Source organism: Colius striatus, chromosome 9 (assembly GCF_028858725.1).
Source record: "Colius striatus isolate bColStr4 chromosome 9, bColStr4.1.hap1, whole genome shotgun sequence".
In the NCBI taxonomy this organism is placed as follows: domain Eukaryota; kingdom Metazoa; phylum Chordata; class Aves; order Coliiformes; family Coliidae; genus Colius; species Colius striatus.
This window is the reverse complement of record NC_084767.1, coordinates 6,901,516-6,972,067: the sequence shown is the minus strand read 5'-3', so window position 1 is coordinate 6,972,067 and position 70,552 is coordinate 6,901,516. Positions and strand designations below refer to the sequence as shown.

The 70,552-nt window shown below is 40.0% G+C and overlaps 4 protein-coding genes across 8 annotated transcripts; 1 reads left to right on the top strand and 3 right to left on the bottom strand.

Annotated features, from left to right (window-relative positions):
- Positions 1–11,165: 11,165 nt before the first annotated feature.
- On the bottom strand, positions 11,166–23,820 carry MAT2B (methionine adenosyltransferase 2 non-catalytic beta subunit). The gene is made up of 7 exons (XM_062002586.1): positions 23,667–23,820; positions 18,455–18,649; positions 17,909–18,023; positions 17,510–17,662; positions 14,647–14,840; positions 13,805–13,918; positions 11,166–12,767 (listed from the first exon to the last, which is right to left on the bottom strand). Exons 1-7 carry the CDS (start codon positions 23,727–23,729, stop codon positions 12,597–12,599), a joined length of 1,005 nt encoding a protein of 334 aa, XP_061858570.1. The 5' UTR covers positions 23,730–23,820; the 3' UTR covers positions 11,166–12,596.
- Positions 23,821–27,196: 3,376 nt separating this feature from the next.
- HMMR (hyaluronan mediated motility receptor) lies at positions 27,197–42,956 on the bottom strand. Of its 2 annotated transcripts, none has more exons than XM_062002585.1 (18): positions 42,126–42,956; positions 40,901–40,999; positions 40,217–40,293; positions 39,316–39,396; positions 38,393–38,581; positions 37,996–38,082; positions 37,410–37,510; positions 36,174–36,248; positions 35,037–35,215; positions 34,136–34,275; positions 33,608–33,822; positions 32,899–33,015; positions 31,952–32,110; positions 30,136–30,288; positions 29,929–30,028; positions 29,510–29,686; positions 28,814–28,976; positions 27,197–28,071 (listed from the first exon to the last, which is right to left on the bottom strand). In XM_062002585.1, exons 1-18 carry the CDS (start codon positions 42,169–42,171, stop codon positions 27,878–27,880), a joined length of 2,352 nt encoding a protein of 783 aa, XP_061858569.1. In that variant the 5' UTR covers positions 42,172–42,956; the 3' UTR covers positions 27,197–27,877. The 2 variants fall into 2 exon arrangements, with proteins under 2 accessions (XP_061858569.1, XP_010206314.1); XM_010208012.2 differs by having other exon boundaries at positions 27,981–28,078.
- Positions 42,453–47,325, top strand: NUDCD2 (NudC domain containing 2). 3 transcript variants are annotated; one of them, XR_009819274.1, is made up of 5 exons: positions 42,453–42,703; positions 43,704–43,752; positions 44,893–45,044; positions 45,900–46,087; positions 47,061–47,325. XR_009819274.1 is itself a non-coding variant. In XM_010204152.2 (4 exons), the coding sequence occupies exons 1-4, from the start codon at positions 42,515–42,517 to the stop codon at positions 45,981–45,983; spliced, it is 474 nt and encodes a 157-aa protein (XP_010202454.1). In that variant the 5' UTR covers positions 42,453–42,514; the 3' UTR covers positions 45,984–47,325. The 3 variants fall into 3 exon arrangements, 1 of the variants encoding a protein (XP_010202454.1); XR_009819273.1 differs by having other exon boundaries at positions 46,341–47,325; XM_010204152.2 differs by having other exon boundaries at positions 45,900–47,325.
- A 554-nt stretch (positions 47,326–47,879) lies between these two features.
- Positions 47,880–53,837, bottom strand: CCNG1 (cyclin G1). Of its 2 annotated transcripts, XR_009819272.1 has the most exons (8): positions 53,597–53,837; positions 52,638–52,901; positions 51,362–51,615; positions 50,708–50,786; positions 50,527–50,625; positions 50,096–50,290; positions 49,806–50,015; positions 47,880–49,426 (listed from the first exon to the last, which is right to left on the bottom strand). XR_009819272.1 is itself a non-coding variant. In XM_062002587.1 (7 exons), exons 2-6 carry the CDS (start codon positions 52,899–52,901, stop codon positions 50,099–50,101), a joined length of 888 nt encoding a protein of 295 aa, XP_061858571.1. In that variant the 5' UTR covers positions 53,597–53,837; the 3' UTR covers positions 47,880–49,426; positions 50,096–50,098. The 2 variants fall into 2 exon arrangements, 1 of the variants encoding a protein (XP_061858571.1); XM_062002587.1 differs by lacking the exon at positions 49,806–50,015.
- Between the last annotated feature and the right edge of the window lie 16,715 nt (positions 53,838–70,552).

Sequence of the window (70,552 nt, the reverse complement as noted above, 5' to 3'; positions counted from 1 at the left end):
CATCAATTAGATTACCTGTAAGACCCGTGTTTCTAATAGCAAAAATGATATGTCCAGCACTTAGAGGTCCTGCTAAGTCTCCACAAAAGGTCTCACAACCTCAGTAGTCACTGAGGTTCCACCAGCACACCAGCAAGCACATGGCAAAAACATAAAGCTTCACACCTCAAGAGTCAACTCATTTTACAACTTGGAAGTCAGAAGTATTAAGCAATCAGGAAAAAAATATATATTCCTTAAGACTCCTTTTATTTAAGCAGCTTAAACCATTATACACCAAAAAAATTCAGTCTGTAATACCTAAGCAAACACGGCAATTTCTCCTGAACTTTTCTCAAGACAATGTAACAGTGCAAAAGAAAGAACAAGACAGTAGTTCTGAACCTGATCCTCAAAGAGTACCAGATGCATGTAAGCAAAAACAACTACAAAAAAATCCAACATACCTGCAGCCATTCCCTCAAGCCTTCACTGCCGAAATCACATGATGGATCCTCGTCCTTCAGCCTGCTGGCGCCATTTTGAATTGTGGAACCATCTCATGGCAGAGCCTCATCCTTCAGACTGCTGACACCATTTTGAATTGTGGAACCATCTCATGGCAGAGCCTCATCCTTCAGACTGCTGACACCATTTTGAATTGTGGAACCATCTCATGACAGAGCCTCATCCTTCAGTCTGCTGGCGCCATTTTGAATTGTGGAACCATCTCATGACAGATCCTCGTCCTTCAGCCAGTCATCACCATTTTGAATTGTGGAACCATCCCACAACAGATTCTCTCCCCTCTGCCAGATGGCACCATTTTGAATTGTAAAGCCATCTCATGACAGATCCTCACTCCTCAGCCAGCTAGTGCCATTTTGAATTGTGGAACCATCCCATGACAGATCCTTTCTCCTCAGCCTGACAGCGCCATTTTGAATTTTAAAGCCATCTCATGCCAGATCCTCACCCCTCAGCTGGCCAGTGCCACTTTGAATTGTGGGACCATCTCATGACAGTTCTTCTCCCCTCAGTTGGTTGATGCCATTTTGAATTGAGGACCCATCCCATAACAGATCTTCTCCCTTCAGCCAGACAACGTCATTTTGAATTGTGGAGCAATCTCATGACACAGCCTCTCCCCTCAGCTGGCCGATGACCTTAGAACAGGTCCTCTCAGTCAGATGGTACCATCTCGAATTGTGGAACCATAGCCCGCTGCGGGAGGTGGGGCTGCAGCCGCACAGCTGAGCAGGGAGGAGGCAGCACCTACCTGCCAGTCTGAAGTGCACCACTCAGTTTTTACCTTCTGTCTCCAGTGCTGCCACCTGTGCTGCACATTATGGTGTTTCATTTTCAAAAGAGAAAAATGGAGAAAAAAACCCTTGTGGAGCTGGTCTTTTTTAACTAATGGCTGATATGCAGTTTAAGGGGTAAAGATGACTTAGGCCTCAGAGCTGAGGACTGATTTGTATGAAAAAGTAGCTTCATGTGGGGAAATAATTGTAAAGCACATCTTGAATAAAAGTGCTTATGACATCAAAGCCTGGCCAGCAAGAAGCAAAGGGTGTTTTTATTTAAATGTTTTCTCATAATTCTAGATGCCCCTATGAAACAGTTAACTTTAGCTTGGAAACTAGAAAATGAGACTGTCGCCAGTGAAAATTACTCTGATCAATTTAATTTCCCTTTGTAAACTGGGTGAAGACTTCATTGCAGAATTAAAACGAGGTTTGGAAGTTATTTCAGTTTTAAAGATCCTATTGTTCCAAGACTCCTGAGGAGGGCTCTAGAAGTGGTGTCACTGCCAGCAGTAAAGCTGTGAACAGGAGAGCCCTTATGCAAGATGTTCCTTAGATGGACATCGAGTACAGCTGCAAATGAAGATGTGAAAATCCCACTGTGGTCCAATCTATGAAGAGTTTTCCAGCCCAGCCAAAGTACTCTAAGATGAAAATGCCCCTGCTTTGCTCTGAGCTCATTTCCAGATATGGAAATCAAAATGAATACAGAAGCTCAAATAATTGCCCTGGTTTGGTCTTAACACATGTTTCGCCACACCCTAAAATGAGTGATTTAATTACAACCATGGTCCTTGATGGCAGGTTGGAGCCTTTCCACCATTAATTACTTCTGTGAAAGAACATATTTGTAAGTGAATACAGGATCAAGCTTCTGCTATAGAAACTGCTGAGGTAACTCTGGTTATATTAGGACAGTACTAAAGTCAGTAGGGGTTACTTACAAGCAATAGAGAGAAACATAAAGCCTCAGGAGTTCACTAAGCAATCTCTGAAAATCAGATGGAGATTTTTTGTAATAGAAGTGTTACATGGTATTTATGCCTGTTGTCTCTACTTGTCATAATCCAGTCCACTAGCTGTCTTTTCTCAAGCTGTTTATGGGCTTTGTAAATGAGTCATCTTTTAGTTTATGAAGGATTAAGAAATTTTCCCTTCCCTCTCCATAATCCAGATAAATGGTATTCACTCTCTCTGTCCTGCCTGTTCAGAGCTGCCGAGTACATTTATCTTACCTAATCTTCTTTTCCACAATCCATGCTGACTATCCCTTAAGCAATTACATATATCTAAATGTTCTGTGTGCATAATTGCTTCCTGTGTGTTTTCTGCCTCCAAGACCAGATTTACAAGCCTGCAGCACTCTCAGTCTTCTAGTCAGTGCTCAATGGTGCCTAATGCTGTGCTTTGTCCTTTAGTAAATTATCAGTAAAATATATAGCTTTTGAAGAGACAGTGAAAATGGCCACCACCAGGACTCAAAAAGGGAAATGTTCTAAGCTTTATGTCTCAACTCTCACTCAGCCTAGAGGCTCTGCCTTTCATACAGGCATGACATATTCAAAAAGCCAAGTTGAAAGTGTCTGTCAACATTTCCCTATCTGGGAGAAATATGAGCAGCTGCCCATGGGGCAGAGGATCAGGGTGAGTTCCTCATCCACTGGCCCCAGCCCTGTCATGCCTGACAGAGAGAGCAGGAGGTGGCACAAACTGCCATCAGCCCCAAGACAAAGGCCCAGGGAGACCCCATAGTGCTTCCCTACAGAGCCTCTCCCAGCAGCCTGGTCTTGGAGCCTGATGCAGCATTGTCAAGGCTGACTCCACACTGAGGCCAAACCATGCCAGAGCCAGTGAAAGAGACTCCAGGGTTCTGACATATATCTGGACTACATCCTTATGACCTAAATCTGTATCCCCGAGCCTGTCACTCCACTATTAAATACACGCCCCGTTCTGTTTCCTGTGTCTCTAGTAATTGTTCTACTCTTAGCCTCTTTCCCTGCTAGAAGTCCTCTTCAAAAATCAAACAAAAAAAAAGGAGAACAATCATAACCTGAGATCCAAAAGGAAGGTAATATTTTGCCAAACTTCTATCCAATTCCACATGTATTGCCCCAGAGAGGAGGAAATAGGAATCCTTTGCTCTGTACTCAGAGAGGTCTAACAGACAGTATTTTCCAGGAGCTCTCCTGCTTTTGTCAGGACTTCTTGTTTCAAACTCACTCTCTTCCCCTCCTCTGCATTTGTTTAACATTAACCTCCAGAAGTGAAGCCTCTAGATCTGGGGGATAGGCAGGCACTTACCACAGTGCTCCCACAGCTTGATGAATCAGATTCCGAGAAGCTGGAACTGTACTTTTTTCCTGATAGAATAAACCAGAACATTCTCAGCAGGAAGGAGGAGGACATTATGCAAAGCTCCTCACTGAATTGCAACAAGTAGACAGTGAAGAGATGTCAAAAGAATAAGTAAAAGTTCATGTAAGTATTATGTACCCAGTTCATGTTGACTGGATACAGAATATTCCTTTTGTGTTTTTAAAAGACAAGTTGAAATGAACAGTGCTCTCATGAAGCACGCAGGCTGGCTGTAAATTGAGACAAGTACTGCCTGCTGCAGAATGGTTATAGACTGAGTGTGTATGGTAGGTGTTTGCATGTTCCTGTCAGTACCTGGCTCCCCAACAGCCTTGAAAATGCCTTCATAAATGAAAATCCTAGAACATGTTGAATGTTGCTTACATCTCATATGATGAAGTATCTCTGTAAGGCAGAGGTTTGCTCTCATAGTATTGCTATTGACATTTTGTTTGCATGACAAGATAACATGAATACTACACATGTTAATATTACAGTTATTAAGAATACTACACTTTAATATTACAGTTATTAAGTGTATCTCCACTTACGCCAATGTATTCAAATTGTTTGCAGACAGAGGACTTTGTTTATGGATACTGGTTATTTTGTACATTCACAGTGTCTCCTTATGCTTTTTTTCTTCTTAGTATCTGTTGCCTTTGTGTATCACTGTCATCAGTGTACACAGTTGCATTTATAGTGAACTTAACTATCCACCAAAGACTTGGAACATCATGCACAGATGTGATTCGTGTGCTGTTTCCTTTAGCTAATTGTCTGGGAAGCATCGTGCTCTCGGTCCTCGGGGAGAGAACCTGTAGCTCCTGCTTCACCTATGTGAACCAGGCAGCTCTTCATAATCCTTCTTTGATGTTCATACACCTAGGAAGGGATAAAAAACACCTGCTGCTGTCACCTACTAGGCTATACTGCCTGTTTTTGCAAGGAACAGTAGCACTATTGCAAGGCTAAATTACAACTGAGGTTAATTATTTTGAGAAAACACAGAACATCACAGAGAGGAATGTGTTTTGCTTTCATTTGGATTCTTTTCCTTTTCACAAACTTCCCTTCCTGCTGCTTTCCTGTGGAAAATTAACTTGAGCAAAATAAAGCTCCCTTGTAAACAAGAGCATGTTTGTTCATTTTCAGCTCTTCAAACCTACATCCATCCATCTTGTGAAACTCTACTGTTGAAAATCATGTGCTGCTAAAAATATTTCTGTTCTCACTCCTGCTAGAATACCAAAATATGTAACTCATCCTGACCTTGTGCCTCGTCAGCTTTTAATACTTCTAATTGCCTGTCTGCTCCAGCATAATCATAAAACCCTTTAAAATCTCACTTATTCCAGTTTCCAGAATTTGACCTGCTTCAGCCTTCTTCATGAATGAAGGGCCAAATAAATTCACTCAGACTACTTCCAGTGCCAGGATCATTCATCTTCATATTTTCTTACTAGTTTTCTCCTGACTCTTTGCTGCTTATAAAATAGCATTTAACTTTCTTCTACATCTCTTTGTTCTCCTAACCTTCTCCTGTCATAAGACTGTAGGATAATTCAGGTTAGTAGGGACCAGAGGAGGTCTCTAATCTGACCTCTTCTCTAAGCTGAGTCAGTTCTGAGGTAAGGGCAGGTGGCTTTATTGCATCTGGTCTTGAAAAATCTCAAAGGACAAAGACTGCACAGTCTCTCTGAACAACCTGTTCCAGTATCCAACTGTCCTCATGGTGCCAAACACTTTCCTTACGACCAGTCTGAACTACTCATGTTTCAGTTTATGTCCGTTATCTCTCATTCAACAGCTCTCCAACAGCTCCTTTCCTGCCAGGACCCCAGCATCTTTCCTGCAGAGCTGTTCCCTAGCCTGGATCAGCTACTAAGGACCACTCCTTTCCAGGCACAGCACTTGGCATTTGTCCTTGATGAATTTCCTAAGATCCCAGTTGTCCATGCCTGCAGCCTGTTTAGAGCCATCTGAAGGGCAGCCTTAAGCCCTTGAGCATAGCAACTGCTCTTCACAATCTGGTGCCATCTGCAGACTTGTTGAGTACTTCATCTCCTCCCCCAGGTTGTAGATTCACCTCATTTGTTTCTTACAGCTGTTAAAGAGCAAAACACCATTTTCTTCATAGTAGAAATGATGCAGCTGGCATTGTCTTTTGGATCTCTGTCTCAGGGTTGGCATTTGCCTCACAGCTGAGATCTTCAGGATTACTGTTAAACTAACTGAACTTATACAGGATATTTGTGCTGCTTCTTTATATCTCCTGAGTCAACACAACTAAGTGTCTAGCACTGGTATACAAATCTAAGCTTCTTTTTTATTGATTCTTTAACCTTGACTCCTGTTAGGCCTTTATTCTGTATCTTTATTGCCCATCATTCCTGACTTTCCAGTATTCTAACGGCTCAGGATTTGCAAGCAAAATCAGTAACTGGAGTGCTGGTGGAAGGAGGAAGAGGACAGCAGGAGATAAGAAAATCTTTCTATGTATAACCAAGAGGTTAAAAGTACATCAGCTCTAAAGGTTCCAAAGATTTTCCTGTATGTATGGGCCAAACGTGTCTTTTCTGTCTTCCGGCAGTGGGCCAGCTGAAGGACCAAGAGCCTGTTACCACAACTGCTAACCACACAAGCTGTTCCCTTAGCTCAGATGGGAGAAGTGTGGAGGTACAAAACGACTTTTTCCTATAAGATGTCTAATTTCTCTGCTGTGCTACTAATAACTGTGAGCAATTAACTTTCCCAAATTTCTTTAAAGTTAAATCTCCAAGCTCTTCAGCCTCTCCTTTAATCAACACAACAATCCCATAAAATTCAGAGCAAGCTCAACCTGCACATATTCCTGCCAGTACAGAATTGTCACTCAGGCTGGGTGGGGTAGGAGCAGTGGCTTTGGGAATCTGATCAGGTCCATTCCTGTGATTGCATACACTGCCACCACTAGACTAGTTCCTAGACTGTAATAAAAAGATTTAGAACTTTAGTGCTCGGCTTTGATACCAAAATGATTTACAGTAACCCCAAACAGAGTACTATCAAAACTTAACAATTCATGTAAGGGAACATTCTGTATCCTTACTCACCTCCCATCAAGATACTCCCAAGCATTAATGATTTGAAGTTTTATGCCAGTGCTTAAATGTAAACATGGTAAGGAACCGTACTGAAATGAGCAGAACGTTAGGCACTGACAGAAATCTTTTCTGTAATGGTTTTCCTAATGTAATTCCTAATCCCTGCTGTCTATACATTTTTCCTTTTTCCACAGCTATTAAGGACAATCTCTCATGCTGGCAAATGCCCTATAACATTACACAGCAGCCATTATTTTGGAAGCTAGTGTCACAGAACAGCCAATTGGCCTCGAGAGTCCTTTCTCAGATTATAAAAGAACCCAGTTCAGACAGTCTCATTTCTCTAAGGTTTCAATGAAATATAAATATAGGCAAATAAGAGTTACAAAGTAAACACATAACACTGCAAAGTCATTAAGTTCCTTGAGTTCAAAGCTGCATCCTACGGTCCCTTAGGACAGTGCTAAGCTTACTAAACTCCAAAACTCTCACCAAAAACATTGTATCTTGTAGGTGGCTGTACATTTCTCTTATTATACACTTCATCTAAGCTCCTGTCCTGCCATAGTCTCTAGATACTCAAGTAAATTTATATGTGAATGACTAGCTTATAAATCTGATGTGTCTGAAAGTCCAGCTGTGCACAAAATCCCTTAGAGATTACATCACTGGCACTTCTGCTACAGAGCTTCTACTGGGAAGCAAACGCTTCTTACAACTTAGTGCTTCCCAAAATAGCCAAGAAATTTCTTCAAATGACACACTCTTGATAAATGTCAGGTTTCTATTGAACTCAAAGGAGCCCAGCTCTCTGAGAAATTGGTAGCAGGTATTGCTTCATGGCTTCAAGAGCACTGGTCTAATAAGAAGTCTCTAACTTTCCCTGACAGCTTTTGAGTTTATCAGTTAGAAGAGCATGCCATTTTTGGAACCAACCATACTTTAAGTAGTTGCAACAAACTTTTAACAGCAAAATGGAGTCAAGTGGACAGAATGACAACTTAGTGAAGGTTTACAATGACCCTTTTGCAGGGCCTCATCACAGCAATAAACCAGAAAGCACCGAGTTTAGGACACAGACTTCTGTCACTAAACATGAGCCGCTTCTCTGTGCTCTGATACTCACACGTATCACTGCCATGAAGCCATGCAAAGAAAATTAGCTTCAGAAGGCAGAGAAAGGGCACAATACTAAGTCAATAAGTTATATTTCTCTTGAAATAGAGTAAATAGGTTGTATTTTTTTTAGTCCAATGTTGTATTTCCCTAGAACAACAATGGAGACTTTTAAAAGAATGGAAGCATATAGTAAATGATAACTTCCAACTTTGTTTTAATTTTGTTTAGGGACAAATTTGTATGGTCTTTATCTCATCTTTATGCAGAAAGAGATCAGAAGAGACCAGAAAGTTAGATTAATGAAAATTCTGTCCTTTGGGTTTAGAAGGGCTGGAAGATAAAATGTGAAGTGTATCTATGCAGTCTAAACAGAAAATGAGACTTTAAAGTCTGACTTTTCTTTATCCCCTTAGCTGAGAGAAAGCAATGAATAAATGAATATAAACATCAAATAACTCTAGAATGAGGATTCAAGTAGGATTGACTCTATATTGCCATAGTTCCACCATCTCTAAGCAGGCAGAAATTGGCTCTGCTTCTGTAAAAATAAGCAATTCCTTCCTTTGCATACAAAGATGGGGTCTCAAGCAATCAGAGAGATTTTTACCTCGACCAGCTTCTGAGCTCTTGTTGGCAACAAATACCCACAGAGCCATGGAGCCAGAAACACAAAGCTAGAGAAGAAATGGGAGAATATGATCGATCCTTTCAACAGTAACAGAGCTTAAAAGGGATTGGAAAACCTCTGTACTGGTTCCACCACCTCTTGCAGTGTTTATAGTGGTCTCATAGGTCTCTACAACCAAAGAAGGGAAATGTCATGAAAGGTATTTGCCTAGCAATAAAGTGTCTTGGAGACTACTTTCTCCAGGACTACTTCTACTATGCTTTACGGTGAGGGGGATGCTGAGGAAGTGGATCCCCTCTGATAAGATGTAACCATAGAGTTTCCTTCACAAATATGACACAGTCAACTAATTTCTTATTTCCTTCTGGAACCTTTGAGATAATGATTCCTTACTCTTGACTTGGTACGAAAAAGGTAAGAACAACTGTTGTTTCTGCATTCTTGTTTCAATGTTTATGTCAAAGATGACAGACTGTTACTGGTTTTGTACCTGTTATTATATGTAGCATTAAGAATAATTCTTCTTGGCAGAAAGAATGTGTAGTAAACAGACATGACATTTAAGAACATGCTTACCTTTTGCCTTTGTAATCTGTCACAGCTTTCAGATTGTGGTAGTAAAAGAAAGAAATGACAGCTGGATGGAGTTTGGTATTTATTTTTTATAGCCTACATTTGAAGCAAAATGCAAAACACGATACTGAATAAATACAGATTGTTAAATTTTACCATTAGTATATTGAAATAAGGTGTATATTTATCTGAACAGAATCCAGACATTGACACAGATTTATACAAAAGGATTGACTACTTCAGCCTGGGACTTCCCACATATTTAATCGACAGCTTGATCTTCCTGATCACTTTGCCAGAATTTAAGCAGAATTATCCCAAAACTCCTGGTTAAAAGGATTAATGTAGTGAAGCTTCAATCTGGGTTATACTTTTGAGCCATGATTTGAAAACCTTTGAGGTTGATTTTCCTCCCCTTCAAAATACATTTTGTCAGACTGTAACAAAGACAATTTTCAAACATACTACTACCAAGACCCATGGACCACAGTCTGAGAGATAGTTTTCACTGAATATAGCTTTTGAATATATACAAACAACTTTTTGTGAAAGGGATGCAATAGGAGGTGGGAAAACTTGTATCACCTTAACATTTGTATTTTCTGTTATCTTTGGTCATCCAAATGTCCAAGTATGCAACTAAGAGAATCATATTTGTTTTAATATACCTCTTGTTGTCCTTGTGTCTTCCAGGCATACTGTCATCCTTGGAAACTTTACTGTAACTAGCTCCAGACTCTTTTTCAATGTGGAAAAATATTGGGTTGGGTAACAACATCTACAAAGTGCAACACATACACAACTTAAATCTTATTGCCAACACTTTACATGGAAGTGTTCTCTGGAATGGTGCTTAGGAAGCGAGAGGTCCTCAAACTAACCCTTCCTGTTTGAACAACTTAAGAAAAAAGTCTTTCTATTTGAACAACTTCAGAAAAAGAAGCTAATACCTGTTGGTTTGGGAGTTTTGTGTTTAGTTGGTTGGGTTTTTTTCCTGGGAAGTTCCATGTAGCCGGGGTTGAAAAGTAAAGATTAATCTGATTTAACAGTGAGCAAAGTTGAACCACCTCATAGTTAAGAATCAAAACAAATCAGAAACCTGGAAAGTTAACTCCCATATTTTGGTAATCAAATGTAAATCAATCAGATATTAAATACCATCTCAGTTTCCTTGAAAACCACTAAAACGTGTTCAGGATACAAGCTGTGCAGTAGTCACACCATTGGCCGCTGAATGGACCAGGGCAGGTGGAAGAGTAATTGATACACTTTTATTCCACACTTCAGTGTTTAGAGGACAAAGACTGGGACTCACTCACTTGCTCAGCAAGAGAAAAACTCAAAATTGCAAACGGTTTCCTCCCAGTAAGATGCCCAACATGTGCGTGCTGGTGCTTTACATTCAGGAGCCAAGTCGGCCTTTTTCCTTCACACTCAAACTGCTCCGTTCACAACAATGGATGCAGCGACAATTCAGATACACCAGTTGAGGGGAACAGAGTTACAGCCCTATCCTGTAGTGGAAGAGACAGTCTAAATCATCTTGAAGGGAAAAAAGTCCCTTTCAATAAAAAAAAATGAAAAGAGAACTGGACTAGGCAGTACTGTAACATCCACCTCTTTCTAACAAAAATCAGCAAAAAAATCCAGACTAGCACATACAGTCTTTCCAATAATTATGTCTTGTCTCATTTTTAAAATGTAAATGCAATAAAACCACTTAGACAATTATTTAGCTACTATATTTTAATGAAATATTGTAACTGATTATGTAATGCAAAGGCAAAAAAAGCAAAGCAAACCACACAATAAAACAGCAAGTCTACTGTCCACTTCAGTGTCCCTTCAATTTTTCCTTCTTGTGCTGTTTATCCCCAGTTTTTCCCATCACTTTTAAACTTACTGTGATTTTTAAAATAATATGGTGTCAAATTCAATAACAAACTCAGTTGCCTGTAAGTGGAGGGGATGTACTCAGAACCTGCCTGAGGCACAGGATGTTTCAGGCTCATATTTCCAAAGCTTTCTGTACGCTGAAAGGACACAAAAGATTTCAACAAGAATTACAAACACTTGATAAACAAATTCTCATGGTAAAGAAAGAATCAACAACTGTTTCTCCTGCTGGAAATATATATTTATTGTCATTTTTGAGACAGGTTACCATGTGTATATCAGGATTTCAAACTAAAACCACATGGGGGTTATGAACCCTTTGCATATGCCAGCTGGAAATTAAAGCTGGATGTAAAGCTGACCTTAAGGAGGATCTTCAGTTGGTCTGCTTTTGTGTGTGCTGATTTTTTAAATGAAAAGAACATCCTCCCCATCCCTTTCATTTAAACGTCAGAAAAATAAATGGTCATCCAATGATCAAACACAGCTTTCCCTAGTTTTACTAATACTCTGCTGGCAAGCTCAGAATATTTATATTGTTGACTCTACAACTTCAGAAGGAAGCTAAACTTTACAAACCATGTCCCTCCCCGCACTTCACCTGAATTTTAAAGACTACACTTAAGCAGATTTAAAGATTTGCCTGTGTGAGACTATTGTGGTTTCATTATCATGGTGCAAACCTTCAACACAGGCACTTTGCTCTTCCAGAAGGTGCCGCATCAGTGCAACATCTGACAGTCTGTGCAAAAGAAGCCACAGTGCTCCGAATTCTCAAAACACCTTTTCTGTCTGTCTCACGTGTATTGGATAACACACATCTTCCATTAACTTCACCAATCCCAAATATTGCCCCCAAAAAAGATGAAGATATTTCATGCTTTTATAGAAAAAAACAAGCAAACCCCAATTCAAAAAACCCCAAATCCTCCAACTCCAGTCCCTCCACCAAAAAAACCCCAGATCAAAACTACTTGTTCCCCACCCTCCCAACTCCCTTCTAGCTTTTATGTCACTATTAAAACAAAGGCATACAACTCACTGTACAAATATGAAGCTTCAGGCATTGAAGTTACAGAGCATTCTGAAAATATTTCAAGCATAAAAAGTACACTTGATAATTGCAAAAATAAACTTTCACTTCTTTAGAAAACATTTTGATTCGAGCTCAAGCAAAACAAGTGTTCAACAATTCCTACTTCAGTTTGACTTTGTAAGAACACCACCATCAGAAAACAAGAAACTCTGGTGATAGAGTAACTGACCATGTCTTTTAATGAAGGGAAATGGTATATACAAGAATGGCACAGACCTTAAGCATCAACAACGTACTGCAGGCAAAAGTAAGTCTACATGTGATCCAAGTCGTTCTTAGCATCAAATGGTACCGATTACTAAGAACCACGATCTGTTAGGGATAGACATTGAATTAGACTGGTATGAATGGAAGGAAAGATCCATGACATCAAATAGGCTCAGTTTTTGTCCACTGAACTTTTTTTAGGCTAACAATTTCACTAGTGCAAGACCATCTGCTTATCTGATTAAATGAAAACTCAGAAATGTCACCATTTAAGAACACTCATACAAAACTATTTCTTCTTTTAAAAAAGTGCCACATACCATACTTTTACTAAAAAAAGTTACAAACTAATGGAAGACTGTCTGCCTCCATCTCTTGTCAACAAGGAAAGGCCAAAGTGATTCTTTGATCCCAGCTCGAAATGGTGTTCTCTGACCTATCCCCAGCATCTCCAACTTGGAGCAGTCTAGCTGTGCATTCCTTGGACGAAGGGCACCCACAACCGGACAATCAGTAATCTAAAAAAGAAGCAGAAAAAAACCCCCAGCACACCAACAAGTGAATTAGAAATGACAGAAAAAGAAGTTTCTTCTTATATAAGAACACTTAGAGGTGTTCCTTCACAGCACTCTATATAGGCACGTTCCTCTCCTCCCTTTTCAACTACTTGTGGGGTTTTTTTTGTTTTGGGGTTTTTGGTTGGTTTGTTTTATGGTTGGCTTCATTCCATTGTAATGAGAGGTCAGGCAGAGCAACATGAAGCATCTTAAGTTAAAGTCTTCTCATTCAATTACTGATAACCATTTATGTTATTCTCTGATTCCTATTTTCATCCTGTAACTACAATCATAAACTAAAAAATGCTCTAAAATGATGACAAAATCACATCTTGATCAATATACATGAAGAGGAGTAGAATTGGGCTGAAAAAATGCAGACTAAGTTAGTGTTCTCCATTCTCTTTCTCTCCATCTTTCAAACCACATCTCGGTTTCAGCCTTTGCTAATTAAGAATCCTTGAAATTTACTTTGGATATAAATAGATGTAATATTCTCACAACATTATCAGTATGTCTTTAGGAGTAATCTTACTTTTACATGTCAGTAAAACTGCAGGACAAGTGTTTAAAGCAAAACAAAAAAGGATGTGAAGTTCTTAAGTATATGTATTCAGAATTAAATCTTAGCATTGAAAAGTTCTTAGGTGGCTTCCTTAGTTAATGTTCTGCCAATCTCTAAGCTTTTTTAAAGACAAAAAGATAACAAATATGGATTTACTCGTGACTAGGGGGAACTGTTCTGCAAAAAATCCTGTTACACTACGGACTGTGGAACTTGTTACTGACTGACTGTGCAATTTCTGTAATTCAGCAGGTCAAAGCAGTTGTTTCCTGAGTTAAGAAACCAGACAGCATCCCCAGCAATACATTTGCTGTGCTAGGTACACAAAGATTGTCCTGAAGATGAAGTTTATTGGTACAGCTAGAGTAAAACCTACTGTTTGAAACAGTAAATCACATCCATCTTTCTACAGGTGAAACAATACATCACTTACTGGTCTCAAGTGGCTGCTGGGAAGGTTGAAGGCATCTGCAATTGCACATGCCATTTCATACTTAGTCATCTGTTCATTACCAGACCAATGAAATGTTCCTTTTACTGATGGGTCCTACAGGAGAAACAGCAAAGACAGGTAAAAAACAAGCAGTTAGGTAGCCCTCAGACTAATTCCTGTGCAGGAACTGGGCAGAATAATCTTTCAGAGAGATCCTATTCTGGAAGGCATGTTACAGCACCCCACTGGTGTTGATTTTCAGAGACCAGTTGACTATGGATTGAGAATGTCAAACAAACCGATTGCATCACATCCACCATTTGTGCATGGTCCATTTTTTTTTCCAAGTTATATGTATGAAAAATAAAGGTGGTTGTTTGGTTTTGTTACCTTGCCATGGTGGTAAACTGAAGACATTGCGGTGAGGAAACCCAAATTTAAAGTCCAGTGGCTGGGTTTTGCCACTTTGGTGTTCCCAACACAATGAACGAGGACACTTTTGAGAATGGCACTCAACCACCATGGGGTTTTTTAGTCAATTTGTAAAAGGCATATCAGAAGAATTTAGGTGTTTGCATTTCTCTCTTGTGTACTAGAAGACAGGTGTCTACTTTCAGAAGGATTTATCCCATTGCTTCACTCACTTTTGTTTCAAATATCAGAACATCCACACACTGTCATGTAAAGGTAATGCATTATTACAGCCAGCTCTTTCCTCCCTCCCAGTGTTCTAGAAATGCAAAGAACAGTGCAGGTTATATGCAGTTCTCAGTTGTTCGGAAACAGAGCCAAGAACTCCATCTGTTTCTGCCTTGAAGAGGTTTGTTTCTTTAAATCCTTACCAGCATTCTCTTCTCCGCTAGCTGTCTGCAAACAGTTGCTACATCTTTGACATTAGTAGGAAACCTCTGTTGCCAGTGGTCCATGTTGGCAGATTTATTACTGAACTGCACTTTATCAAACATAACGGTCACAGCACTTTCCTCCAGTCTTTCTACCTCTCCATATAAGATAGGAATCCTAAGTACTGCAGCACCTAAAATAAAAAGAGTATTTTCAACGTATTCTGGTTGGTAGGAACAGGTATAAATGCTGCAACATAACCTGAAGAGCATTTTGGAAAGGCTGAAAATAAGTTGATATTAAACAACTACAGTTCACAAAATGCAATTAATATGCTTGTCCTCAGAATCCAATTGTAATGTCTATAAATTAAAGCAGTCTATAAACACTACATTTATATCAACTTATTTTCCTGTAAGCCATTGTTTTCTGGAGACTGAAGCAGCTTTTGTTACCTGTGCAAGAGGAAAAAATGCCTGTTTGGGTCAGAAGAAAAATTAAGAACATTAAAACCCCCAGGTGCACAATTCATTAACTCCAGCACTCCCCATCTTCCTTGGGTTAAGAAGAAAAATTCCCACCAATCACCGAGTTCAGGCATCAACTACAAAGATTTTCCACCTAGTATGCAGAAGTCTTCTGCATAAAAAAGGTATCATTAACCAGAGAAAAAGATATGAAACTTGGAATGAAGAAAAATATTGACAAGCAAGGAACAGGTTCACAGAATACAGTAGTAAACCACATTAGATTTCAAGATAGTGATTTGAGAAATTAAACTAGTAAAAAATGCAAAGAGAAGGGTATTTCAGGATGAAACACATCATATAGTCATGAAGGCTCAAAAGGCCTCTTTTGAGGGGAAATCCAAGAAATCAATAACAAATTCATTAAAAGTAGTGCAGACATTTTTGCCTAAATAAAATAAGTCCTGAAATTAGAAGTGTGAGTGAACAAATCATTGCAATTTTTAAAGATTCATAAAGGAATATGCTATAGCTCCTAGAAAGGCAAAAAGAAAAAGCTAACACAAATTATTCTCACAGAAATCAAAAGAAGTACTTACATGAGAAAACCAAGTACAATAAAAACCCTAGGATGACATTGATTTCCTGCTGCTCTAAAACCATTTATTTGTTTTTCCTGTCTTTAAACACTGACTGAAATGTCTCTGTTTGAATATCTTTAGAAGTATGCTTTATTTGAGACAGACTGCTTTGCTTTTGCTCTTGAAGAGCTACCTGAGACTTGCAGATCATCACCTCCATGACCAATGGTTCTGAAGACTGCCTGAAACTCTTTAGCTTTATTAGCAAGAGCACTAAATACCACTGGATCCTTTCTCAGTCAAAGTAAAATACATATTTTTAAAAAGAAATGCAAAGCCCTCAAACTGTGGGTGAAGATTCTTGCATTATACAACAGAAACGGACAGGGAAGCTCTTCACGCAACCACAGACACTTGACAGACAGAACTCTACCCAGGAACATTTGTAAAGCAGAAGACTAACACATGTAAAATATTTATATTTGTATTAACTAATAGAATTGACATTTTCAATCATCTTACTCAGCACCATCTTGAAATTTCTTATGCTACTGATACCACGACTGCCTGGCCAAAAGTGTTGTGTTGGGGGAAGGATCTACCAAGATCACCACATGTACTTGAAAGTGGTGTGGTCTCACCTTCTTTCCCAATCTGAAGAGGGAGTAAACAGCATCACAGTCAAGTTCAGAGATGATATTTAAGTAAGAACTGAATATTTTTATCTAAATTGATTTTACTTAATTAAGACTTTTCCTATTAAAGTATGTTTAGAAAGTCTTGACAAATCTGTATTAAGACCTATCCTTTTCCAATATGGTATACATTTAATTACTGAAAGATCATCACACTAATTTATCAATTGTTCAATTCTCTGGTCAGGCAGAACAGAATCACAGTGCAAGTATCACAGTGACATATCAGAACCTTCTTCTGCAAGTGCACTGAGACTGCTGTCTTCAAAATCTTTGAGAAAACAGAAGTGCTTCTTCCCTTGCAATCTGTGAATAGAAACTCAAAGCCTACCAACCAAACACGAAACTAGAAAAAACCAAACCTCTCTTTCATAGAAGAAGTTTTAAATGTGGGGAAATATGACCAGACCCAAGTTTGTTTGTCTTATTAAACAGTTATAAACATTATGTTCATACACTTTGAATGCCAATTTTCATTAAGAAAATACTTAAATCACCGTTGTTCTAAAATTGTTGTTTAAAAGCAGAAATGTGTTACTAACCCTGTAGAAAGTGTCACAAGCAGGCATCTGAGGTGTGTGGTAAGCTAGGTGGGTAAAAACACAATGAGGAAGCCTGATGGCTTATGTAAGGAGAGCAAACAGGAGATTGGCAAGGAAACAAAGCAAGTTCAAAAAAAAGCCCAGGTTGATTTTATCTTCCTTACTATTGAATTGCAAGTCTGGTGTTCTCTTTCAGTAAACATCATTTAGAACAATGGCAATGCATCCCCCACCTAACAGCAGCTTTGCATTAAATGTAGTAAAGTCTGTGTGTTGCACTGATGATGTGTTTTATCTTTCCTTAGGAATAGCTGACTCACAGTAGACAAAGGCTTGCGAATATTCATCAGGAAAGGCTCCTAACACAAACTGGACCAGGTAAGAAACAAAGCTTTAGTCAACCTACAAGCAACAGGAATCTTTTATGAGCAAGGAGACTGATTCCGAATCAAAGTCTTTTCTAAATCTTGTTTCCATGGTTTTGCAATTTCACCAGTGACTTATGAGTCTATTAAGCTAATATATAATTAAATAAAAACAGAAAGCCTCTGTTACAAATGTGTGAGTGTATTCTTACCTTCATTATTTTCCAGGACTGCCTTTTCACCCTCCAGTTTGGTTTTACCATATAAATTCAAGGGGTTTGGTACATCGGTCTCTTTATAAGGAGGGTTTGTTCCATCAAATACATAATCCGTACTAATGTAGATCAGAAACGCTCCAACTCCAGCTAGGAAGAAGATGTTTACACATAATCTATTTTAATTCACACCTCGTTTGAAATCCCACTAAATCTTTAAACAAGCCTGCAAATGACCTCATCTTCTAGCCCCATTCACTCCCACCACTGCTCTTTTGCAAAGACAAGCATGCTACCCTTACAGCAAGCAGGATGACAGCACACTGATTGCAGACCCAAGACTCTGCACAAGTACCAACTGCATTATAAACCAACTCCATTAGATGGTCTCCTTACCCGCCTCTTTAGCCAAGTTCCCTGAAGCAGCCACATTGAGCTGAGAAGCACCGTCCGGTTGACTTTCTACAACATCTGGCCTTCTCTCAGCAGCACAATGCACTATAACATGAGGCTGGAAATTAAAGACTGATTTTAAACAACAAACATTGTCAAGAGATTGCAGTGGCACCCTAACTCTAGTGATGAACCCTCAGGAAAAAAAGGCATTAAGTTCTGAGAAGTAATAAAAGTAAAAGGATTATTTTTAGTCACATTCTGAGAAGTGTGTTTTCCTTGGGAAGTAAAACAGAACCACGTTGCTTCAAGACACCAAAAGACCTGACTGTTAATTTTGCAGTTATGATCTTCAGTAATTTCAGTTTTACAGCAAGTTTTACAGCCATCCTACAGTTGTGGCAGTAAAGGAGGATATAAATTCTTCAGAGCTCTGCCAAAGCCTTAGCCCCACTAAAGCCACACAAATCAGTATCAGAACGGCACTATCAACTGAGTGCCAGACGTATTAAGTACCCTACTCATCTGCTCCAGACTCCAGAAACTTACCTGAAAATCATGAATAATGTCATGAACTGCAATAGAATCCAGAAGATTAATCTGTTCGAATCTGGGCTGAGCCCTCCTGTATCCACAGCCAACTGCATTCCAATTGTTTTCCTTGAATTCTTTAAACACAGCTCTGCCAAGGAGTCCCGTAGCACCAGTAATCAAAACTCGCCTGCTGGGAATATCAACATCTTCCTAGGGAAATGAGAACGGGAAAAGTTTGCTTTCTACTATTATTTATTACTGGCTTTCTTAAAAAGTGCACAAGGTTACTGTACTAAATAGCTTCCCTTGCTATGTGTGTTTTAGAGTGTCTCATGGAACACAAAACATCTGAGAGCACCCATATGTTACCCAGTCAAGTATTTAAACATATTTTTCAAGATAATGAAAACAAAACTCAAATAAGAAACTCATTTACTTCCACAACAAGAGGGGAAAAGAAACCAAACCACTAATGAAGACAGAATTTTAAGCTCATTCAAAATCTGACAACTTTGGGCAATTTGAAGTGAGGGAAATAATTTATTCTGAAAACAGACCTAAAATATGCAACACTTGAGGTCCACACGCAAGAAATCATTTTGGACAGATTGTGCCCGTTGGAGGCTGCAGCAATACAGTTCACTGGGGGCCTACCTACAAGGACTGAAAGAAGTGAAGACCTGTACTTTATCACTGAATAGAACAGTAACTCATCCTTATTTAATGCAATAGTCTAATAATGAGTAAAATCAAGACACAGCTCTTCTCAGCTTTACAAAATGCATCTGAAAGTGATTTGAGAATTTAAACTCATAAGGAATACAAAATACTAAAGCTTTACTTCAGCTACTCCACATTTCAGCACTTGAGACAGTTGTGTACATCAGTTCACATAAAGTGCATTCCACTCCACCACTCACTAGACCATCAAAATCAAGACAGTAAACATAAAATGCATATCTGTCTGTGCAATCTTTCATGTCACACTTTCCTTCTGCATGTATCATGAATCAGAGTCTGTTAAAACAAAAAATAACAGCATCTGCTTACACACCAGTACAGAACTTCAGGTGTGCAGAATCCACACACCTTGAATATCCTGACCACTGTATACACACAGACAATTTGTCACAGTGATTGTTTGTAAATGCTCTCTAACATGCAATTCAAATAGTCCTGTCACTTCTGAGGAATCTTACACTGTCAACACTATAACAGATAGCTGCTTTTTGATTGTGGTACAGGAAGCACCAAAAATGGCTTCCAAATTACTGTCTTGTCTTTCACCCTTGAAGTTACAAAGCTTCTGGTCCATGACAGTAGAATCATAGAATCCTTACAGTTGGAAAAGGCCTTTAAGATCATTAAGTCCAACCACTAACCCCACACTGCCTAACCCATCGCTAAACTAAACCATACTCCTCAGTACTTATCTACACACTTCCAGAATATCTCTAGGGATAGTGACTCCACCACCTCCCTGGGCAGCCCATTCCAAGGCTTAATAACCCTCTTGGTGAAAAAGTTCTTAATGTTCCATCTAAACCTCCCCTGGCACAACTTGAACCCATCTCCTTGTGTTGTATTGTTTGTTATTGGGGAGATAGACGCCTCCCTCACTACAATTTCCCTTCAGGCAGTTGTAGAGAATTATCATATCTCTTTTCAGCCCCCTCTTCTCTAGACTAAACATCCCCAGCTCCCTCAGCTGTTCCTTATAAGATCTATGCTCTAACCTTTCATCAGCTTTGTTGCCCATCTCTGGACACATTCCAGCACCTCCATGCCCTTCTTGTAGTGAGAGGCCCAAAACTGAACACAGTATTTGAAATACGGTCTCACCAGTGTCACGTACAGGAGAACAATCACCTCCTTGGTCGCACTGGCCACACTACTTCTGATGCAGGCCAGGATACCCTTGGCCTTCTTGGCCACCTGGGTATACTGCTGGCTCATGTTCAGGCAGCTGTCAATTAACATTCCCAGGTCCTTTTCTGTAAGACAGATCTCAAGCCGCTCTGTCCCAGGCCTGTAGCGTTGCATGGGGTTGTTGTGGCTCAAGCGCAGGACCCAGCACTTGACCTCATGCAATTGGTCTCAGTCCATCACTTGAGCCTGGTCAAGGCCCTCTGAACAGCCTTCTCACCCTCAAGCAAATCTATACAGTCACCCAGCTTGGTGTCATCTACAAATTTACCCAGGATGCACTCAATCCCCTCATCCAGATCATTGATAAAGATGTTAAACAGGACAGGCCCCAACATCAAGCCCCGGGGAACACCACTGGTGACGAGCCAACAACTGGACTTAATTCCATTCCCCACTACTCTGTGGGGCCAGTCACCCAGACAGTTTCCCACCCAATGCAGAGTGGGGTCCATCAAGGCCTCGGCAGTCAGTTTCTCCAGGAGGATGGTGTGGGAGACTGTGTTGAAGGCCTTAGTGAAGTCCAGGAAGACCACATCTACAGCCTTTCCCTCATCCACTAAAGGGGTCACCTTGTCATAGAAGAAGATGAGATTGGTCAAATAAGACCTGCCCTTCATAAAGCCATGCTGGCTGCACCTGAACCTTTGATTATCCTGTATAAGCCTCAGGCTAATCTGTTCCATAACCTTCTCTAGCACTAGTGGTTGCAGAAGTGGGCTACAGTAAAGGTCTACCCCAAAGCGACTTAAAGCTCCCAGTACAGTGTGTGCCTTTCCCTCAACTCTCAATCCTCAGGCAAAGGATGACTTATTCCTATTGGTATGGGATGAAAAATAGTAGTTTCCATTAGGACAGTTTCCTGAAAGAGACGAGTGAGAGTTTAAAAAGCTACTTTTATCTTTACACTCCATTTGACCTTGAAACACAAGTTTATTTACAATTTTTTAAGGCTGTCCACATTTCTCTAAAAAGTACAAGCAAAATCAAGCAAGTATTGTTTTGGTTTTTTGTTCTATACTTCTTATCTCGGCACAGTCTGGACTATGTCACAGGACAGACTATCAGCACTTCTGGAGCTGGAAGGTAGCTGCTAACAAACAGCAAAGACCTGCTGCAGAAATCAGTGCCGAAACATTCCAGAAAAGGTCACAGGATGTCTTTAACAAGCAGACAGTGACAATACAAAAACATGTGTCATTTGTAAAATCTGACATTTTTAGGCATCACTCATCTACATTTGTTTATTCTACACATCACAAAGAGGATATCGCATTAACAGTACAGCTTGAATGGAACAGTCACAACTTTTACCAAGTGAAGTGCAGCTTGCATCCTGTTGCTCATCTGCAAGGCTCCTTCTGGTCACTTATTTTCTGATAAGCTAGGCTGTGTGACTGACCTTTCCCATAAATTCAACACAACCAAACTACCACCTTAAAGGTGTTTAACCTTCCCAGAAGTTAAATATGTTGGTAATATACAGAGATTTAACTCTTTCCCTTTACGTTGCCTTGCTCCTTTGCAGAATGTCATGCAGCCACAGACACCAGTACTGAATCCAGAAGAGCTCTGAGGGTGAATGTTCCCCCACTGCTGTTTGCAGAGGCTCTCACAGCCCTACAGAAGCTCATGCTGCTGCTTCACAGCCATCCAGGCACAGACAAGTACATACACATGAACAGCACCATAAACCTCACTGTATCAATCAGATCATCTTCAATGGCAAAGGTGAAAATTCAACTGCTCTTATTTGCTTTATCTTACAAGAAATTAATAATGGTCTTCTAGAAGAGAAGGTGGCAAAATTTACTGTTCATCAGTGCCAGTACTTAACTGAAACCACATTTAGTGTAGCATCTTCTCTCTTACTTCTGTTAACTTATGTATTTTTCCTTAAATATGGTGGGAGGATGAATAATGGAATGCAATTAAAAGGTAAGAGTGCTCTTAACTGTTATACCCACGAGCTAGAAAGTACACTTTTTAGCAGCACTTTATTCTTTACATTCACTGAAGATCTATAAAAAGACATTCTAGAATTCAAATGTTACAATTTTGCCTGCAAATTTTACAGGCTTAAATACAAGTTCCTATTCAGATTAGCCCATCTGATAACAAATCTTTTCTATGTCTTTCTCTGCTAAGAAACAGTCACACACAGTCATCAAACATCCAAAAAGTTCTCTTGCCAACTAATTTCTAATACCACTACTTAATTTTAAGCTTTATAATAAAGCAGTTAATCTCATTTTGCTTTATCTGATGTTCAATGTTCACCAGGAATTAACGTAATAAAGAATTATACTCAGCAGTCTCATTGACATGAAAATACACATCGTAAGGCAGCATTTATGAGACCTAAGATTATGTAGACACTATCAAAAAAGAGTATAATTTACAACAATAGTAAAGTGTAATATGTTTCAAAGTGAAAACGAAGATAAAAGCACTTTCTAAGCTTTATCTAAAAACTGAACTTGACAAAACCATGAACTCAAAAACACCAATTTCAAGGAACACCCACTGGAAATTGAAGCTAACACGGATGTGCAGTGTAATGACAAAAATGTGCCTACGGTGAAGTCACTGCACGACTGAGCTCGTCCTTCAGCTCTGGCATCACCTACGGCAACAAAAAGCAAACGGCAAACCAAGAGGCTTCTTTCGGGGCAAGGACCGGCAGATGAATACACGCAGACGTTGACAAAAAGCTGTGCATTGAACTGAGGCGTCCATCTCTCACAACCGCGGCTGTTCAGAGCCGCACCTGTTGTACCTCATTCGTAACACAGCGGACAGCAAATAACAACCCCGCAAGAGCAGCGGTATGAGGGACCACTGCAGTGTTCCTGCTAAGGAGGAACCTTCTCTGTGCGTTGGGGCCGCGACGATTGCGCGCCTCAACTAAGCGGGCTTGACAGCCAACTTTCTGCCGCTCAACACACACAGCTGCGGGGAATTAGCATAAAGATAGTGAGGAAACACAAAACCATGCCCGTTTCCCGAGCTCGCAGAGAAGCCCGGCGAGAGAAAGGAACGAAGGAGCCCCGTGGGCGGGAGCTCGCCGATGCGCTTCACCTTGGACGCGCCGCGGGCAGGGCACAGCCGCACGGAGCCCGCGCTCTGCCGCCAGCCCCGCGGGCCGCCGCGCCCCCTCCGCGGCCCTGCGCTCGGCCGCTCCCGGGAGGCCCAGCCCGGGCCCTTGCTCCCGGGTCGGCCGCGCCCGCTGGGGGAGCCGAGAGCCTCCGCCTGCCGCCGCTGCGCCCTCAGAGAAGCCGTCCCGCGGGCCGGAGCTCACCTCCACCAGCTCGCAGCGGCCCGGCACGAAGCGGATCTTGAGCTCCTTCTCCCGGCCGACCATTGCGGCGGCGCCGGGGCCCGGCGGGGCCTGGCCTGGGCCTGCTGCTGCTCCGCCGCCCGCTGGGCTGCGCCGGCGCTGCGGGAGCGCGGACGTGCCGTGCGCCCCGTCACAACGCGCGCGCTGATTGGCTGGGGAAGCGGCGGAGGGGGCGGGACCCGGGACGACGTTTAAAGGACCGGCAGCGGCCGCAGCGCGCACGCGGAGGGCGCCGCGGCCTGGGCTGGAGCAGCGCCCGGCACGAAGGGGCCGAGGAGCGGAGCGGGCGGGGCAGCGTCGGGCCTCCGCCTGGGCACGGGGAGGAGCCCAGGGGTGGGGCTGTGGCGAGGGACGGGCCTGCCCCGCGAAGCCCGCCGGAGCCTGGCAGCACTGGGGCCAGCGCCTTGAACCTGACGCGCTCCCTTTTGGAAACCTAAAAGAAAGCCCCCAGAAAAACGTGACGCCCTAGCACCTGATTTGGTAAAGCTTAGAGCCAGACAGAACAGCTTCGATTCTAGAAAAACAGCTCCAATACAGCACTAAGAGGGGAAGGACTCACCCTTCAGGCAGAGCTGTGTGCTGGAATGACTAGGAAACACAATTTATCCTTACCTTCACTTCAGAAAGACTACGGAGTAAGTGTTTACACCAAAGTAGCAGCTGGTCTGACTCTCACACAAGTATAGAGCCTGTGAGCTGCAGGAAGCAACCTAGAAAAGGTACTGTAGGTGCTGAAGCTGCTTTTCTTTGAACAGGGGTGAAAAGAAGCGAGGGGTCAGGTTAGTGGATATATTACCATAATTAAGAGAGTGCTTTGCTTGCAAGCTGCCTCTGTAACATTTGTCAGGAAGTTCATGAATAATACGGCCTTCAACCATGCTCCACATGCAGTGGAAGGGAAACCTGCATTTTGGACCTTGGACAGGTTATCTGTATCCTGGAAGCTGAGAAACAAGGTAGAAGGACCCTGTGCCTTGCCCTCTCTCGCTGCAGCCCAACGCCCAGGCTACTGCAGAAGCAGCTAGGCTTCAGCATGGTTTGGTGCTGGAGCAATACCAGTTATCATAACACAGGCCAGTTTCCATGTTACCACATTTGCAGACTGAAACCTGTAACCTTTCCTTGGTATAATAAGAAGGATCACATCCTGCTATGGGTAAAATGAAACTTCACCAATAGATCAATATACCTTAATTGCTAAGAGCTACACTTAATATAGCTCTGGCACAGATTCAACAGCAATGATTTCATTTTCCTTTTAGAATGGTGGAAAACGCAGCACATTTTGAAATAGCCTTTAACCATAGCATGAGATGAAAACAACTGGCAAATCCCTGTGAGGAAGGGAGGTTGCCTTGGAGAAAGTAATCGCTGCTTATAGCAGTCAGCCTTTACATATAATTTTATGCTTACAACATCACAAAGTTGATTTTTATAACTGCAAGATTTTGAAGCAACATGAATCTGAATACAGAGCTTTTCACTATTATACTTCAGACCCAGACAAAGACTTGGTGCCTAACAGTTTTTAACTACAGGACTTAAGTAGATGCATAAGAATTAATGGCCAAGACTTATTTTATCCAAGTTCATAGTCATGTATTCACCTGATAAATTTGATTGATTAATTATTCATGGGAGAAAACCAGCTGATACTACAGGAACAGTTAGAGAAATCAGAAAATCTACTGAATCAAATCATGTAGCAAAGGACTTTTACCTAGGACAAAACACTGGCATCCACAGTCCAAAAAATAATATAGATCACTTCAGCCACTTACTGCCTTCATGGAACACAGATAGCTTGTTGTTGAAAAATAAGGTATGGACAAGTAATTCCCAATCTTAGAATGTTCTTAGAAAAATCTCATTAATTTGTAACTTTAAGAATAAAAAAAAAATCTACAAAGAAATGCTGAACTGTTCAGAAGCACTAAGGTAACTCCAGGCACATGTAACATTACACCCCATCCTCCCAACACAGACTAAAATTGCTCACTGTATATCTTAAAAACAATGAGGTGCAGAAGTGCACTGAAAACGTAACACTGGGATCTCAAACTAGAGCCATAAATTGGCCTGTTAAAATACCTTCCCATTTGTGTCAGCTAACAGTTAAAAAACTATGTGCAATTTTGCTTCTTAACAGAAGACAGGCTGTGTTTTTCTCAAATACTTACACTGAATTCAGCAGCATTCCAGCTTATATACTCAGTTTCTGTATTATCATTACCATCACTTACTGAAACACAGATCTAATGTAATAAACAAGATTTTTATCCTAGTCCATATTACAGTCATTAGAGCATAAGGCATCACCGGGTGACTAAACATACCACTCATTAAATTAACATTCAGATTGTAATGTGCAGAGGCTAAAGCATAATTAAGCCTCTTGCTCTCCTGTTTCCTTTTCTCCTAGATTCTGTAATCAAAGTGTGGCAACAATCTGGTAATGTGAACATCCAAAGCCTTACCTGCTCCATTCCCACCAGCATTTCAGGCATTGCCTCAAACTAGAGAGGGCATTATCAGCCTGGGAAATTATCGCAGTTCAACCGCCCATTTGCCCCTTTGTCTGCTTTTGCCTGCGGAGAGTAAAGGGACTGGAAGAAGCAATAGCTCAGTTGACCTTTGTAACCAAAATGCTAATCCAAGCCTAATCACACGTGGCTCTGAATCCTGTTAAGCTTTTGGTTTGTTCCCCATGGTACCATTTAAACAGCTCAGTATGAACTTAAATTTTCAGTTGAGAACAGCCAGCAGGAGCAAGAGTGGCCATTGTGTGTATAAAGTTTATCCAAAGCACTGGCACTGAGCCTGATGCAGTTTTCCTTTCTTAGGAAACAGCAGGGGGGCTCCAATTAGGTCAGCCAGGTTCAAGATTCTAGCAGCTTTTCATTTTACATTTAAACTAAGTACAACCCAGATGTTGCTACAATACAGTGAAATGGGTGATCAGAGAAACTATGTTACATTAAATATTTTTTCAGTTAAAAAAGTGTGTTGCACAACATGAAGGTAATTGACTCCTACAGTGAATCCAAGTCAGCTGAGCTGCCCCTGTTAAGGTTTCAGTTCTTAATAGGTATTTCTTAGGTGCATGAAACTGGCAAAACCACTTGGATTGCAGCTGACACAAAGCACTCAAGCTTTCCCCTTTACTTACACTCTCCTCTCCCTAGTTTGCTCTACACTATTTATGTTTTAAAGCTAAACCAAACCCCAATGTTGCTGTAAGACTTGAGTAATTATTTGCTACAATTTCCCTGTTATTTTGTTAATATAGGCATGCTTTTGAGAACCTAAAAAGGATATAAAATGACAAGCACAACTGCCAGTAAGCTTGGAAGTTGTATTGTATGTTGTATGTACTGTATAGTTCAGCTAAGTAATTTTGGTAAGGTTAGAGAATACTCAGTCTTTGAGCTTGCAAAGGAAATAGACAAGTTCTTTGAAGTTAAAAATTTTATTGTGCTAAAAGGTTCTTAATTTTAGCTGCAGTTGAACACATTCTTTCCACCATGCCAAAATTCTCTATACAGCAAATATATGTACAGTGTGCTCAATTAAGACAAGTTCTGTTGTTATTCTTCTTGATGTAGCACTGATCAATTACAACAACTGGCTACAAAGATATTACAATTTAAGAGCCCAGTAAAAGCACACCCTTAATTAAATAGATATTTCTCTTAAGACACTAATCTTCAAAGTATGCAAACATTTAGGTAAGCACAGTCAATTTGAGTTTGACCTGAAAATCCTCTTCTGAAGATCAACAGCCCTGGGATTTAAATTAGCATGTCCTGAATATAGATCCTGTTAAGAACATAAAAACTAGCTGTACAGTCCCTTTTTCTACATTGGTTCTCTATCATGTAGGCCAGAGAGGAGAGGGTCTCTTGGCAGCATTCTTGTCTTTGGTATTGAAGCAACCATAAACAGCAAATTTAATTTAACATGGAACTGTATACATGAAATAGCTGCCAAAAAGCATCTTTCATGAAATCAAATCTCCCGTATCATCCTTACTTATTCCTCAGTGCTTACTTTTTCTGAACTTAGGCTGCTCTGAACAGCTTCAGCATGCTAAAAGTGAAACCATGAACACTTTCCAGAGTTCGAGTGCAATGATGTTACCAGGAGTCTGGAACACAGTCACCTATGGCTTCTCAGTAAGAATGTAACCAAGCACAGTCTTCTGTAAAAATACATAATTCTAAAATAATTTTGCTAGTGCTCCTACTAATTTGTATTATATACAGCATCCAAGTACCTTGAAGTAGTCTACTGAAATCTATAGTACACAAATTCATTGGTGATTTCTGATCTTCTTCTTGATACTCAGAAGAGATTAATTTTGTTTCTATTACCTGCAATGGAAAAATGTTACTAAGTTTGGGTTTTTTACTACTGCTCCCCTCATACCGAGTACTTTCTCATCAGCTAAGGGAAGGAGGCCACTAGACTTCACGTAAGAGTCAAGCCAGACTTTTAGACTCTGGATTATGTGAAGTGAATAGCTGGAGATCTACACCCTCCCACACTCTCCTACACTGCTTCCCTTCACGTGCCCCTACACTTTTGCCATCTTTCCCTTGACAGCCATCTGCATCTTCCCTTCATACCTATAGTAACATAAAGTCCTGCCAAATAGCTAAAGAACCAGGGCTCAAAGCTCTGGCTTGAGACATTTTTAATACCTGTCATCTGTGCAGAAGACCTGGCTTGTCACCCCATCAGCTGTAATGGTTAAGCTGTATAACAGAAGGTAAATTGTAGGAGGTAGACAATAGCAAGGCAAAGTTCACATCTTGCTCTTCCTCATCTTCCTCTCTGTCCCATTTAACACACTTTCTGCTCCCCAACCTGAAGTACTATCTGCTCAGGTCAGGTTATAAGCAGTTGGGCTGGAAAGCACAGTATCAAACTGTACACTGGAAGTGCCCCACTGATGCCACCTTCCAACACCTGCCGTGAGACACACACAAGATGCCATTCCCCTTCCTTCCTTTCCCAAATGTAGCAGATTATGCAAGATTGTCGTGCCTTCTTTGATTACACTTAAGAAGCAACAAGAACATGCTTACATCAATATCTAACCTTACCTTCTTTAAGAGGAGTCTTCTGAAGAATGTTTTCCTTGCTGTCATGCTGGAAAGCTTTAGAAGGATCAAAACGCCTAATGCCCTGAATTTCACGTAGCTGCTCCTGAAGATCTCTGGTGGTTTGCTTTTCTTTTGCTAGCAATGCACGCAGCTTTGAGACATCCTAGAGAAAACACAGTACTTGGAAGTTAAATTAAGATTATGAGAAAAGGCCTGCTTCATCATTTACTGAAGAAGCACTTTTGAGTAATTCTAAGCACAAACATACATACACAATTATTGGAGGTATTACCAATACAAACCAAAACCAAGCATACACACGTAGAGAAAGTAAGAGCACCAAATCATCATTGTCTAACACCACTGAACAGTATGGCAGTCCAAAACTTCTAGGTGCTGCTTTCACCAGGCAGTTTATAAGTCTAGAACCTCCAAAAGAGGTAAGAAAAACCCCATAAGCTAAGAGGAAGGGTAGTCATTTGCACTGGTGATCACTTGGCATACCATATATTCAGTGGAAATTAAACCAGATTCTCTTGGTGCTTTGGGAAGCTGATGGTTTGTTCTAATCTAGTCCTTGCAGGGAACTTGAGAACCAAAGGAAGCAGATACTTGGCAGGATTAGTCTGTAAGTATAGAGCAAAGGAACCAAGCAAATTAATAACTCCCAAACTTCTAACTTCTCATTGTACAAACCTGCTTCAGGTGGGTATTCTCTTCCTTCAGCTTTATAACATGCTTGATTTTTTGCTTCTGGTTCTGGTGGCCAAGTAGTTTAGCATATGCATCACTTAGTTTATTCAGTTCTTCTTGGGCTGCACCATGTTCATTTAGGAGTGCATTCTTCTCTGCCTCAAACGCATCCAGTTGTTGCTGAAACAAATGGCGTTATTTTTAGATATCTTTAAAATTAACCATAGTTTTGTATTGAATGAAATCTACAAAGAAAAATTGGGCTGGGGAGTAGCTGGCATAAGGGAGAGTAACTCAGGAAACTGTTGCAAGATAAATGCCTTAGAATGAGAAACAGCATGATTACTTCTCCAGTAGAACTTGAGTCAACTCCACAAGTCTTAAGTCAACAGACACCAGTAAACATCGACTTCATGACACACCTGAAAAGGCTTCACTTTGTTATGTAAATCTTCATATAGTTTACGCCAGGTTTTTATCTCTTCTTTTAAACCAGAGGTCACATCTTCATTTATGGTTTTCCTGTAAAACAAGAAGTGGAGTTTCATCGTGCTCGTTAGCTCTCAGCACTTCCTCACACTAAAACTTTGATGTGTTATAATATGCAAGCCTAGCTTGAGTAAAGTCACCTTGATCTTTCCACTTCGAGTTCTCTTTTCAGATCTTCAGTTTGCTCCTCCAGTTTTTCCTGAAGTTTTGTCATTTGAGCAAAGCAAGACTCCTTTGTTTTCTCCATTTCTGTTTCTTTCAGTGCAAGCTTGGTCTGGACTTCTAAGAGCATCCTGAAGAAAATAGTATCCATCCTTAATGAACCCTTATTTCTTCTTCTTTTAAATTACACTATTCTAAACCTGAAAACCACAGTAACCCTGACTGAAAGGCTGTTAGCAGGAAAACTGAAATAAAGGCTTGCACAAACAGTGCTACAAAAGAACAATGCAGAAGGCAATGAAGTTCAAGATGCACAGTATTTTTAACTTCTATGAGGAAGCAAGCATTGCTTTTGACGCAAAGAAAGATTATCATAGTTTTTATTATATATATGTATTTCTATTATACGTTTCTTACTCATGACTGTGTAATGCCAACAGCTTTTAGTGTAAGACTAAACTTCAGTCATTCAACTTTACAGGCAGAGCTCTGCTCAATCAGACTTGTCAAGACTTCAGTGTAGATGTACTTGAGGGTTCAAAAACTCCACACCTAAAAACATTGCCATCCCTCTCCAACCTCAGTGGTTTGTTTTATCACCTTAGTAGAGACTAACAATCCTGTCCATGCCACCTGCAATCAGCAAACTGAAAACTCTTCAGTAGCTTTTCTTTTACAATCTCTGTTGGAAACTGTAGGCAGCATTAAGCAGGTGGAGAGGAAAGAGCAACACCTTAAGGAGCATGCACATTTTGAAATAAGCTGGGGTAAGCAGTAATTGTCCTGGGGACATTCTTAATGTACTGGCTATGGGTAAAGACAGCAGAAGCATTAGGAAAACTTACAGAGACATTTTATGAATCAAAGAGTCAGAGTTGAGAAAATCAGAAATGCCCAGTTCAGTTTGTCCAAAGCAGCATTTCAATGCTGTTAAGGAATTTATCCCTGTGTAACAGTTAAAAAGATTAGAGCACAGCTATTGATTTAAATCCAGCTTTAACTTCCTAAGTACCTAGAAACTTCATTAAACCCAGGGAGAAACAGAATCTTCCAGCATGCACACACTATGTTCCATAACACAACCCACCTCACACAGTTACCACAGCTGCCTAAACCAGGTGATTGTACACCAGGACCTTTTAAGACCAAACTCCTCACTTCCTCAAACAGTTATTTGCCCACAACAAAGGACTTGCTCATGCTCTGCACCATGGGCTACAAGGAGAACATACACCATTAAGCTGCTGTTAAAGAGTCAGAGAAGCCTTCAGCTACTGGCCTAAGACAACTTTTTGCAGGTTACTAATCGGCTGTGCTGTGGTGCCTCCTATTAGGCAGAGGATCTTTGTTTCCACTGCAGTATGGAAATTCATGGATGCTTAATTGGCATCTGCTTGTGAACAGAATTTGAGGTGATGCATTATTCAGAGTGGCAAAAAGTGACCTATATTTTAAGTGTTTGTTTGTCCACCCCTATGGACCTTACTTGTGGAGCAGCTACTGTCACTGATATTGCTGATAATGACAAACCCTTCAATATATTTCAGTTAAGCATTTTTCTTTTTTACATGGTCTACATAAAGGAAAAAGTCTAAGCAATTGATTCAACACATTAGTTTTCTAATGCATATAAACTTAATTTTGTCTATCTATACTTTCAACCCTCTGCACTGGAAAAAGGAAGAAGCTTAAGAGTACCCCAAATACTGATTTTATGTGGTAAAGCACCATGTCAAGCTCTAGTTAAGAAGCCCAAGTCTTCCTCAGTTTAGGAAAAGTTTGTCTGTCTAGTACCTTGCACATTCTTCTTTTGCTTTGTTTTTAGTGTATTCTGCTTCCTGAAGAAGCTGTAGATTATCTTGGCCTATTTTTTTTAGGTTGGCAACTTCTTCTTTCAGAGAGGTGTTCTCCAGTTGAAGACTGCACATTTCTTCAGCTGCTGTCTTCTTGTAGCTGATGTTACAACACAAGTAAGAAAAATCCTGTTACTTTAGACAAAATACAGATTGACACGTTCAGGCCTTAGAAAAGAAATACAAGCTCCTGCTAACAGTTATAAAAAACTTCACTATCTGGAGACACGACAGTGCTCTGCCATTGTTAAACCCAAGGTTAAAAAAACCCAACACACATTTTCATTAAGTCATAAATAGTAAAACTATGATATATTCTGCAATGCAGATATTTTTGTAGCTATTTTAAAACACAGGACCTACTATATCTGGAAGCTACTTTAAACACCAGAAGTTCTGCTATTTGCAGCTTGCATTGGCAAATATCCCACTGCATCCTTGAGGGTTGCCTTGTGTACTTGGCAATAACTCTATCACTTTTTAAACACTTCCACAACCTAAATATTTTCAGAGGAAAAAAATCTACAAGAACTGTAAGAAAATAACCTTGATTTTGATTCTAACCAAGAAATCTTCTTGCCAGACATTTGAGTGCAAAGAGAATACCATTACTAGTCACAACTCTCACTGAGATTCAAAAGCACTTGAATAATTAGTTACACTTCAGAAGAAATATCTAGTGTCCTGAACTAGATATAGAGCATGGCATTACTCTTGACTGGTGCTCAAAAGGAATAAACCAATTTCTGCATGCCATTAAGTATTCCATCACAAACCCCTCTCCTCTAATATGCAGTGTTAAATACCAAGGCACGTGAATAAACGTGACATTTTTTATTGTAATCTTAAAGGTAATCCCTATCCTAAACATTAATGAAACTTTAATACCTTTCAAACTCAGCAACAGTCTTCCCAAGTTTGCACAGCGTATTGCTATGCTCTTCTTGAATGTGCAGAACAGCGTTGCTGTGGATTTCATTGACTTTTTCCAGCTCAGTACTCTTCCTGAAAAAAAAATCCAGCATTCCACATTGAGGTAAGTATGTCTGAACTCATTGCCAAATGCTGTTATCAGCTACAAAATGCTTGCAGTGGCAGCAGTAAGTTGTGACAATCCAGTAATTTGTCTGCCATAACTTGAAGCATTAAAGCACAATCTTCATTGCAGATCTAAGAGTTTCCCCCTCCATTGATTTTCCAAGACAGATATAGAGTAAATGAAGAACTAATAGTAAACTTTCAATTCTTCAAGGAAGAAACAACCTGCTTTAAAACCTTTCCCTGTCATTGCACTCTCCAAGATAGAAACATCCAGTACAACATACATGTATTTTACCCTTCACAGCAACGTTGCATTATTCCAGTGCTGGCCTTTCAAACATATCTCGGCACATTCAGTAGTTTAGGACAATATAAAACTGATTCCAGTCATTATTGCTAGTGATTAAATCTAATCACTAATCAACAGTCAGCAAGAACTAAGTTTGTCTGTTCCACACTCTTCAAAACCTGAACCAGGCTAAGAATCTTTGTTTATAAAACTAATTTAACATGTCTCCTTTCCAAGCTTCAGAAGCCCAAAGTTGATTTCACAAACCCTTTCAGCTTCGCTTCCACCTGTGCAAGTTCAAGAGCTTGAGATTTGATTTCTTCTTCCAAGCGCTTGACCATCCTTTCAGCTTGCTTCTCCTTAGCATGTAATTTATTCAGCTCATTCATTGTATCATTCAGCTCTTCTTCAAGAAGGTGCCTCTCACTTGTTACCTCATCTTGAAATTCTTGTAACCTCCGGTGCATTGATGCAGATGACTCCTGCATGCCAGAGTATCACAGAAAAACATTCCAAGCTTAAAAATCTAGATAGTCAAGGCTAATTTACAGTGTTCAAACTTTAAGGCACAATAGTAAGTTCAAATCTCAAGGAAGAAGCAAAATGCTCATTATATCAGCTATGATTTTTAGAGCTATTGGACCACACACAATTTCTGCTGGACAGAACCCACTTCTTACCACACACTAGGTCATTATTAACACAGCTATCTCATGAGTAACCAAAATAAGAACCCTTAGTGAAAGTCATTTGTATTAGAACTTATTTTTAGATTAATTTATTGTCTGCATTTACCTTCTCTTGCTGCAACTGATAGATTATCTCCTCATGTTTCTGAAGCAGTTTTTGGTGTTCTTGTTCTTCTAAGCTAATTTTCTTTTTTAGGTCTTCTATTTCCATGTTCATTTTTCCTCTGGTCTCAGTCAACTCTTTCTCTGCAAAGAGGATTGTCTATATAATACAAATTTCCTTCTCTGTCCTCAAGAACAATTGTTCTTCATACTGCCTCTATTCTGGCTTGAAAATAAGCTAGTCAAGTCAGAAAACAAAACCAAACACACCACATATTTCATCCTCTGGACACTCCTCAAAAGTTGGCTGAAAGCACACCGCTTTAAAGTCATTTGAACAGCATGAATCCTTGCATGAAGATATTACCCTTCATCAGAACAGCATTGTGGCTGGGAAAAAAATAAATGATTTCTCAAAAGCTTCTTCCACATAGTACTAGCAGCTACAAGCCAATTGGTACAGAGAACTGAGCATCCATCTCAGGCTGCAGTTACTGGTTTTGAGAGAGAAGGGCAAAAGAAGTGAAGAATTCCTGGACACCTTCCCAGCCCACAATTTGCTAACTGGGTGGATTGAGTAATATCACATTTCTTCTCAATGAAGAGTAAGGAACAAGTAATTTGTGTTCACCTTTCAAATTAAAGCCATTTCTACTGTATAAACAATCTTCATGCTCTGCTATCTGCCTTAGTGACCCTCTATAGCAATAAGAATGGACTTAACGGATGTCAGATGCAAAGGAGTTTCCATAGTCAGAAATCTGTCTAGCTGTATTCAGCTGGAGCTCACAGACATGCTTGTTAAAAAACAGTCTAAATAGACATTTTAGAACAAACTTATTTGAGATGTTGTAAGACATCAGTGATCCCACATACATGAACATCATACAGGTGCTAACAACTACCTTTTTCTTGTTGAAGCAATTGACACCTTTCATTATGTTCTTTTATCAGTTTAAGCGATTCTTCCTCTTTCGTTTTGAGGGCATCCCTCAGGTTCCCAATATCTTTGTCTTTCTTCACCAGCATCTCTTCCATCTGGGCAACATCTACTTTGTATTTCTCCACTGTTTCTGCAACATTACTGCAGGAGAAAATTCAGCAGTCAGCATTACATTTGGGTTATAAGCTTACACTTCAGTAGAAATGCTTAGGACTGTTTGTTTCCAACAGTAAAACTGCCTTCACCTACGTTCCCCAGACACAAGCTTTTGTACCTTGAGACAAGTTAATTAAACCTACCAATGTTTTGGTTTTAAAGAGATTTATACCATCAAACAAATATAAAAAGGTTTGATTAAAAAAATTTGCCACTACATCTGATTTACAAATGACTGCTTAATCTAGTTTCTTTACAAAGCTGAGTTTTCACAGTAAAGCACGCACATTCACTACATTGTACAAGAACAAGCAGTCTTAAAGTATATATTCAGTTAATGTTGTATCTCTTAATGAGTAAATTGACAGGGAAGGGGGCAAAGAATGACCTATTAAGTTCAAACACTCTTGTGCTTTCACCCTGTTCTGAGTAAAAGACATTACTGTGAAGACTAGTTAGTGTCAATCAGTTACAAAACACAGGATTGGTATTCTTTAGAGTCAGAGTGATGCTCATACATAACTCATCACAACTCTTAAATGCAAACAGGAGTACTGTAAAGTTCACTCAAAAGTCAGGCCTAGTTTTTTCTGTTCTACTGTACGTTGCTTTGCAAGAGAAGGCTAAAAGACATGACTGCCAGTACCTTAGAGGCAAAGGATTTAGCTTGATTTATGGATCAATAACTCAGGCTAAAAACATGATTCAAAGGCCCTGATACAAAACACTTCTATAATATTTCTTAGTCTGGGAAAGCACAAAACACTTAAAAATTCATTAGCATAGTACTTTATGACTCCTTTCCAGTGTGTGGAAAGATACTTGATTTCTTTTACCCCTCTATTTTAATACTGTTAAACATAATTGTTGTCAAGGTGCCACTTCACCAGACGTAAGCAAGGCTCACTTACAGTCCAATCCAAGAAAAACACATTCACGTTACCTGAGCTCTGTGATATACTCCAAGAGTTTTTCAGTGTCAGACTTGTCTTCAACTTTCTCTCTCTCAGTAGCTGACCTAGAATAAACAAGTTTTCTTGAAGGATGTACTTAAATTCAGAGCTACTTGGTTATCGCAAATATGTTACTAGTAGAAATACAGCACTGAATCACAACTTAACAGTGATACATACTTTCCATATTTCAATTCGGCTGACAAGCTGGTGTTGGCTTTAAGATGTGATTCTACCCTCTTTTGATACTTATGGCCTTCTCATTTGTAGTAAAGATGCTGAGCCATATTGTGCCACAAGCAAAGTACACTAAAACAGCTGCATTTGCTAGGCACATTATCACCTCTCCTCCTTTTGCAGATTGCACTACCTGCATTATTAACTTCAAGTATCTTAACTCTGACAGAAGCATAAGAATTCTGCTTATCTTTGAGTACTTGGATGTTAAGTAAATGCAGAAACCACAAGAAAGATGCTGTAGTGCAAGTCATAAAATTGTCTGAAAATATACCTTGAGTTCATCCTTCTTGGGTCACCATCCTGAGAAGTAGCCTAGATGTTAGCAAACTGTTCCTCTGCAGCAAATGACAACTCAGGCAGAATAAGTGTTGATTTGGAACTCTTTCTGCCTACATACAGCTGCTTAAGACAGGACACTCTGCAGTTGCCTTTCTTCAGAGAATGTGGCTACTATGAGGCAACTTTGAAGATACCACAACTGCACCTCACTACACTTAGCTGGAGAACACATGTTTATTGACTCATCTGGCTACTGAATTTGGATTTTAACTCCCAGTCCAATGCATTTTCGTTCTTGCTTATTCCCAACTTAGGAGTCTAAAGGGCCAGACATTGAAATATTCAGGCTACATGAATGTCTTGCTCCAATATAAAAAACAATTCTTTTCTCAAAATATGTCTTTAGTCCCCACTCCATACCCAAGAAAACTCCACCCAGGTCACACTGGAAGAAATGATACAGTTTGTCTTTTTACAATACGTTACACACGTTAGAGGAACAACATTTTGTATGTTTATTTTATAAGAATATACCAGTTGTTAAAACTGAGTTCTATCCAATTTACTCCAGGTTACAAACACTAATCATTTTTGTTCCTTTTTAAAAGGTAAGTAGTCTGTATTTTCCCTGCTTCCTATAAAACATAAGAATTTAAGCCCAGCTAGATAATATAATGTCATCTAAGTCAATTCCCTTTACTACTTACAGTTTTTCTTCTAACTGTGCTACTTTTCCTTTTGAATACTCTAGATTTCTTTGTGCTTCCTGCAGCTTCATTTCCATGTCTTCTTGCTTTGCAAGTGCACTCTTAAATAAAAAGACAAATACCACCACCAGAGTGGGATTTAGTAAAAAAAATTCACTAAGATAGTGATAAACTGAAATTATTTGTAACTTCAGTTTCATGACAGCAATTGCTACTATGCTAAACCTAATTTTATGTGTCCCTCTGTAAAGGTTTGTTAAAACCAACCACCACCACCAGAAAGCACAAATGTGTTCAAACTATATTTAGGAACACTGACTTCCAAAGAAACTAACAGTCTGATTAATAGATGGATACTGTAACAAAGGTATTTCTAGGCTTCTATACTTGAACTCATATTTACTCTGCACATCAACAGCAAAATCAAGGACATTCATTGTTGGATCTCTATTTTCACTCTACAGAAAGTAAAAGAAACTACTGAACTGAGGACAGAAACAAAACATCATCTGTAACTGTTGTAAGCATTCCAGTCTTTCCCTGAACAGCTCAGAATAACTATTCTGTGCAGTGCAAATGGTCTTACCTTTTCCTTGGCATCCCTCTTGTTTCTGAGCTTCATTAACTCCATGCATAGGCTGCTCATTTTCTTCTGCACTCCATCTTCAGACAGCTTATTAGCGATGAATACAAAACCATTAAGCATAACTCCTTCATGAGAATTACTCTTCACAAAATCTTTTAAGAGTGTCCCCTTCCCATTCATAGCACTCATCTCTACCCATCCTACAGATGGATGTTAGCAGCTCCTGCTATCTTTAGACAGAAGTACACCAAGTCACAAACCACACATGCTCTATCCCTCTGTCAATGAAAGGGCACAAGGAACATGAAACCAGATGCTGATCAGCAACCAAAGCTTCCTCTTGCCCAGGAATCTTAATAATAGCAAAGATAAAGCAAATATGTGCTCATTGGAATACCTTTGACTTCAGTAGTTCATTGGTTCTTGTTAGTTCCAGAAGCTGTTTTTTAAGGCATGCAACATTTGCCAAAAGAGATGTTTTCTCCTGAACTGCAGCACTCAGCTTTGCTTCAGTCTTAGCAAAATCCTCATCCAGAGTGCGAAGTTTTTTGTCTTGCTCCCCACGCTCTCTCACTAATGCACGAATCTAAAACAGAAGAGATATTTTTATCTCCTACCATCCTTCTTCTTAAATAAGATCAGTAGTCTATGCCCATGGTTTTCTTGGAAAGGCTAAGTATCCAAACCGTATTAACTTCAATTCAGAAGCTACATCTTGACCTCTGTCATTCACAGGAAAGGATATAAGAGAATCATCACAAATCCATTATTACACACCACAGACTTGCAGTCTTAGTATTTAATTTGATTTATTTTATGCTACTGCACCAATACAACTGTTGACATTATAACAGCCTTAGCTTTACCTTGCAATAGAAATCAATTCTCTTCATGGATTATAGAGACAGAATCAGACAATTGAGACACATGGCACAAATTAGTACACAAAAGTGTACTGATAAAGAAAAGCAGCTGCCTGAAACTTTAAAATTACATCAATTCCTAGACAAAACTCCCATAAAACAGTGTTTTAAATAAAACAATCTTTTCCTAGTAGAAGATGTAGTACTTGGTTCTTTTCTTTTTTTATAAAAAAAGGTCTGGCTGCATAGTTGTTCACAATCAGTAGAAAGTAACATAATTCCATTCACAAAGTCTATGTCTTCTACAGACCAGAACACTTGATAATCCCTGCTCTGCACAGAGCTGTTTACAAACTACTTGTATGCTATGTTATGCAAAAGAGGCTAATTTTACCAGTTTATACTTTTTATTATGCTAAGTGGAAAATAGGACTGCACTCACACAATGTATTCATACCTCCTTCTCCAGTGTCTTCTGCTTCTTTTTCTCTTTCATAAGGATAAGATCCTTTTTAGGCTTCAGAGATCTGTTTGCTGGCTTTTGAAAACAGACATATTGGAAATAATTAAAGCAATCTCTAGCTGAATACTAGGTAAACAATAAAGTGAAATATAACAGTGGATGCCTTTATAAAGACAATGCTAAAGATGCACACACATAAAAAATAAACAGCAAACATCTCTCCCCCATGCACAAAGCAGAAAAGTATCAGGTTAGGATGGATTTTACCACTGTACTTTATCAGCATCACTGAGTGGACAGCTCATAGCCATTGTGCCAGGAAGGTGATTAGGGAAGTTTGGGACACTAGTACCCTCTAAACTCCATAAAAAAATAGTTTAATCTCTCAGCCACATATTTGCTTGCAGAATTTTATCCTACATCATGACTGCTAGGTAAACTAAATAGGTAAGTCAACTATTTAATCTATCTTCTAACCCATATCCTTGCCGATTGCACAGAGAACTTGTATAGAAAGTGTCATCTCCTCTGTTTCTTCTGCCACAAAGTTTCTGCTGTCTTGTCCAACATATAAAAGCGGAAACAGACATACTATAAATACATGGGGAGCAAGAGGCAATAACACCCAAACACTGTGACATACAGAACATAACATGTATGTGACATAGAGACAGAAAGCTTCTCTCTGGCCCCAAGTAATCATCAAGTGATTCCCAAAGCCAGCGTATAGCCATTTTTCTTTCTCAGTTACTAAGGAATTAAGACCAAATAGTGTGTTTCATCATTTACTCAGGTAGGTTAACAATAATTCTTAAAGGAGCTACATAATCTAACTAGTCAAAGAGAGGTTTAGCTGCAATTTATCAGTGCTACAAACACAACAGAAGAGTCTTACTGTCGATCCAAGAGATGAGAGTCTCTTTCCAGTTGCAGGGATAGGTGCACTCTTATCACTGCTCAGATCTGTCTCACCTGCAAAAGAAGGCAGAAACCATAATGGTGTGAACCAAGAGGATGTACATGAACCCAGCAAGGGAAATTTAACCAAACTAAAACCAGACTGACAGACTTCTTATGCAAAAGATAGAATGCCACACAATTATTAGACTACCCACAACCCAAAACCTGCTGTTTTCCTGCTGCAACAGACTGTTCAATAATGGTCATTTGGGCCAACTTAACACTTTAGAGCAACTACCAGCTGACAGCTACGTTTGAGAATTCAGCTTCTACTCAGTTTCCCCCAGCCATCCAGATGCATTCTGTCAGTTTTCATGTGACGGATGTTTTATATTAAAAAAACATTAAAAAAAATCATTAAAAACAAGTGTCATGTAGTTAACTCATTTATTTCATGCCCATACATTTTCTTAACTAGCAGAAGTCATGTACAAAGCTATTTTTTTAGTTATATTTTTACAGCTGCTATCCCCTGGAGCTGGAAGGTAGGCAGTGAGCCCCTACAATAGATAACAATTTCTAAAAAAGAATAGAGCAGTAACAGCACGTAAGCACTAACAATTGTATCATTCAAAGACATTACACCATTGTGTTCTGTGCAACTTTTAGAACTACTTACTCTTCTGCTTCCTGACCCGTTGATGTGTTTCAGAAGACAGAGAACTTCTCAGTGTGTCTGAAGATTTAACATCATAGGATCTTTGCAGTGAGGTACATTCTAGAATTGAGATATTCAGAACAGCAGACAATTAATAAAGTAAATGATAGGGTTTTCTACTTAAGTGAGTGGAGGCTGGTAACATCTAAGCTAAATCTTCTTAGGAACACAACCCACAACTAGAGCCTCCGTTCTTCTCATCTTCCCCATAAACACTAAGAAAATATAAAGCACACACAGTGAGGGAAAGGGTTTGCTTATTATACTAGCATAAAACTAGAAATTGTGATTAACAACTACAATATTACAAAGCATCTTGTTAGAGATGGTAGTACATTAATTTCCATAAAGAGAAGACCCAATTGGTTACAGGATCTTAATGCTAATTGGTGAATAAACACGGTAAAGTGTTAGAAGTATCAAAAGCAAACTTCACAGAGCTTTTTAAGCACCTTCCAGTTTAGAAGACACTACTTAGATATCATTGAATGATAAACGTTTTCTTGAAACAACTAATCAACTTAAAGCTTACATAAATAAAAATAAAAGCTTTTTTTAAAAAGAGCAATGTTAGGGGAAAGAGCAGACAGAAAAAAGAACCTACAAATTCTTTATATAGTTATCATTACAGTCAGGTGGTCTCGGGCCCAGTGTGTGCTTATCTACTTGCTCCAATCTTCTGCAAATGAAATCAACCTCATTTAGTACACGAACAGATGACGGTAGCACTGAGACTTTCAACTACAGACAAAAAGTCGTGGTGAGAAACTGTTACAAGAAGCCCTCAGCAGTGGCACTACACTCCTGACTAGCTCTATGAAAGCTTTCGGTAGTAGCTCTGTATCACCATATCTTGACACGGTCAAACCACGGTTTGCTCCTGCTTTACTTACGACATACATGTATATAAAAGTACCCACTTCCATATTTGGTGGCCCTTTACCTACAACCAGGATTCGACTTGAAGTCTTAAGTTTGTTTCCACGAAAAGAAAGCTCTACAAGAGCTTAGATAAGAGCTCCTCAAACACACCGTTGGAGGCAGCTCCTCTCATGAGGGACGGACGGGCAGGCGGCAGGACTGGGACACCCTGAGGCAACCGCAGGCCGGCGCCCATTCCCTCCGCCCCCACCACAAATGTCTCAAGCTCCCTCCCCGGTGCCACTCGCTCCCGCCCCGCACCTACCGGAGCTGTCGTTGAAGCGCCGGAGCGGCGCCCTGGAGAAAGCCATGACAGCAACTGCACCCGACGCGCCGCGGCCCCCTCAGCGTTCAAAGTGACCAACGGCCGCCGCCACGCGCGGCGCGCAGCCAATCACCGCCTCCCGCTGCTGGCCCCCTCAGCCAATCAACGCCTGCAGTGTGGAGCGTGCGCACCGCCACTCCAGAGCTGTGCTCGGCGTGATTCGATGCGCATGCGCGGCACGGAATGCTCGCCCCTCCCGGCGCGGGGTGACGCGCATGCGTGGTGCGGACTGCTCGCCCAGGCGCGGGGTGATGCGCATGCGCGGGGCGGACTGCTCGCCCCGGCGTGGGAGGGACCCAGCAGGCGGAGGTGACGGGCGGCTGGTTCTGATGTCGGCTCCTTTCGAGGAGCGGAGCGGGGTGGTGCCCTGCGGGACGCCTTGGGGCCGCTGGTATCAGACCCTGGAAGAGGTGTTCATCGAGGTGCAGGTGCCGCCGGGCACCGTGGCTAAGGACGTGCGCTGCAGCTTGCAGAGCCGGCACATCGCGCTGTCCGTGCGGGGCCAGGACGTGCTGCAGGTACCGGGGCCGTGCGCCGGCGGCGGGGAGGAGAGCGGGAGAGAGGCGCGTTGAAACGTCTGTCTGCCTCTGGCGCTTGTTTTGTCATTCTTAAACATGTAGGTGTTCATAAGTTAAAAGTGAAACCTCATCAGAAACGGCTCTGTCGAACTACACGAGCTTTTAAAGGCGCTATGGAGAATAAAGGCAACAAATGAATGCGGATTTGCGTTGTTCTGTCGTAGTCATCTGGAGAGTTTCAGGGCATTGCCTTGCTCAGCTGAAAGACAGAAAAACTCAGGTCATTAACAGCTTTACTTTCACACTTAAAGGGACAGGAAAGCCGGAAAGGGACTTTTTATGATGGCATGTAGTGATAGGACAAGGGGTGATGGCTTTAAACTGAAAGAGAGTAGCTTTAGATTAGCTGTAAGGAAGAAATTCTTCCCTGTGAGGGTGATGAGGCCCTGGGACAGGTTGCCCAGAGAGGTTATGGCTGTCCCATCCCTGGAAGTGTTCAAGGCCAGGTTGGATGGGGCTCTGAGCAGCCTGGCCTAGCGAAAGGTGTCCTTGCCCATGACATGAGGTTGGAACGAGATGAACTTTAAGGTCCCTTCCAACCAAAATCATGCCATGATTCTATGATTGGTAATGAACAGCTATTTGTAGCATAATACCTTGCACCATAGATGTACACGACCCTTGGCACAGGGGCATTTGCATGGCAGGCCTATTAAAAATGGCTTTACCTTCTGAGGAATACAGGCCCTTCCAATGAATCAAGATACTGAAACAGTGACAGGTATTTTTACTGTATTAAATTCTTATTTTAAAAGAGAAAAAGTTGTGTAACAAAAAATAAATAGATAGTCTATGTGTAAGTCTATACTTATAGGACCAGATTACAATAATGTTTACTAGAAAATAAGAAGGCAATTTGGGAGTAAAACTTCACAATTCAGTATGAGCTGGATACTGAACAGGTTTTCCTGTTTTGTAATATTGTACATGTCTTTTGCAGGGTAAACTTTTTGACTCTACAGTAACTGATGAAGGAACGTGGACATTAGGTAATAACCTACATCTGAAATGACATTGAGGACAGTAGAACATCTCGAGTTCTACAGAAGATTTTACTCCATTTTTTCCCTTGGGAAAGATTACTTTCTTCCCTGTACACAGCTTTGTAAAAAAGACAAATATTGTTGCCAGACTAAGGAACTGAGGGAGTAGAAAAGCCCTAGAGTTTAAGGGAAAGGGGAAAATGCCATCTCTTGGAAGAGAGCTGTTAATTAATTATAAACACTTCCATATACTGAGAAGTTTCTTTGCAAACCCTTATTAAAGCTAGTCAGTTATAGTTTGTGGTTTTGTGGTCTCTGCCTCTCTGCAATTGTAACATAAAAGTAACTTTTCTTGGGTTTTCTCATTTTCTTATGCACTGTATTTTTGGGATAGGTAACATTATATGTATTATATTGTTGGGATAGGTGACAAGACCTAGAGTTTGAGAGAATCAAAAAGCAATCTAAAAATCACATTAAGGTACCTACAAATAATGAGGGAAAAAACTTCTCTGCCTGTTACATCATAAACATTGTAAAGTATTCAGAATACTTGAGCTTTTGCAATCATATTTGTGGACTTTGCTTCTCAGTGTTTTCCTGTGGTGGATTTTGTTTTCAGTATTCTACATGTTGATTAATAATTTAGTAACTAAAAGAGGAAAACGACAAGTGTAACAAAACATTGTGAAGCCTACTGTTTTCCAGGGTGTGAATAATCTTCAAAACACACTTTATAATGCTCTATTTTTTCAGTTAAGTAGAACTAAACATCCTACATGTTAACTTTGAAACGTACTTCCAGCGTATTGTCTGTAGGCATACCGTGTGCATTTAAATAAATTGATTATACCTCTGTATGTCATTAAACTTAGTTTTGGCTTTATTGATAATAACTCCCTGTAAAGCCTGATGTGTTTTAATCTCTTAAAACAGCTTCATCATTTTACAGGATGACTATAGGCTATATGTGTTTCGGCCTTTCTGTGTCTTGTTAATTCTTATTTATCAGTGACCTTCTTGGCATTGACGTTAAGCTTTACCAAAAAATCTTGTGCTTGTTAATGGTGAATTCACCAAAGCAACAAAAAAGACTAGCATATAGGACTGAATTTAATGGTTATTTCACGTCTCTCCTTTCAACAGAAGACAGGAAGCTGATACGAATTGTTCTAATGAAAACAAATCGAGATGCTGGAAATTGTTGGACATCTCTGTTAGAAAATGAGTATGCTGCTGATCCTTGGGTACAGGACCAGATGCAAAGGAAACTTACACTGGAGCGATTCCAAAGAGAGGCAAGTTAAAGGACCATAATTACTTCTTATATTTGGTGTTCACACACAGATGTTGGTGGGGAAAGCCGAGCAAAATTGTTCTGCTGTCCAGTGACATGGAAACATACACTGTAGTCCAATATATATAGAATGCTCAAGAGTGCTTTCAAGAGATTATTCTGCTTGTAATCTGTCTGAAGTATTTTTGGAAAGTTGAGTTGGGGATGTATTGCTCTTTTAGGCTTTTTGCATAATACTAACAACTTCTCACTTCTTAGGCTACACACAGTTTATATTATTAACTGGGATTATCACATAGCCATATTTACAAGCTTCTAACATCAAGCTCTAGCCACTATGTTTGTTTATAACATCAGATGATGTAGAACAGTCAGCTAGAAAATATTTTCCTTGCCCGTTCGCTAATATTGCTTAAGTTGTTTTGGTACACCTTTGGCATGCAACTATTCATGTCTGCAGAGTGTGAACTACAACCTATTACTTAACAGCTGCATCAGCACATAACATTTATTTTCCAGCATGGCAGATACTTACATTTTCTAATAGTCATTTCAAGAGACACCAGAAGCCAGACATTTTTCTTAAACTTTCCTTAATATTTCTTTACTGGGAGATTTAGCTGCTTGTTAAACTCAGAACAGCATTGCAAAGTCACTTCTGCAGTAGGCAAACTGACTAACAATTCAAGGCACTGAATTTCAGTGCCTTGACAAATGGATGACAAGTTGATCATTTTATGTCCTTGTTGAAATTATACAATGTTAACAGAAAGTGGTTTAGGCATGTTGTTTGATTTGCTTTCTTAAACACAGGTATTATGAATAATCTATCAATCTTTTCTCTTACCTCTATCAGAACCCTGGATTTGACTTCAGTGGGGCAGAAATATCTGGAAATTACAGCAAAGGAGGACCAGACTTTTCTAGTCTTGAAAAGTAAACTTATATCTGTGTTCCTGGAGAGGAATTAAACTTTACACTTAAAGGACTGGAATCTTGTAACTGGTGAAGACTTCAACCATGTTTTCAGTGGATCGTAGTAAAGTAAGTACTTCAGTGAAGAGAAAGAAGAGCTCTTCCAGTAGAATAAATACCAAGTGGAACCAGCTGAATTATATGCTGCCATAACTTTCTAATAGTAAGGGGCAAAATACAGAGAAAAGTGTACACAAAAAAATAACATCTTTAAGCAGAATATTAGTTTGGGTTTTTTGAAACACCATAGTTAACTAGTCAGTTACAAGTATACCATTTAACTATTGCATTTTGTACTTTGCATGTGCCAATTCCATATCAGGAATTTTCTGCTTAAGGATGCAGCTGAGAAGCGTTTCAACCACAGCATTATTCAGGATGAAGGCTGTATCAAACAGACCAATAAGGGAAGAAAACAATTGCTAAATCTTGTTGTATTCTGACTACTGAAACTGCTGCCTGTACTTAAGTCTTAGGTAGAAGTCTCACTGGAGGTAAATTGCCAGCAGCTGTCTATCATACTCCTGAGCCTTATTTCTAAAATTGCATCATTATTGCAGCTGGTGTACAACCAAAAGAAATAGTCGAAGAACACTTTCATTGTAATTATATCCACTACTTGCTTGTTTGAACAAGCAAGAATACTCCTGAAATCATCAAGTATGCTCCTTCTACCTGTCACCTTTACAGAATGTAAATGGATTTTGGAGAACTTGCTTTATTCTATAAAAGGAAGCAATGTGGCATCCAATGCTGACTTATGGCTTCTAGTACTGAAGGTGGATGGTACAGTTAACAAATGAGACTGCTGCAAAAGTAACTGAAGACAGAAACCAGTTAATGTTGTGTCAAAATGCCAAAGCACTATCCACAGAAGTACTACCTTTTGTTAAAGCAGATGGTTTGCATGGGAGGGTTTTTTATGTGTTTTGCATATAGAAGAAGTTTAGAATGGTATCTGACACTTCAGTGCATGAGCTTTTATTTTCTTCATACACTTCCAAAGCTAAACTTTACTCCTGTATCTCCTCTCTTTATGAAGCATAACGAAAGTCATCTTACAGCTTAGTCTAAGGCTGACATCACAGACAACAACTGAACTACGGATTCAAGCATCATGGCTCTGACTTGTTTTAAAAGGAAAGGTTTGAACTACTTGGTTAGCTACTTCTATCATCTGCTTTAAGCTACAGACCTCCAATTTTTGAAAAATCTAAATGAAAATACTGATATTGAGGCTATGACTTCAGTAGTATCTACTCTGTTCTCAGTCTATAATAAAGGGTGGTTTGTGTACCATCTCACAACAGTCTCACTGAGATCCAATCCCTTGCTTCTTACAGACATTTGACAGATGGAGAGATTTGGGCATGTGATGTAGTATCCAGAGCAACTCCCACTATAGGAAACAATCCTCATTGGGTATACTTGGCTTTGTAAATGACAGGCTGCTGGAGTGCTTCCACAGATCTGGTTCCAGATTAGCTCAGAGTAATGCCAAAGCATTGCTCCCGTGATCAAAAGTACCCTAGCTGCTCGGTCAGGCACAAAAATTATTGAAGAATGGAAGAAGGTTGAATTGGAACACTTTACTTAAGTCAGTCTTTTCAATCTTGACACTTTCACATCTCAAAGGGTTTAGAGTAATCATGGGCCAGCTAAAAGAAAGTTAAGCGAGGACATTCAGCTTTTCCTGGTGGTTCTCTAGTCTTCCACTGCAGTCTCAACCTCTTAGAAAACATCCTCAGAAACCTCCATAATCTCTGACCTCCTGCCTGAAGTTTTCCAGGTACTGTTCATAAAGAAGTCACTTTATGGACTCCCTACTGAGACGTTTTATGACAAACAGGAGAAAAATGACTGAGTTAAGCACATTTCAATGTTTAATTGAAAGGTACAGATCTGAAATATTGAGACATGACAAATAGAATTGCACACTGCATCTTCTCCATCTCTCCCAGCGGGCTGACCACACCTTTGCCCAGATCACTCATCTGCTTTGCACAGGCCAGCACCACACACAAACTGCGCCATCACTCACAAGCCAATTACACATCATGGGGTGCAGTCACTCCCAGGAGTTCATGAGAAGGCTTGATTTGTCCAGTACTGAGCTTTGGTAAGAAGTCTTCAGTGAAAGGTTGCACTAGTTTGAGATACTCAAAGAATACTTTCCCCCTTAGCTATTGCCATGAAGAGGGAAGGGTTGGTTACATCTCAGCCCACACTATATTCAGAACATTCTGATCTCTCCTTCTCCACTGCACTGGTTCAATTGCAATCCCTTCGAAACAGCCTATTGCTAACAATCTCTGCTCCACAGTGATGCAGAATTCATGAGGTCATTAGCAACATTCCCCCCCACACCTCTATTCATCTGACATACAGTAATACATTCTTATTATTCACTTCCTTGTTAGCACCAGAAGCATATGTCTTAAGTACTGATCTAGTCTTCAAAAAAACCCCATTGTATTTCACAAGGCTTACCCTTACAGAGATCAGAGTTAAAACAGCCTTCAGTCTTTCTCACCTAGATTGCTCTTAATACAGATCACAATGGAGCATTAGCTTTGCTCCTCTTGTGCCTGTGAAAATGCACCTGTTCAGCATCAGCATTTACTTCTTTTATATTTAAATTCCGGAAATCTGATGGCAGACTTGGGGCAGGTGACCCAGTACTTTCCCTCAGCCTTCATTAGGTATCATGAAATAATTTGTAATCTCAGTAAAATACACTTGTTACAAAATACTGGAGTTACTGATGCTGTGTTAGTACCTTTTAGAAGGCAATGAAGTAAGGTTTCTCTTTTCTCCTGCTCTAGCTACTTGACACGTTCAATGGGTATCACGCAGCCTAGTTTTTAATGGGTCTATGGTAGAAAGCCAGTGCCCTGCCCAGCAGGAGCATGTGAACAACATGGCACTACCCATACAGCGTGTCAGGTGGACAGACAGGCATTTGCTATTGTCAGCAACACTGAGTAGGATTAGCCTTTAGTTTGAGACACTGCAGCACTGTGCTACTGCACGTGATGTTTTCCTAGTATCATCTCATCTTCCAATAATGAATCAGGTTTTTAAAATTAAATACCTAATCAGCACCTGCAGTTACAGTAGACCAAGGTGAGACTACACAAGCTGCTCTATACACTAAAGGTGTTAAAATTCCTTTTATCAGTATTGTGGTATTTCACTGAACAGTAAGCAGTCCAACAACTAAGACTGAAAACTGACACAGAGTATTGTTGTAATCACCATGAAAAGAACGTATATGCTGGAAGAATCTTCAGTCCTAAGTGTTAACATATTCTTTCCATGAGTTGAATTCTTCATTAAGATGACTTTGCAGACTTTCTCCAATATTCGTGTGGCTGTTGCCAAGGTCACAGGATGGTTACCATATTCCTGTAAAAAAACCAAAACCCACCCAACAAACCAGTCAACTGAAGGGCTTTCTACAAGTGACAAAGCACCAGACTGCGACAGAGCAAGACAACAGCAGGATAGCTGTTCTAGAAAATATGTAACCTTCAGAATTAAAAGTCTAGATAAGGAATGAATCCACAATTTCTATAAATAAAAAAACCCCAGTCATATGAATAACACAAGTACAGGTTTTAGGCTTTACTGAACAGCCAGTTAAAGTAATACTGTATCAAACCATCTTCCCTTTAAATGATTTAAGCAAATTATTACAAGAAACTCATTCTAACAGATAACTGTTTCCTCCTAGATTATTCTTTTTAGGATAGGAGCAAGCCAAGTTTTTCCTCTGTCTTTTTACCAGTTTTACTCCACATTTTAGTCTGAATGAGGTCCCAATGTCTGTAGAACACATTTTTGCTCACACAGCACACCAGAGTTCTTTCTCCAACATTCTCACATTAGGTTGCCACTTCTTTAGGTACAGCACTGGCTCAAGCATGAACGTGAGAACAGACCAGCCTCTAGGATAGGCCTATTATGTTTATGTTACATCTCTTCAGGAGGTTACCTATACAGAATAAGAAACTTTGAGGTAGTTAACAGCTAATTACTCCTATGTTATCAGAGGCTGATTTCACAAGGAGTTACCTATTATGAGCTGGTCTCTGGAATTGTAGGAAGGTGTGTTATCCTGTAGTAGCTATGTTTCAGCTGCCGTGCTGTACGTCCAGACACAATCCATTTTAATTTCTGGACATTTGGTTTGGAACACTTGCTCGAGGAATATTCTGTAAGGCACTTGAACACCAATTCCTTCCAGAAGGTCAAATCTCTGTTGTTTATCTACATAGCAAGACAGCATCTCATATGTTAAGAGCCTATTAAATCCTTATTTCATACACTTACTTCAGCTTCTTCACATAAGATGGGAAGCAAACAATCCCAAGCCAAATGGAAAGAAAAACCCCAACAAAGACACAAAAGAATTCATTATGCCAAGGGACTCCCCTTTCCCCAATGTGTAGGCCTTTACATGCTTTTTTCTTCCTTCCTCTCCTGAAACTTTTATGTATACATACCTTGGAATGCAACTGCAGAAATTCCAATGCCTCTCTCAGCTCCGGTAGTTTTTGTTCCTCTGTCTCTAGTGCCACAATGGACAGTGCCAAGACAGAAGGCTGGAGAGAGAGAAAATGTTTTTAAATGCTGCTTTGTTCAGTTTCAGTAGTCTCATTGTCTTTAAGCGTTCAAGACATTTACCTTGGCTTTAGAAAACATGATTCTGCAGTGACATACTTTAAGCTGAGTCTCAAGTCTCTCAAAATTAAGGTATTTCCTCCTATAATAAAAACAGAGTTAATGTAGAAGAAAGCAAACTTGATCAAGGCCGCATCACCCAGGGAGCACAGAGTAGCAGCAACAATGTTTCATCTCTAAAGAAAGGCATCATTTGTCCCAGAAGTTCAAAGGTTACAAACAGGTGTTGGGTTCCGACACTGCTAATGCCAAAATTTTTGTCTGTGTTACGTTGGGGAGAGTTGCATAGTCAAAATAGATTTGCCAACAAGGAATTTTAATGCTTACTAGCACAAGGAATCTCTCTCTAAGCCAGATTTTGAAATGTTTGCAATGAGACGACACTTAGTGCAGCATAAGCAGAGATTTATTGCACTACCACCATTGAGCTAGTTCGGTTTTCGGCTCAGAAACAATACTCTTCAGATCACTTTATGCAAATAACCTTTAAAATTAAAATAATAATAAACCACAGACATTCCCATGTATGATATTTACCAATAAAGGGGGAAGTTCGTGTGATTTTTAAATGCAGAAAGGCCAATTTCATTGCTTACTTTTCTACATATGCTTCCTGACCATATGTCATCATAGCAAAGTAAATAGTAGATACTTTACCTTTCACAGCTTAGATTCTCATGAATGAGTGAATGATATAATTGTAGAAATTGGAAGGCTGTGGTAGCTTTGACTTTCCAAGACAGCTTCTCCAATATGATCTTCTCCATTCTCATCATATCAGAAACAGTGAACCTATACTGGCTTATTCTAATTAAGTCAGTAGCTAAGGGAATATTTCTCTCTTCTTCTGATGCTTTCACAGCCAAGTAGAAACAGCTGAGTCCAACACAGCCCAAGTGTTTAGGCTGTACCTAAAGAAAAGTAAATTGTTGTTATTTTCGAAGGGGAAGCCCTTTTTTGATCAGGGATTTGATCAGTCAGTTTAACATCTATGTGCTAAACTGTATAGACATCAGGAAAAAAAAATAGGTGGAGCAGAAAGAATTCTGGTTTTTGAGGATCAATAAATCAAGTCTTTACTTAATTATTTTTATTTAACTAAATGAGGAGACTATTACACACAAGTTCTGCCTCATTCATCTAAAAAAGCAAGATTGCAGAACAATCTATTTTGATCGAGGAAGAACTGGTTTCTTAATAAGGTTAATCAGAAGCTTTTAGTACTTAAATTGTTGTACAGATTGACTTCTGTAAAAAAAATGGGGCTTTTTATTCTGTAAAAGTACACAGACACATATGTACACATATATATCTAAACTGACTTACTTTATTCCTTAGGCATTTTTACTGCTTATTTTGTATAAAGAATTCTTTCCAATAATAGTTTTCCTATCTGCTCCATCTAGCTTTCTCATTTTTGTTTTAACACAAAAGAAAAAGAAGCTTTTGTTCTTGGCCAAATATTACAGTAGGAATCCAACCTTGTTAGACTATTAAAAACAACCCAGGTCAGCATGCTACATCTGCATGGTAGAATGGCATTCCAACTACATGTTTTAACAGATTCTGAGTCTCTTGATATACAGGAGGCTTATGGGCAGGTTGAAACAGCAGGAAAACAAGGAGTCACTTAAGGTATTCTATACATGCAACAGGCAAGACAGCCTGTCTTGATCTAACCCATTAATACAGCCTGCATTTCCAAGCCTATGGGCATTCTCAAGTCAAAACTGATGCTCCCGTCTTCAGAGGAAACAGCTTTGTTAACAGTACTAAGACTTGAATAGAAAAAGCCATTTTTTAGCTCTTGCACAATCAGAATCTTCGGAATGAGCTCAACCTTTAGTCATTTAAAACCAAGATGTTCTAACTTATAATCAGGTTGCAATGTGCAGGAGCTAATGACTGAGAGCTTACACTTTAAAAGCTTTACCTTCATTTTTGACAAGAATCTATCTAAGAAATTCACAGCTAGTGAAAATGTTTCTGTATGGAAGCCAAAGAATTGAGTTAAGCTGAGAAGATCTTTCACTTCGAAGTCTCGCAGCCTGGCAGTCATTCGAAGACCATTATCATGAGCGGATTCAATCAGTCTCAGGCCAGTTGCCTTTGGCTGACATCTTAACTCCTGCTCCAATAGGGCCGTGAGCTGGTACAGCAGTTCCTGAGCATCAGTTGTTACAAGTGTTTCAATCATCTGTAACGAGAAACAAATGTAAATCTATCGAACAACTAAAACAGGGAAAACTTACCAAGTGACACTAGTCTCTAAAGCAAATATAGAAACTTTCCTTTCTCTGTAGATGTGAGAACAACTCATTTTTAAGTCTAAGTACTTCTGCCAAATAATAAGACAGGTGGAACACTTGGAACAGAAATGTTGGGGTACGTACCGGTGGCATCAGCACCCAGCCCACCGCGTCGACGAGCAACCCGACCCACAGCGAGGCTCCCCCGTACAGAGCCCGCTGGGCCTGGCGGCGCCCGTCGGCTGCGGGGCGCGGGGGTCCGCACTCACCCCAACAATCTTTTTGAAGTCGAACTTCGAGAGTTTCGCCGCTCACCGCAGGCACGATCCGACACCTGAGCTGGGCCAGCATCGACCTTCTCAGCCAGGGCGCAGCGGGCCGCGGGTGCTGCGTTGGAGCGCCCGGCATCCCCCCCGGCATCCCCCCAGCCCCGCCGCGGCGGCCCGCGCACGCGCCGCCTGCCCGCGACATGCCCGGGCCTGCCCTTGGCCGTCCCGGGGGCTCCGCCGGCGAAGGAACGACCTGCCAGCTCCGCTGACGGGACACAGGCGTACGCCCGCCGCGCAGACGGGCAGGACACGGAGCGGAGAAACCCAAACTCGCCGCTGGTGGAACCCGACCCGGCCCGATCCCGCGCCCTTACCTTGTCCCTGTCACCGCACTGCCTCAGAGGAGCCCCAAGCCCGCAGCAGCGCCGAGGGGTCACTCAGATACGCTGTCCACTTCCTCAGGCACCCGCAACCACCGGGAGAACGCCATGAACCCACTCTTCCACGAACAGACAGCCAGACACACCGTCACCCTGTCTTGTCCTGTCCTGTCCTTTCTCGGCCCGGCCCGGCCCACACCGTTCGGCACCACCCGCCGCGGGGGGCGGGCTCGGGGCTGGGAGGGACGGACTGAGGCACCGGCCACGTGACGCGCGCGGCGGGAAGGGGCGGGGCGCCGTCGCCGGGAGATAGGGAGATGCCCTGCCATGGCGCCCTCTAGTGGCGCATGTGTGCGGCGCCGCCCACCACGGCCTCGCACCGCCCACCACGGCCTCGCACCGCCCACCACGGCCTCGCACCGCCCACCACGGCCTCGCACCGCCCACCACGGCCTCGCACCGCCCACCACGGCCTCGCACCGCCCACCACGGCCTCGCACCGCCTGGCGCCTCATGGGCATGTCGGGGCGGCGTCCGCCCTTCCCTCGCTTTTTATCGACAAGCACAGAGCACGGTCCTCGCCGCGTTCCCGCACTTTTGAGGAGTTCTCTTGAGTGTGAGGACTGGAACGTTTTGTTCTCCTGCCTTGAGGCTGTGGGGGACTCGGTTATGGCAGCTCGATGGAAAGACAAAGCTTGTGGACTGGGTATTCAAGCCCTTCAGTTATAGAAGGTATAAAAATCACATTTGCAATGCTTCCATGAGCCACTTTTAACTACTTGTTACTGCTCGTGGTACAGATTATCAGCTTAGGGAAGAAACTAATTTCCTGGTGGGCTGAGGGCTCGTGGGAGTTAGCTGGGTGCCTGCTCCCACCTCCTGCTGGGGTGAAAGGTGTCAAGTATGGATCAGTAAGGGGTTTTTAAAAATTATTACTTTGTAAAAACTTTCTGGTTGCTCAATAATATTTTTTTCATATTCATAGAAGGTCAAGACAAACAGAAGGACCCAATCAAACGATTGCTTACAACATTCTGAGTTGGCAAACTTTGAGTATCAGGCAGCTATTTACAAATACACCTGCTTTCATCTTGCTCCTTTGTGTGTGTCTGGTTGAGTGAAATAACAAGTATTCCTCTGCTCACAAAGCTGACGGGAATTGTTCAGTGTTATATTAAAGTGAATGCTTTACTGGTGAAAGTTACTTCTGGTTTGTTCTAAGTATGAGGTTGGATTGTGTATGAAGTTGTTTTGAGATAAATACTCATGTTACAAGATCTGGAAATGATACAGTACTGTTGTAAAACATTTGAAACAGCATTTAAAAGTATCCACAGCAGAAAATGCTCGATTTCTGAACTGAGTTTAGGTAGGTAAAGGAAGCTGATTACTATAGAGAGCTTCTATTTAGGTCATGTGTGAGGCCTGCAACTTATTTAATAAACATTTCATTATCTGTAAATACTTACTTTCTTAAAACTTAGGATGTTCTTTCTGCTTCAGTCTAAAGCTTTCAAGCTATTTTGTGGTGATTACTATGAAGGGTTGAAAGCCAGAGAATTCTCTTGAGGCATGAAACAACTTATGCTATAATGCAAGGTTTTTAGAAAAGCAAACATCTTGGCTGCATTTAGTCTTCTGACTCCTCAGATAAAATACGTGTTGGTATGTAACTAATAAAGGTGATATGCATGCCTAAATTTTTTTTTAATCATTTTGCAGATAGGAGGAAGTTCTCTGAATCTCAGAAGGGCTTGAAATAATTCAAATCCAGGTGAGCTTTATGTTTTCTGGAAATTCTCTCAGGAAGTCCAGGATTTCACTACAGCCTAGGCAATAACTGTCCTGGGAAGATTGTTTGTTTGTTTGTTTTAATGAAATCCATCAGCTTGTCTGTTGTTCAAATATCTTCCTGAACGGCAGATTGAATGATTTATTGAGCCTTTAGACAGCATTCCTGGAACCACTTTTAGCGAGCTCTACTGATAGTCTGCAATGGAACACACAAGTCAAAGAAGTCATCCTACGTCCTCTGAGACAAGATGTTTCTTTGTCTCTGGTTTGTTTTCTGCTTGTGATTGTGTATGCTTTGCATTTGCTGTAAGCACTATTTCTGGAGTGCTTTATGCCTTTCTTGAAAACTGGAAACAGGATGAGTTGCACTTCAAGTTGTGGCAAATTGTGAACAGGGAACACCTGTTCTAGGCTGTGTTTTGCCCTCCCCTATAGCACAGTGTTTTCTTCATAGTGCTCAGAACATTAGTGCTTGTCACATTTGCCAAGAGGAAGGCCAAGATAAGTTTAAAGCCCTTTGGGATAAAATTGGCACAATATTTGTGAAACAGAAAAGCAAGAGTCACATTTTTACTCACACGAGACAGCTTGGTGGACAGATGGGACAGATAATACTGTATTGGTTCAGAACAAGGTACTTCTGTTAGCCAAAGGTATGTTTAATAGAGTTGTACTCAAGAACGAACTACAGGTTGGTGTACATAAGTTGTGGTCCCTTCTACTGGATGTGAACAGCATCATGGATTTGCTCTCAGAGGTAGGTCTTTGCATTATAACTATGAGAAACTGCTTTCATTATCTTTATATGTCTTGGAGTAATGCTGTGGAATTACTTTCACCTGAAAGCTGATTATATGTAAAATAAAGATTAGTTTTAAGATTTTTTTTGTTCACAAAAATAAATATTTATGTATGTGAGATCTTTACTGTTTAGAAACACTGGCTAAATACTGGCAAGAGCATTATGTGTATTTTCACCGAGAGTGAGATTGACCAAAACAACTTTTAGTCTGAGTTGCTCTAATATGGTGACCCAAACCCTATTTTAAAGCACTTTGCACATCCTCCCCTTTTCTGTGTTAAAAGCTGTTGTTAGTAGTAGTCACTCTTACTGTCAAACAGGAGAAAAAGATGAAGGTGTAGCTTTCCTGGGAAGTGTCTGCAATTGTGTTAATTTGGAGGATGTGAGTGTGAAACAGGAACTGTTTCATGCATCTATAAGCTTTATCATCTCAGTATGCATTTTACTCAGTATATGCGTCAAAAGCTGTATACATCCTACTTTCTCCCACCATACTCCTAACTGATGTATTTTGGGTTTGTCTTATTGTGACTTGCAGTTGGAAAACTTGGTTTTATTAGAAGAATCTTTGCACTTCAGAAGGCTGGAATGAATGACAAGAAAGGCAAGACCAGGAGGAAGTGTGGTTAGAAATGCAGAGTTTGTTAAGAAAGATGTGTTTTTGCTTGGATTTCTAGAAGGCTCAGTGGAAGCCAGTATGAGGGAACTCCAGGGACCTCTTAGATGTAACAGGGGGATGACCAAATAGCATCTGTTGTTCCCTTCTAAAGCACCATTGTCTTGCATAGAATCCAACTTTTAGGTTTCTCGCTTGCTGTCTGTTTAACTTTCTTCCTTGGACATTTGCCAGCTATTGGTTAGAGTGAATGCATCTAGAAATCACAGTGTTGATTCTTATTATAATGACCTTGATTTGTATGTTTATTAGACAAGAAAAAGTAATTTGATAAAAAATGAGAGTAGAAGCATCAATCCCATATCTCATGTCACAGTCCTTCTGAAGTAAACTAGAAATCAATCTGTTGCTACTCTGTGAGATTCCTGTATAATTGCCCATGAATGCAAAGTCAAGTACTTCAAGTATTCACAGATGCAGAACATCAGAAATAAAGATTATATTAAATCAGGTCTCATGAATATGCATAGCTTTCGTTGCCAGTAAATAATCTGAGTTATCTAAATTGAAATTCAAAATTCTATATTGCGAAGGAAGCATTGCTTTTTTTTTTTTAAAGAGTTAGAAAACATTTGCAGGAGTCTTCCTGTCATTACTATGCATGTGGTAATCATGTGAGGCAAATGATACTTTTTTATATACTGCTTGTTTTAAATAGCTTTTATTTCTTACATTGCAGTTAAAAATAGACTGAGAATTCTAAAAAGCAGTAGGCCATGGTTGGAAGCCACTGACAGCAGCAGATACTAGTGGCTGTATTTTGTGTTCTTGTAATAAATATTCTGGACTGAAGCAACACAAAAAAACCCACATTTAATGTCAACTAAATGTAACACACAGGTTTTAATTTCAAAACTTTCTTGGGGCTTAGACACTTAGCAAGTGGAAACCCAAAACACTGTTATTGGTGTATGTAGTTAACATCCCCGGTGCAGGTCAAGGCTGCTGTTAGCCACTTGGGCAGCAGCTGTGTATGTGTCTTGCTTCAAGGTGCCAGACTTTTTGCTTAAGTGAGAGTACTGTGGTCATCTGTCTCACCTGCTTGTCCAGGCTTGTTGATGTGACTTCTCAGATTGACCTTAGATTTACCTTGTCATCTGTCCTTTGCCTGGTAATTGCAGAATTACCAGCTGTCACCAGACTGCCTCTGCTTACTCTGCTATAGGGTGATGAGATCTGGCCCTACCTTTGCCAGGGTTGCCAATCTTCCCAAGTAATGTGAGGCCTTGTAAGAGGTTTGCTTTCTTTGGTGTTACTCCTTGATTTAGGCTCATTATATCAAATATGACAGAGGAGAGAGTAAAAATCTCTTGGATGGATATAAATAAAAGTGTTTGTGAATACAGTTTGGGAGTCTAAGGAGACGAGTCTCTAAGACATTTGAATCTACTTTAAGGAAAGTCTGATGGTAATTAGATTAACTACTAGCATGTAGTTAACTGTCTTATGAGAAAGGGCATGGAGTATAAAATCTCAGATGCTATTAAAAAATAGCAGCAATCCTAAGCTCTTCATGATTACATCTTCTCTGCCCTTAACTTTCAGCTAGGTGTTTCTTCCCATTTTGAGAAAATTCAGGACTGCTTTTCTAGGAAAAGTAGTGTCAGCTGGATTGAGAACACAGAGTAATTTCCTGAATAGACAGAGAAAGCTGAGGCTGGGGATTTCTGATTACTAATAAGTGTGCAAAGGTGTGTGTGTGTGTTAGTTGCTCTGTGAAGAGCAGCCTTGATACAGTATTAGTTTTCTTTGGAGAGAAATGTTTGAAGTACTTAAGTCATTACAAGGCAGTACAAAGTCATGTTTCAGTATGGTTTCTTTTTTTCTTTTTCCTTGCAACCTAAATGTTTCCAATATTTGTGCAGTGCTGCACAGTTGCTCTAGGCTTACTTTCACTGAGCCAATGAGCTGGTTGTTCTAGACCACCTTTGGACACTAGCTTGTTAACTGTATCAGCTGCATCCTGACATCAGGGAAGTTGGTGGTTTGTCATTTTTGCTAAGGAAAAAAACATATTAGGAAACAAAGCAACTGCATTTGGAAGCTTTTCACAACAACAGAAAAACGAAACATAGGGACCTTTTGTACCATTCTTGACTGATGAAACCCAAGAGATGGACTGGACAAGTATTTTTATTTGGACCACATAGTACTTGGAAATAACCAAAGATACATAGCAAAGATTGTTGGTAAAAAAAGAGCAGGTGAAGGCATTCTCCCTGTCCCAGTCTCCAAAGGCAAGCTAATGCTGGCAGCACTCCATGGGGGAATTCATCTTTATTGGTTTTGTGTGATAAAGATTAGATGCTCTCTGAAGCACTGGAATTTAATGCATTGAAATGTGGGGTTATTTCCCATTGTTAACTCATCTCGGTTCTGAACTATTCCTCCTTTCTTGTGGCCAATTTTTCTTTAACTGATTAGTGCCTTGATTTCACTATACAGCACTATTTACAGGTTAAGCTTTTTCCTCTGACTCTAGTTCCATCCAACCTCAAGAGCTCTTAACTCAGATGTATTTGCAAATAAATTACCACTACAGCAAAGTTAATTTAAGCTCTCTGATTGAGAAATGTAACGGTCTCATGATTCTAATGCAAATTCCTTTCTGTTACCTTCAAAATTATGGAATTGAGGATGTGCTTTCATACTGATGTATTGGCTGTTGTTCCTGGTTGCACATGAATGGCCTCTCTTGGCCTAGCTTTAGCACTTTTGTGGCAACTGAGACCATAGAGCAGATTCAGTGGAAATAATTTTTTCCTAAATCATTGTATTCCTGGATCCTGTGAATGTCTTAGCTTGAAGCCTCTCAAGCCAAGCTTGTACTGTGCCTTGCTGAAGACTGTCCTGTAATAAATATTCTGCTGTTTTTCTCAGAAATAGTGCTCTGTCACACTGCAAAGTGTCCCATGAATAATCTGACCATTCAGAAGATTGCTTCACGTCAGATTAGAATAATTTATTCTCCCAATGCCCCAGTAAAGAGTGATCTCTCTTTTTATTAAGGGGAAGATGTTTGATTTCTCTTACGGGTGTCTTGTTTTGAAGATAAGAGGGTCTACTAATTGACTGTAATTACTGATGTGCTTTACCAAAGGAATGATTTTAGTTCAGGTAGTGATTTAAGCAATCAAGAATTAAGTATCTTTTTTCCAAACAATAGGTTTAGAATACAGCAGTTTGCAAGTCAGCGTCCATGCTATTGTGAGAACTCGGTGGTTAGCACACAGCTCAGAACATGAAGCATTAGAATATTTCAGTTCATGTGCAGAGCTACATCCTTTTCAGAAGCTGTTTGAGGAGAAAAATGGAGTGGTTTTCACAAAGGCAGAGCTGTGATGAAAGGGCAGCTTACTTCCCTGATGGACCCTTTTGGTTTAGTAGAGGAGATCTTCAGATAACCTAATGAAGCGAATTTTGTTCTTGCAGTGGGAAACCATAGCAACCTGCCACTTTCAAATGCATGGTTTATAATCTGTCTGTCCTTCAGATAGTATTTTGCAGTCCAGAAATAGTCATCGTTTCCTGAAGTGTGAATGTAAAATGTCAGACAAATGGAGCTGGAGTGACAGTGTTGTCTCTGAGGTAAGACACAAGGCCTGTTGTGCAATTTGTGTGGTGCTGCCCGTTTGGAAGGCAGGTTCCAGAGGACAGCAAAGATAGTGGATTTTTTATTTTTGCTTTTTAATAAATAGGTTACAGAGGTTTTCTGAAAATGGAAAGAGCTTGCTGCAGTCCTCTTAATGCCACCTTTACCTTGCCCTCCAACCCATACCTGTCCCTACTTATTTTTGACACAGGTTTCTCAAATGACAGTATTTGGAGTTCAGATTTTTTTGGTCACTGGTCTCTGACATGGCTTTGTTCAGGCTCAAGTAATGATAGAAGTACTCAGCAACCATGTAGTGGGGTAAGTGTCCTGCAAATTGCTCACAACTGGCCAAAGCTGCTGCCTCTGCTTGATGAAAGCACAAAAAGCATTTTTCCTTGGTTAAATAAAAAGCATGTGAGCAATCTCACTGACTTCACTCTTTGTCTTTCCCTTCCCCTTACAAGTAATGAAACAAAGTTCAGAGGGGTATTTTCTGTAGAAAGCAGCACTGATGATGACTAAGCACTTAAAATTTAGCTTGTGGGCCTCAGAATCTGCTGCCAGTTTTAGAACTTGGGCTACCAGTCTGGAAAGGGCAGACGTAGTCTGCTGTGATGAGGACTGTAGAGTAACACATGAAAGGAACAAATGGCAAATATTTAATAATATTACAGAATGTGTGGTCTAAATCAGTTCCTAGTATTTCCTTTGAAATAATATCATGATTCCAGCTAATTTAGGATTGTTTAGAAATCAACTTCAATAGCACAGAATGCTCCTTATGAATGTGCATTTTGTGGAATTAAGTAATTTCAAGTGTTTTGGTTTTGAAGTTGGTTTTCTTTTTTGAAATCAGATGCCAATAGCTGAAATGTGTTATTTAAAATGCATAATTACTTTGGTAGGCCTGTAGTTTACTTGTGGCTATGCTGATACTGTGTTTTTCTTGTTTTGTTCTGGTTTTACTGTACTAGCAGGTACAATGTAAAGAAAGTACATATGTAAATGCAAATAAATGAAAGTATGTATACTCATCAATACTGATAATGCAAATAATCGTGGAAAACGGTAGTCTATTGAGAAGAATGTGAGATTCAACCTTCTCCCGAATGAGGGCAGTAGTGGCACATGATTCGTATAGTCGGTGTTCATGGTTAATGTAACACTCATTAAAGACTGTGAGCTTTGGTGTATTTATATTAGGTGTTTCAGTGAACGTGTTGTGGAATTACTTTTATAAATTCCGAGCTGAGAAATACCAGAAAGGACTGTGAAGGAAGATATTTTTATAAAGAGGACTTTCAACTTACCCTCCCACTAGAATGTTTTTTGAGTCTGAAAAGGAAGACAACTTGCTGAAGGGAAGAAAATTCTGTTGCTTGACAAGTAGAGCTGGCAGATCTGCATTTAAAGTTTTCTAGGTTTTCAGGAGATGGTCAAGTTTTGCAGGAATGAAACTTAATTTTTACTGAAGGATTCTTCTCCATAGTTTAGTTTTACTGTTTATTTCAATACCCACCAAGTCTATTGACGTGTACTTAAATCATGTACTTCTAATTGTTACATCCCCATGTGGCTGCTTTGCAGCAGCAGTTATGGAAGTATTCGATGTGTAATTACCCCTCCCTCTGCCTTAACATGAGACCTGTCATGTTCTCTTAATTGGTTTTCAGTATTGAGTAGCATTAGTAGATTTGTGAGAGAACAATATGTATTGTTGTAATGAGTGTCACCTTCTGAAGCATGACTTCTCTGCCAATTGAGAGCTTTTTGTTATAGCATCTAGTGACCTGATTTTGGGGGCAGTTAATATAGCAGGAAGGATAAGATCATAACTGAACAGGTATCTTGCTGAGATGGCACAAGGACTGGCCTAGTGAATTGAGTAATAGAGCTAATTATGTAATTGGGTATTACATTTTTAGGAAACTGCTGATACAATGTCCAATCTCTTTTTCTGTTCTTAGTGTTTGCTCAGCTTTATGTAAGTTGCTTGTGCTCCATTGAGTTTGGAAACTCTGCAATTGCAAGCCAGTATGTAGTCATGCAGAATAGTGCCTCTACAGAAGACTCTGTAGATCTACTAAATGAAGTGGAAAGAGTAACTGTGCACAAGCAAAACTACTGCTGACTTATCAATGATGGGATGTTTATATTTACATGCCTGCTAACACCAGTGCATATTATGAGTTTCCTGAAAGCTTTGCTAAAGCAATGGGGAAGATGTATGTCTAATCCCTGGATGATGAAAAGTGGTAAAGTGGAGTTACTCGACATGCCAGGGAGCACAAACCACAGTCCTCTGTGTTTTAACTGTTGGACAGAGCTTTATATTAACAAATATATTGACTTTGCTTTCAACTATAGTTTAGGAAGTTTATCTACCTACATTTTCCTTTGTTGGATTTATCTGCCAGCATGACAATGGAGTCATAACATACCATAGAATAAAGCTTCCCATTTTGTGTGGGAACAATGAAATGGATGCATTTTGGAGTTGGGAATATAAACAAAATATTAATAAAAACAAAGCAGCAAATATAACATTTTCAGGTGTATGCAGGCAGTGTATGGATGGGACGAGGAAAAAGCTGGAGGGATGTCTGTAGGCTCTAAGAGAGGTAACTGCATGCTACCTGTTGTGTTGTAATGCCTGGCTGCTGCCATCACAACATGTAAAAGGACAAAGTGATACTTTTTAATTTAACTTTGCACCGCTGTGTGGGAATTTATTCCTAGTACAGTATTGCTGTGTTCTGTAGCTGCCATATTGGGGCTTGTATGTCTTCAGACACTCTGTAGACCTTCTCTTTATAAGGAATGTGTAGATTATAGCACCCCTGCTGATCGCTTCTCGTGGCTGAAGTAGAGTGTAAGGCACAGTCTGCCATGTGCCCTGGAGCCAGGAGGGCCTGGCTCGTTCCTTTGAGGCTGATACCTATGTGCATGGTTAGGACAGAGTTGTCAGTGATGGGAGTATGGAATCTTTTCTTAGAAAGGAGATGGGGGAAACACCCCTCCTCTGTTTTACCAAGCTTTTTGGCTGTCTAGAGAATCTGTGCTTCCTTAAGCACAGCTGAAGTTGTCAAGCTACTTGAAACAGAGAACCTCAGGTGATTAGTTACATATTTGCAGTTACATATCCTGACTGGATGCTTGTTACCTTGTAACATAGTATGATTTTCAGGTTAAAACTGGGAAACACAATTTATCTTTGGGAAAGACTTCCTAGTAGACATTGACACCAAGCTAGCAGCTGGTCTGAATCTAGCACAAATATAGGTCCAGTGAGCTGCAGCAAAAATGGAGAAAATAGAGAAACTTGTGCATGCTTGAGTTGCTTTTCTTTGAACTGGGGTGAAAAGAAGTGGTAGGGCTATTTAGTTAAGAGTTGGTTAAGTCTTACTTATTACCGTAGGTAAGGTAGTGTTTTGTTTTCAGGCTGCCTATTTAACATTTATCTTGAGGTTTGTGAATAATATGGCTAATGGGCAGTAAGCCTTCTACCGTGTTCCACATGCAGAGGGAATTTGTGGGAGGGAAGCCTGCATTTCCAGCCTTGGAGAGGTTATCTGTGTGCCCTGAGCTCAGAAACAAGGGGCAATACTCTTTCTTGTCATTTTGATTGTTCTTCATTATCTCTGGGAAACACAATTTGCACTTTAAAAGGCTGTTTATCAAATGCCTGCTCTAAATAGTTTTCTATAAGGTTAAATTTCCCTGATGTTATTTATCTTGACAAAATTACTCTTTCTTCTATCAGTTTCTTCTGTTACTTCTCCTTTTTTGATTTGTTCCTTGCTTCCTGCAAAGGAGCCTATACATTATGCGTCTAGAAGTTATTTTCCTGGTGTTTCCATTCAAAATAATTTAAAATATGTGGCAATCAATGCTGCTCAGGAAAACTGTCATATTTGTGTTCCCAGACATCTCAGAAGGTTAAAACCCGGCAGCTGACTCAAAGGTGATAGCATTTGCTGTAACGGATTGCACAGAAAATCAATAGGAAAGAAGTATTGTTTGAAAATGTTATTTCAAGCTAATGTCAGATTAAAAAAATAAATATCAATAAAGCCTCATATATTGGCTGGTGACATGAGAACATATGGTTTATTCCATTACCCCACATGCAGTTTAAATTTTCTTTCAGAGTGATGAGCATCTTTAAACTTCTGCATCTCTAGCCTCTGCTTTTCTTGCATCTGATATAATTGTAGCATGGAACTTTATTCAGATGTACAGAAAGAGACCTGGAGAGGCTGCCTTCATAATCATTCCCATGAGATGAAAGCCTGCAGCATGTAATTGGAGTTTTTGCTTTGCTTTTCTTCCCTTCTGTACTTACCCAGTGAGTGTCTCAATTCCTATTTAGGAAAAAAGATCATTTAAAATAGAGATGAATTACTAATAATTGTTATCTTTATCCCACTAGATAGAGAAAATGTATTTCCAGCTTATCCTGTAGAAGAAATGGCTAATTATGTTAGGAAGTATTTTAAAACTGTAAAAAGAAAGAAAGGCAAGATCAACAACCACTTCCATAAACTTGTTGGTGACTGTCTCAAAATCTATCTAAGAAAGGAATAAAGTGGAAACCAGGCCAATAGAAGTCATTTGAGAGCTTTTAATGAATGTAATCCACAGAAACTGTAGTTTCTTGGGTCCTATGGTGACAACTATGGTTTCCCCATTTCTCTCAGGATCTGGTAGCCAAGGTAGTGTACTACAAGCCACCTTCACCTCTTCTGGTCCAGGATTTCTTTTCAACCTCTTGCCTATACTTGTAATTTTCAGTGCTTATTGTACTGATAAATCTGAATGGACCCATATGCCTCAATGAAGAGCCGCTTTACAAAGTAGTGCAGGCCCACTTTGCTGTTGGGAATGGGAAAAGGATTTCTGCTTTGCCAAAGATTCTGACCTCTGCCTTTTCATTTTCTTTCATAATCAGTTTTCTTTCAGAATCAGTACTTTTCTCAGAATCAGTACTGCTGCTGATCTGCTAAGCAGTAACAGCATGCCTATGTGCTGATGGCATGTAGTTTGTAACCAGCTAAATTGAGTATAAGTAATGGAGACTTTATCAAAGTGAAACCACTTTGAGTACTTGTATTCAGTTCACCCCATTCATAGAAGCTTATGAACATGCTAGGTTTGAGCTAGGAACTATGATACTTATGTCTGCAGTCCCATTCTTCTGATAGTACCTGTACTCATCACTGTACTAGACATTGATTAGACATTACTCAAGAATTTCCATCTTTAGTAGCTAGTAACTAGTCAAAACTTAAACACAGATGAAGTAAAATGACAGCTTTATTTTATTTTAAGGATTAAGTCCTCATTCAGCATGTTCCATCAGGAACATACCTTGCATAGTTAAAAAATACTCAACAAACCAAATCAATGTTTCTACTTAGCAATCTTTGTACCTGCATCCTAGTTCACAGATTTTCATAATTAATGAAATGAGTCACTCTCACTTGGTACATGTCTGAGACAGCGCTGAAAGCCAGTAGATTTCATAAGGTCCTCCAGAGAGCTTCTGTGCTATAACACATTGAAGCATTTAGTTTGTAATTAAATACACTATTCTCAATATTCTCAGAAATTGTACTTTGAGGCACTTTAAAGTTTGGAGCACTTTAACACTTGAAAGAAGATTAAAAAAAAAGAAAAGGTTTGTACAGTGCTTACTGTATTCTAGGTGGTTTCTTACATGCTTCTATGTAAAGTCTCAGCTAATAAAAATAATATTTTAAGGAAATAACTGACAGTGGTCAGTATTAAGGATATATGCAAACCAAATACTGCAGAAGTACCTTTAAAATCTCTAAGTGCCTTTTGTGTGTTTGAATGGAAACAGGAATTTCAACAGAAGGCAGCCATCGTTGAACAGAGAAGAAAATTTAAGTCATGACTTATTTTACCCGTAAGCCAGGAAAAAAGTAAAGGTTTTGCAGCAAGTTATTCAGAACTACACTGACTTTTAAGGACAGTATGTTTAAATTCCCAACCCCCCATCTATAATGTATTTCAGTTCATAGAAAAGAAACTTATTGCATAATTATTTTGGAAGCCTCTGATAGAAACCAGTAAGTGTGAGCTGTCCTTCTGCAAGCCTACAGTCTGCACTTAGGTTTCTTTGAGTCATTTGTTCAATTTTTTTTGGTCATCATGCCTCTTGGGACTGTCTTACATGTTAAAATAGTTTTATGCTTCTGATACTTCTGTAAGGTGGATATGTGATCAGTACAGAATTGTTTTGCATGCTAAGAACTTGCTCTTCCAGATGTGTGTGGCTGAGCTTTCACAATGACAACTGAAGTCAACACATATCCAGCATGACTGAAACCTAAGCCCTGAGGCCCAATCAACCTTTTACTGAAATCAGTGAGAAGTCTGGGAGCAGTTGGAGCTAGACTGAGGGCAAAAAGTCTTTTGAGACAAAAGTCAGGGTAGGAATAAGTGAAGTACTGGGTTTCTGCCCAGCTTTAGTGCTGCCTTTTGTCCAGAGTTAGTCTGTGCTTGCCTGCCTGCCTTCTGTGCCTCTGTTGCTGTGCTTTGTTTCTTTGAACAATCATTTTAGCACTTTCAAATGTAACACTGGAGAGCTCTGTCTCAAGCTCTGTAAAGTACATGGATGGGAATGTTTTGTTTGTGTCTTTTTGAAGATGTTCGGTGATGGTGTTTGGTTTTACAACTCGACTTCACAGGATTTTCCCTGAGAGATGGAAGCCAATAAGCCCTTGCTATAAAGTGACTATATCATCCCATGGAGACTATTTTGCATCTGTTCCCGTCTGCAGCTATTCCATGTCTCTCTTCAGTGTCCTGTACAGCCCGCTGTGTCTGAGCCAGGCTTTCTGTTTAGTCTTCAAAAGAAGTAATTACAGGAGGTGAACCTGAGAGATTTCTCCTCAGTACTGTTGGTCAGACCTTGTAGAAGATGAGTTATTCCTTTACTTTTATTCCTCTTTGGAATGCAAAGCAGCAGGACAAGGATTTTCAATGCAGATGGTAAACATTTCATTGTAACTTTGGGATTCTTTTCAATGAAAACTAGTCCTTGTTTCATACTTAAGGGAGCTGACTTGCAATGGGATCTCAGTCTCTTGTAGGCACAAGAGTTCTTTTGTATTGCTTTTGTTTTTTCCTGTGCTTTTGAGTCAGGTTTTTACTACGATAACTGATCAGGATACTTCCAGAGCCTCAAACCATAACAGATACATGACTGCAAGTGGAGGAATATTTGTCTGTCCCAACTGATTGTCAGTTTTGATTCCTTCTGCTTATATATTGATATTAAAGTCTTTAAATCTATGCCTCTTTATATTTTTGTCAGCTATTAAAAATAAATCTCATGTTTTGTATATCAAACCAGAATCTGCTAGGCTCTTATTTCTCACTCTTCAATGTGAAAAAGCATTATGCTAAAATGTGTGTACTGAATTACTATGTGGTTGTGTGAAGGCATCTTAGGGAGTGAGTCTTGAGCTACTTGAGTGAAATGAGTGCTTATCAAAGCTGTATAGAGTAGCAACAGAAGAAAAATAATCTGCCTTTGTGAAACTAAGTACATAACTGGAGAGCGAGAGCTAGTCAAGAATTTTTTGTCAACATAACTTTCCTTAGGATAGATAAACTTCAAGAAAATATTTATTTGAAAAGGTTAAGATGTTGCTTCAGAATAACTACCATCAGCAACTCATGATGCTCTGCTTCTTTACTTACAGTATGGGGAACTTGAGTTGAACCTGGACTATTTGGACACTTATGAAGTAGAGATTTGAATGAGTCTTTTCTATATCTGGGACTGTTTAGTCTGGAGAAGAGAAGGCTAGGGGCGGATCTCATTGATGTTTGCCAATATCTAAATGGTGAATGTCAGGAGGCTGGGGCATCTCCTTTTTCTGTTTTATCTAGTGTCAGGAAAAGGGGTAATGGAAAGAAGCTGGAACAAAAAGTTGCATCTAAATGTAAGGAAAAACTATGTCAGTGTGAGGTGAGGGAGTCCTGGAACAGGCTGCCCAGGGAGAGTGTGGAGTCTCCTTCTCTGGAGATTTTAAAAACCTGCTTGGGCATGTTCCTGTGTGATCTGATCTAGGTGCACCTGCTTTGGCAGGGGGGTTGGACTAAATGATCTCTAAAGGTCCTTTCCAAACCCTACCGTTCTATGATTCTATAATATTTGGAGATAAACCAGAAGAAGATACTAATATTTTGTCATTTAGGATCTTCAGAACCATATTTAATATTTATTTTTTAATGATACACAAATGTAACCATATGAAGACTTTGTTGGCCAACTGCAGACATGAAAAACTCTACCCCTCGACCACTGTATTATGTGTGATTATGAAGAGATGTTAAGCAGAGCTGCCTCCTGCCACCTCAAGGGCTAATGATGGATCCATTCCCAGAGTACCAGAGGGAGACTAGGAGATGTGTTATCTTTTCTTCTCTCTTCCTGATAAGCTCCTTGATTACCAGAAGTAAGTGTAAGAACAAACTAGTGTGACTCTAAAGCATTCAATCCTATTCATCTCTTTCCAAATGTAGTACGATAAAACATTAAATCCTATTCATCTCTTTCTTAAGACTCATTGTGTACTATAACTGTGAAGGATCCCTCAACAGAAAAGATGTTCCTTGTGGGTGCTTTATTACTCACTTTTCTTCTGGATCTTGTGGAATTCAGTGGCCACAGGGATAAAACAAATGCTGTTTGTTCATGAGCTTAGCTAATGCTTGTTAAAGGACAGTATAATGCTCCTAAAGAGAAAGAATTACCTTTTCTACTTTGCTCAACATTTTGTACAACCTGAAGCTATTACAAGAATTGCCATACCAAGTCAGAAGAAAGCAAAGATGTATAGAATAGTGAAAGGTGGGACGTGGGTGAGGGAAGAACAAAAATAATACTCCTAGTACTCAGTTTACATAGTAGCTCAGCCGAGCCGAGGTAGGATAAGTGTTTATGTGGGCTAGACAAAACAAAGTCAAATATACTGATTGAAATAGTGTTCATGGTTTGACCAACCATGGGTTGGTGAAATTCTGCTATCAATTTGTAGGGAACTGTAAATATGTGTGTTAGTACTAAACCGAACATCCTGTCATGGAGCTGTAGAACCTCAACTTGTTCTTAGCTTCTTTTGACCACGTAGTAGATCTTAATGCTCAGACATATTACTTTGCAATATTTTGAACCTCCCTAAATTCACGTTATCACTGACCTTCTAATCTACAGAAAAAAGAGGTTTTAGTGTGTTGACTTCCTCTCTGTAGTATTGGAGATATTAACAAATTAGACCTTTATTTCAGATACTGTAGAAAAAGACAAAGAAATTATTTTAAGCCTTCCAACAGCTTCTGCTTAAAAATCAGGATATGATGCCAAGTGGCATCTTGTGTCATTTGCTGCCAAATATCATTTTGCCTCATAGAATTTGAATCCATTCAAATGGTGTGAAAACAGAATTAAAAATCAGCCTACCACTGTTACTTAGAAGCTTTCAAGTGTACTTGGAAAAGTGAGATCAATGGAAACCTTTACTGAAATACCAAATTAAAAATAGGGGTTATCTCACTTGTTTCAAAGCTAATTTAAAAGAAGCTATCTGCAGTAGGAATTGCTGTTCCATAGCACACTTGAAAAGTTCAATTCACATGCTCTCTGGTGAAGTTTTTGTGCTTTTACTGTAGAATAAAGTCTTCCCTATTTATAAATAGTGTGATATAGACTGCAGAGCTGGACAAAATTGCAATTCTTTCTTTACAGCTATTAATGTAAAAAAAGGTGAACAAATTCAACTCCTTTAGAAATACCATGTAGATACTCTAAAAGCTTCCCAAATGGACTTGCATTTCCTAACACAAAATACTTTATTGGTGCACGTACATAAAACCAGTTCTTCAATTATATCATATTCTGATAAAATCCTTTGTATGGGAAAAAATATTTTTCTAAGGTATAGAAATCTAGAAGCCAGTGAAACTAATTGCAGGGAAGGATCTGTGTGCCCAGAGCTGCAACAGGATGCTCTACACAGGGTGTGAGAACTTTCAGATAGGAAAAAT

What these genes read in the sequence shown, in the direction of transcription:
- HMMR (XM_062002585.1), bottom strand. Translation starts at nt 42,171, where the DNA reads ATGGCTTTCTCCAGGGCGCCGCTCCGGCGCTTCAACGACAGCTCCG. An exon ending in TCTCATCTCTTGGATCGACA is followed by an intron (nt 39,397 to 40,216) that starts GTAAGACTCTTC and finishes TGTTTTCAAAAG; the next exon opens with CCAGCAAACAGATCTCTGAA. An exon ending in GAAGACTCCTCTTAAAGAAG is followed by an intron (nt 28,072 to 28,813) that starts GTAAGGTTAGAT and finishes TGCAGGTAATAG; the next exon opens with AAACAAAATTAATCTCTTCT.
- NUDCD2 (XM_010204152.2), top strand. Translation starts at nt 42,515, where the DNA reads ATGTCGGCTCCTTTCGAGGAGCGGAGCGGGGTGGTGCCCTGCGGGACG. An exon ending in GGGGCCAGGACGTGCTGCAG is followed by an intron (nt 42,704 to 43,703) that starts GTACCGGGGCCG and finishes TGTCTTTTGCAG; the next exon opens with GGTAAACTTTTTGACTCTAC. An exon ending in TGAAGGAACGTGGACATTAG is followed by an intron (nt 43,753 to 44,892) that starts GTAATAACCTAC and finishes TCCTTTCAACAG; the next exon opens with AAGACAGGAAGCTGATACGA.
- CCNG1 (XM_062002587.1), bottom strand. Translation starts at nt 52,901, where the DNA reads ATGATTGAAACACTTGTAACAACTGATGCTCAGGAACTGCTGTACCAG. An exon ending in GAGAATCTAAGCTGTGAAAG is followed by an intron (nt 50,787 to 51,361) that starts GTAAAGTATCTA and finishes TTTTTATTATAG; the next exon opens with GAGGAAATACCTTAATTTTG. An exon ending in TCATGTTTTCTAAAGCCAAG is followed by an intron (nt 50,626 to 50,707) that starts GTAAATGTCTTG and finishes CTCTCTCTCCAG; the next exon opens with CCTTCTGTCTTGGCACTGTC.
- MAT2B (XM_062002586.1), bottom strand. Translation starts at nt 23,729, where the DNA reads ATGGTCGGCCGGGAGAAGGAGCTCAAGATCCGCTTCGTGCCGGGCCGC. An exon ending in GCCGCTGCGAGCTGGTGGAG is followed by an intron (nt 18,650 to 23,666) that starts GTGAGCTCCGGC and finishes TCATTTCCCTAG; the next exon opens with GAAGATGTTGATATTCCCAG. An exon ending in GAACTTGGCTAAAGAGGCGG is followed by an intron (nt 17,663 to 17,908) that starts GTAAGGAGACCA and finishes TCTTCTTCCTAG; the next exon opens with CTGGAGTTGGAGCGTTTCTG.